Below are 72089 nucleotides of genomic sequence, written 5' to 3'. Positions count from 1 at the left end.
TGTGATTAGTCATTTCACAATGTCTTGTGTGTGTTTTAGAATAGTCAGACACCAGATAGATGTGAACAGTCTAGTGAGATAATTCCTTTGCAGTTCTATACACAGAATGAACAGAGTCATCCTGTCTTCTTGTTCTTACTGAAATTAAAATACGAAAGGAAATCAGAATATTTTTTCAAATAAACATTTAGGAAGAAAAGATTATTAGATTTCTAGTTTTAGATTTTCTCCAATCTTGCGCATCAGTCAGATTGGTAGGCATGCACTCCAGAGAAGTGTGTTCTAAAACCGTGGAAATATACTGCAAATCATTCATAGAAAAATCAAGTGTTTTAACCTGATTCAGGGTACACAGTTCAATGTGCTTTTTTTCAGAGATGATGGCTTCTTAATTGTTCTCAGAAGTTTAAAACTAGATCAATAAGACAGAGCAATTGTTCCCTTTTTGCCTCTCAGACCTTCACTTTTTTCATTTGCAAAGTATATAACTTTTTAAAATATTAAAATAGAAGATCTTGATAGCAGCCTTTTCAAAGACAGCCTTTTGTTCAGGGAATGGTGTCCCATCAAATGGTGAAACAAGAGCTGCCTCTTTTTTCCCTCTTGAAGAAGGGAATTTGTTATTGAACACATTTGAACTTAATTTCCAATGTTAACAGACTTTTCCCTGCACAAACAGAATCAGGTGTTAATCAAAGAATTTCCAAGTTAAATTCTCAGTTTTCCACATCAATAAAATAAATTCTTCCAAACCCACAATCTCCATATTTTCACTTTGCGTTGAAAGAGTGAACTGGTAGCCAAACCTCAATATGCTACATATTCAACAGAATAGCATCCGTTACATGGGTAATAAATTGCCTCTGGAGGAAGAATTTTCCAGCTCAAATGAGCTTCCAACAGCAAAGCACAGGTGTTCCAAAACACTCCTTGGTTTAGATGTGGTGAGAGAATTTTACACATGATAAATCTTAATTATTACTTTAGAACAACTACCTAGCTTTTACTTCTGAATTGCCCATTTGCATTAACACCTCCTCATCTCTGTGTACTCTCTCTGAAATGCTGCTTTCATTTGCCAGCACCTCTGGCCACCCAGGTGACAGAGCGTGTTCTGAGTCACAGAGAGACACCGGGAAGGAGTGTGGGAGTGCACAGCTGCCCGTCGCCAGAATGAGCACCCGTGATTCATCCTCCAGAGTATGGCAGCAAGTTCAGATACCATCAGAATGAAATGCAAATCAATTTCCCTCTTTAGATATCTAAATCTACAGATCTCAATATTTCCACTGTGCTACTAGCATCACAGCAAAATGAGGGAAGGTGTTTGCAGCTGCATCAGTATCAGCAGGCAAGGACAGAAGACAGCCAAGAAGAATTGGTGGCCTGGCCTTTGGGACATGCTAAAAAGCAAATGAACATGGCCAGGATTCTTGGAAAGTTATTAGTGTAGTTACTGGCATGTGCTAATATGTTGGAGTTTTGAGTCTTGATAATTATTATCACACATGCTACCTGATTTTGCAGGCAAGATAGACCTACCCATATAACAACAATACTTTTCTTTTCCTGCATAGACGTACCCTGAACTGTCATCACCAGAGCTAGAAGAAAAATTCAGCATCTTGCTTTGAACATCTCAATCACATTCTGTAACTTTTGTGAGATATCCTGGCATCAGCAGATGCCGCAATGTTTGGAAAGAAATTTTTGTGGCACCTTGTTGCTGAGTCGGCATTTCAGGCCAGGTTATGCTCTTAATAATTTTTTTTTGCTGCAAGAAAATGAGCCTCTATCTGTACTTCTACCACCTTGGATTCCACATGTCTTGTCAAATTACCTTCAAATCCACACACTGGAACCATTCAGGTCTCTAAGGTGTAATAATAGCTCAGCCAAAAGCAAAAATTTGTTCAGATGACTGCCCTTTGAGTCCCCAGATCAGAAACAAAAATAGTTAAAATCAGCACTTTTTTAATGTACACAAATATATATTTAGTTTAAAGAGAAAATAAGTTCACGCTGCATGAAGTGTTTCAACACACAAGTTTGAAATGAACTTTTCCTCCTCTCTAGCACATCTGCAGCTCACCACATGCAGCCACACAACGTAGGTTTTTGTTGAACAGAAAAATGCTGTGAAGGAATATGACAGAAATCATAGCCGCAAATAGCTTCTGTGGAGTCAGCGGTGCTCTCTGAAAACAGCCCTTCACCATATTTTCTTCTGGCCAAGTTCTGTTGTCTGCCACAAAGATGGCCCCAAACACCCCTCACGCAACAAGCCGCCCTCATCAGAAAGCCAAGCTCCTGTCTGATGTACCAGCCCTTCTCTGGGTAATCATAATCTGGTTTGACATGTTTGTTGATGAACATTTCACAGATAATTTTTTTTGTTTTGCTGTTCCCTGGTTTATACCTCTTCCAAGACCTTGTGTGACTCCAAGCCACCATCGGATGGAACCCAACTTTTACCTCATCTGGATATTTGTGCATCAGCCCAGGGTCAGCCAAGCACCGTGCTCTTTGCACCGCTGCTGTGCAAGAGAGAGGCAGGGGCTCACAAAAATCGAGCTACAGACCTGATCTATTAGCTAATCTAGCTACAGCAGGAGGAGCAGCATGCATTGTTGAGCAGGTGGTATTACACTCCAATCTTCTGCCTTACATATTTGTAACTATCAGTGGCTACATTGCACAGAACAACCATCTATGGTACCCTGGCTTCTCTTCTCACAGTTCTTTACTGCTCCTTCAAAGAGTCTAACCACTCCCAGCCTCTGAACAGGGGAGAGACTCTGCTGAAAGACCTCATCTCCAACAGCATCTCATTCTCCCAGCCTTTCCCTGTCCTTTAATAGAACCCCATTTTCTCTAGTTACTGCTGTGTGCACCCCTGCATAATCCCTGCCTTTACACAGATGTTCCTAATTGCTGTCACCAGGTGCACCGTGCTGCTCAGGAAGCAAAAGAAAGCCCTATGAAGGACTGAATTGTGATTTTGCCTGTAAGAGTTTTTGTCCAAAAGCACTTTCCAAAAGCAAAGCTTTGAAAGAATAGAGAGTCAGGGCATCTGCTCAGGATGCAGTGGATGACTGCTGTAGCGATGCTGTACCAGATGAGGATGCCTTTAGGTAAAGAGCTGCTATCACAGATGGAAACTTGCCTGTGCCCTTCTGGTTTGGAGTATACGTCCAACCCTCACAGTTTATATAACTCTGCCTCACCAGTGACATTCCTAGCAAAACTGCAACTGCTTAGGTTTCTCTGTTTGCCCTGCCAGCCTTTTTACTGCCTTTCAGCTCTCCAGTCTGCATTTGAAATGCATGGACAATATCAGAAGTTATTTTTTCAGATGAAGTTACGATATACATAGAAGCTGCCAAAGGTTGACTGTCTTGTCTTCACAATTTAAAAGTAATGTCATTCTGACTGAATTTTTCAAGAATTACCATTTTTGCTACAAGGAGACTCTTGGTATTGTTTTGCAGACTGACCATATACATGTTATCTTGGCTAATAGACAGTCAAGAGCATATTTTATCCACATATTCCATAAGTTTTTAATTAAATTACCTCAGTATGCCCACTCTTTGAAGTTGAATCTATCCAACATCATTAAAACTTGCTCACATGCTCTTACTTTGTTATTAAATTCTACTGAATACCTATGAAAGTCTTTCATTCTTCACCCTTAGCAAGAATTGTAATTACCTTGCTATAACAAGCAGAATAATTAACAACTTAGTCTGCCAAAATTTGTTTACTTACCCATCCCAGCAGGGTAGCTTCCAGTATTATGCATATTTTCCCAGTTGTCTAGAAGTTAAAAAAAAAAAAAAAAAGAAAGAAAAATGGTATTATTGAAAATTATCAATAGAACCATGTAATTAATAACAATTTAATTTTTTTTCCTTCTTACTATTTAGATAGCACTTTTTTGAATAAGTGATTTTGGACTTTCCAGTAAAGTTGTCAAATGCTGCATACTAGTTTTATTGGGTTTATTTCCTAGGATAGTAATTTTAATTGATTTTAATGCTGCATTGCTGTCCCTTTGAGATTTAAAGTTCTGATTCATAGCTAGTGAAGCATAGTCAAAAGCAAGGCAAAAAGCCAGTTTTTACAGGGAGCTAGGAAATAAAAGCAAATCAAAGCCTTCTCTACATTTGGGATTCTTTGAATTTCTTTCAGAAATTACTTTGACCTCTTGTTATGATACACTAGTACCAGTCAGCCCTAGCTGTACAGTGGATGGTGTGCTCAAATGGTTAAGCAAAACTTCAGATGAGTTGGTGGTTTTAGCACCATGAGTTGGGTTCAGATGCTTCATCTAGGCCCACAGGCTGACTTTACATAAGTCTCCAATAACTCCCACATATCATCAGACAGAAAGAGGCTCAAATATCCATTCTAGGAGTTAAAAGTAGCATTTAAGTATAATAATCTGTACTCTTCATTTCCACAAATGGATGATGCCTTTTGAATGACTCCTCTGTTCCCACAAATATTGTCCTAAAAAGGTGAAATTATTTCAGGTAAGACAAAACTTCCATTAAGTAAATAATTTTATATTTCTGTAGTACATGCCATATGCAGGGGAGATATGATTGTGTATTCTGACTAAATTATCTATTACAGCACAGTTGCAGTGACTGTAAGAAACTCAATTTTCTTTGTGACTGTGAACAGTCCTCTGGAGTAAAATGATCAGTTCACTAAATAGTTTTTTGTTAATTTGCAATAATGTTAATAGGCAATGCTATTGAATATTCTTCACTTCCTAAAATCCCCCTTGATATCAGTGTTGACTGAAGTGGGCATTATGTACACTTTTTGTTGTATCCCTGCTCCCTGCAGAATCACAGGCAGTATTCCTGTGTGCTCCTTTGCCTTGGAGTGGGAGTGCATGGGAGCCTGTTGAAAGCTGACACAGATCTTCAGCCTAACAGAAGGATTTGTTGCCATGTTGAACAACAAAATTTCCAGTTAAAAGTCAGTGAATGCTAGTTTATTAATTTCCATAAATAAAGATTATAGAATACTTCACAAATGGTCCAACCCTGACCCTTTACCCATCACTCAAAAGATAAATTTCAAACTTTGCTTTCCTCCCAAAGGCAGTGTTTTTCATGCTCTCCCAATAGAATCTTCTCAACCACTCTCTGATTAATGCTGTTTACTAGAAAACTGTTTCAGGTACTCTTATATCCTACCTATCTACAACAACATGGAGCTGTCACTAGGACATTGCTGTAATTACCCTGCCTCGTTAAACAGTGTTCAGGTTCCCAGCAGCAAGACAGTGTAGCTGAATTACCCAAAAAATTTGGACTTGGCTGGAAGTCTGCAAACAAGAGACTGGATGCTTGGTTCTTTGTGTTTTCTCTGTAGTCATCCACTATTTAAACCAGAGGAGAAGCAATACAGAATACAGCTACTAGAATAGTTACTGGCCTGCTACAAAAATGTGGTTTGCTCACTGAGCTGTAGGACCCTACCTCTCTGTAGAATCTTCCTTCATGGTTCTCTATCTGTCTATCCAGTGACCACTTTAGCAGTGGAGCTGGCAGTACATTAATTCCTCTGAAGGAGTACATGAAGCAGAGTGTGGACCAGGGTCTGGGACTGCAACCTGCTCGTGATCCAATTCCTTGTAGGTGTGGGTTGGGGCAGGAGGGCCAACACCTCCTTGCAGGTGTTACTGCAGGGCATCTGAGGAGACTCTGGGCTGGCTGAGCCTGTGGCATGGAGTGGGGACTCACTAGGAGTCCTTCTGCTTCTGCCTGTACATCCTCCAGGTGCACAGATGTCCCCATGCTAACCAAAGGTAGGAGTGTCAGCTCTGGATTATTTATAAATACTCCTTGCCACGACTTTTTGGCTTTATTAACAGGAAGCCACATTCCTTTCATTGTAATTCTTGGATGAGTTTGTTGATAGGCATGGAAAATCCCATCCTTCACGTGTGCATGTGGGAGGCATGTTTTATTCTTCCTTAATCTTACTCTGGGCTCTGCTTCTTGCATATAGGACATATTATGCTAGTACCAGCAGAAGATAAGTTGGATATGTAAAACACTGAATGGGGAGGAAATAGGAGCTAAAATCTGTTACTATCACAGGCCATCTGCTCAGGTATTGACTCTCAGAATCTTTAGATCTCTTTGATTACGCTCTTACCCAGGAATAGCACCTTCATTTAATGTCACGTTTTGACTTGTCCCTGGAGAATGGAAGACGTGGTAGTTTGAAATAGCACTTTGAACTGCACTTGAAGACCAGATTGTAACACTGACTGACACACTGAATTGCAGCCCTTAAAAGAAGACAATTATCATTACATCTGCAAGTCCTGGCCAAATTCCAGCTTTAGCACTCCAGCTGTGGGGTTTCTTTGTTTTATGTTTTCACACAAAGTTCTAGGATTTGTTCTACCTCAGCTATAGATGCTACTAGGAAATTCTTTGGTGCACATTTCACTCTCTGTCATCCAAGACAAACACTTATCAATGCTTTCATTTCTTATAAATGAGAACTAGTAGTTTGTCTTTTGCCAGAAATGTGATGCTATCAATGTATCACAAAATCTACAAGCAATTCACTCGCCCATATGTTCACCAAACACTTTTCAGCTCTATCTGGGCATGCTGGATCTGTCTTAAAGCCATCTGGAATCATATATTGCCAACTTCTGATCTTCAGTTAAGTACAGTAGCAACATTCTGAGCTTGTAGTTGCTAAAATGGCTAAATTTGGAAGCGTGGTAAAACTGCACTGCAACAGAAGAGCCTGATGAATGAATTGAGTGTTTTAGAACCCCAAAATCATACTCCAGTGTTTTCTGTTAATCTTTTTAAAGAAGTACATAAATAGTAAACAGCTTGATCTGTATCAATTCCAGAATAACTTCTCAGCAAAATTTTTCCACAGTTTTAACTTTTTCTAAATCTGCCTTTGCCCATTCTTTATGAATTGCCTTTTCAAAGAATGTTACTGGCTCTTTTAATTTCAATCCTTCATCTCCCTAACCTCACTTCTCATGCAGTTTCTCTTTACCCATGGTCTGTTCATCCACTGACGTCTGTATTAAACTGTTGGCCACACATATGGCCATTTCTATCAATCAGAGCTACAGTCATTAACTTTGGAAGATGTCTCGGGTACTTGTATTCCCTTTGAAAATAACATATTTCAAAAAAATTTAGGAAGTTCACAAGCCTGTGCATGTCATGAGGAAGTACAGCTTGCTGGATTCCCCAGTTGCAGCAAATAACTGAGTAATCCTGTCTTTAGCAACTGGAGGCATTTGTGTTTGCCGCAACAGAGTCAGCAAGCACTGATACTAAATTATATTTTGCTTGAATTTTGTTCTCATAAGACCAAGCTGAAAACTTTGAAACACCTTTCAAAAGGTCTTGCCATCAAAAAGAGACACTGCAAGCTTATGCTGCAAAATATTCATTTTGTCACCATTTTGCTGATGCTGCAATCAAGTATAATGTTATTTAGAAAGTTTTTAAGAAGAAATCTCTGTGAGTAGGAAGTTGTGTATAGAAGCATTTTACCAATGGATTTTTATTAGAATATATTTCTTTGATATCAAGTTCTATGATGAAGAGACTATACCTTTCTCTCTGTACAGATTTTGTGAATAGATAGTGCTGTAGATATGCAAACAAACAAACAAAATTAACAACTATTTATCCAAATATGTCAGTAGCACATTATGTTATATAATTTTTCTCTACTCTTTTTTCATATTCTGAAAAACTAGGAAAATCTCATTCCTGACTGGAATACCTTTGGCACACTACCTCTTGTCAATTAAACGAATGCTGAAAATTTGCAACAAAAATTATTTGGCTTTTTCAATATATTTCAGGGTTCATTCAGTGGTTATGCTTGAGTTTGGGTTTACTCCACTGGCAGAAAAGGCATCAAACAGAGTGGAATGCTCCTCCAATGTAGCAAATTAGGAAGTGCTTTTAATGTCAGTGAGTTGCAGTAATTCACAGTGTCTGCAAGTTGTGCTCCAAATTTTCTTTTCCTTTTTGTTTTTATGTCAGAGTTTCTGAGGACAATAGAGATTCAATAAACCCAGGCCCAGATCTGTCTCACTGAAGGAGTATGTAAAGCTGCTCTAGTCAGAGGGATCCAAACTTATTTATCTAAAGTCTTTTTCAAAAACAGTCACACCTTCTCTTAATTAAAATCTTAATATTTTAAAAAGTGTATTGCAAAATTAGATAACAAAACTCCAAGCTTGTCCAGGAATGTAATTTTTAAGGCACAGATCTCAGGAAATACATCCTGTCTCAGCTTCCAAAAGCTCTTTTCTAGTTAATATCTTCTTACATTTCCTGTAGCTTTTTTCCCTGCCCAGATAACCTCATCTTGTGTTTCCATTACCTCATGAGTTCTGTTTTACTCTGACCTGTTTTACTCTGTCCCTGGCCTTCATTATGTTTTTGTTAGGGGACACATATGACCATAAGCTCAATTACACAGCTTCTAAATGGATGATTTGTACTCTTTCTTATTAGAATCAAAATCTATTTAAGCACCAATTCACCTAGTCCTTAGGTTTGCCATGTACGGGCAGCCTCTTGGAGGATTTTAGCTCCTTTCTCTCTTCCTGGCTCTCCCAAGGGCTGTCGGCAAGGCAGTGCCCAAGTGGTGGATGGGGCACGTACCAGTAGATGGTGCTGAAGAACTCGCAGCATGTGCCCGAGCTTTGGGCGTCGCTTCCAGCAAGCGGCCGCTGGTGGTATACACAGCTGAAGAAAAAAAGCAATCTGAATTTTCATCTTGTTAGGGCAGATTAAAAATCACGCTATTTTCTTGCAATGCTGACTGAAGAACTTTCAGGAAAAAAAAAAAAAAAAAAAAAAACAAAACCAAACAAAACCACCAAAAACTTTGTCATCAAAGACAGGCTGTTTCTTGCACCACAGACCTTACATTAGGACCTTCACTACACTCTTCTTTCTTTAAAAAAAATACAGTTTTTCATATCCTGGTATTTTTTTTTACTCAACCACTGCTGCTTCCTTTTTTAATTTCTTTACATCTCATTCCAGGATATGAGACTTCTAAGCATGGGGCAGCCACTGTGCACAAAATCATTTTGAGAGATTCACATATGCCAAGCAGTCAGGAAATCTGACCACCTTGGTCAGATCCTCATCCCTCTCCCTTGAAGTAAATTAACACTGAAACCCTTATCTTTGTTTGACTTTCACTCTGTGGCCTAGTCAAGGCTAGGGACACACTCATAAGTTTTCACCCTATACTGAGTTGGAGATCTTCACTTTGATAGACAACAGATAACATTGCTTTTCTTTATTCAAAATCTAGAAGTCTTGAGGCAGGAGGGTAGGTTTTGGATGAGGGTGAATGGAAAAATGGGGAAGAAGCATACTTGAAATAATTTAGATTGCTGATGGTCAAATACATAAATTTGGTGAATGTGATTGAGGCAGTTTAAATTAATGACTCTTGCTTTGTCTTTTATTGTATCCATGAATAAGAGATTCAGGGGGCCACTTCACCTGCATCTGTTTTTATCCTGATTCAAATAATTCTAGAATGAAGGAAGCCAGAAATGCCACCAATAAAATATTCAGCTCCATGAAAGCTTTCTATTGTCTCCTAGGGGACATGGTGTCATTTAGCAAATTTACATCAGTTAATTTCAGAAAACTCCTCCATTCCTGTCTGACAGAGCTGCCCCCCACATGCACCGAGCTCTGCACCCTGCTAGGTGCACAAGGGAAAATGTGTCATTAAGTCCCCAACAACTCACATGCTGGCTCAACAGCACAACTCCCTTTTCCCAGCTTTAACACATTTCCCAGGTTCTATGACATATTGCAGCTGAGACCAAGGGACATGTTTATTTCTGCTTCAGGGGTGACAATGTCTGGAAGATTTCCTAAAAGTGTCTCTGTAGTATAAAGATCTCAAGAACTGACAGTTTCTAGACAGTTTTCTGCATTGCCTTCATTTCAGAAGATATGTTCAGCTGTAGGAGTGAGGATTAAGGGGACAGATGCACAGCCAAGGAAACCTCTTGTTTAACTCCTTCATATGAGGAGAACCATCTCCACCAGCTCCTGCCCACTGGGCACAGGGCCAGGCACAGCTGCTCTCCAGCTCCACCACTTGTGCTGAGCATGCCATGAAGTACAGAGAGGTCTTAGTTGAGCTTCAGACATTCATCTGCACTGCTCTGCTGCAGCATTCCTGGGTGCCAGGGCAGCAAGGGTACCTAATATTGAAATGCTGTATCACAGTATTTAGCTCTTGGGATAACTCAGGAGTGCTTGAGGAATGTAGTAGTGTTGCACATGGCTTCCAGTGCTGTTGGGAATGGCACATTTCCCATCCCAGAGCCTGCAGCACTCCTGGAAAAGTTTCTCTAACACTTGACAGTGATTTGTCAGCACCACCCACATCTGGCAAGCCTTCTGCATGTGCAGTGTTCACACCATTATCCTTCATCTTAGAGCCAAAAGGAGGGGAGGACTCATTCAGGCCTAAGACCAGACCTGAAGATTAGCAGCCTTCCACATTCCTCACAGTTTTGCAACTGCTAAAATGCCTTTTTTTTTTTTTTTTTTTAATACTTAATTTATGCTCTGAAGGGAAGAAATAGGTATTTCACCTTTTGTCTAATGAAGGTGAATTTACTTACTCTGTCAAAAATAGTCCTCTGGATATATGAAAGCTTCTGCTCCCGTCTGGTTTACAGCACATTGTTTGTAAGGAAATTCGGCAGTGGCAAAAAGCATGGTCTTGTCCAGAAGCTCAGCCCATTAATAACACACAAAGATGCACTGTATTCTGCCAGGCAAAAACACCAGACAAGCTGGAAGCCAGTATGGAAATATTTAATGATTTTTTTTCAGTAGAAGAGCCAGCTACTGTATTTCATTAAAAGGGAGTAGGATTTTAAGTGAAATAACACATAGATTTTGTAAAATGTAGGTATTATAGCTTACACTGAAAATAATTTGGCTTTGGGCCACTGAAGCTAAGCTATTATTGAAAAAATGAATGTATTTCCATATATGATGGCTCAGAGAAATATGTCTGGATTCAGCTCAATATAGCGTTTCGCTTAAATTTGTATACATGTGATCTGTTTTGTATACATGTGATGCTGTTCTCATTCTATTATCTATATAAAAACTCAGGTAAAAACATGGGGAAGTTTGGAAGAAAGTGTCATTTTTGTCCAGTTTTTGTTCCTTGAATGGATCTTAGAAGATGCAGTGTTTTAGCTAGGAAGACCCACTGACAGCTTTTCCAACCTTTGGCAGTGAGAAGATGCGGAGAAACTGAGCTAATCCTACAACTGAGAGCTATAACAGTGATCTGAGTCAAGTTGTAAACTCTACTGGGGGTGTTGTACTGCCATCAAAGAGTTACTGCTCAGAATAGCAGAACTAAATCTGTGGGAATTCCCTGGGCTGATCGGAATCCTGGCTAATCAGTAAGAAGTGATGACAAAATAGAACCAAGCCAAAAGAGTCATACCTCATCTCTGCCTTCCATCACTGGAAGTGACCAGACAATGGAGCACAGCTGATATCAGATTTACAGAGCTGGATAGGTTTGGCTTCTAGAACATTTCAGACATATTTAGAGCTTGTTTTACAAATTCCATCTGTACTTGTGCATGTAAATACACAGATACACCTTGAAACGTGCTTGTCCTAGCAGTCATGTACTGTCATATCAAAGATTTCTCAGCTATACATGGACTGATCTTGGCTACGTGATTTGGCTTAAGTTATATAGTCAAATGATGTAACATTACACTAAAAATAACCAAATAATCTATATACCTTTCTTACTAGAGGCAAGTATCTCTAAAATGGAGGATAACTTTCTTTGAATTAATGTAATAATATTGTTCCTCCTACAGTGCAAGCTGAGTGTATCTTTTAGTTTCAATGTGTATTCTTCTCTTATGTCTCAGGTATGCTTTGGGGTTTAAAATATGAGGGTGATCCCCCTGAGAATGATTTAAGGCCCTCTGTATTCCTTGCAACATATTTTGCTCCTTGGGAAAATCCCTCTTGAGCACTGTCTAAAAGACAATTTATAGCTTCAGGTTAACATGCGCCAAACTGATTTGTCTACAAAAATGAAATAGGCATACAGTGTAATGGAAGAGGATTTCCAGGCAACCAAGTGTCATGATAACTGAGTGCCTTATAGCCTTACACAATATTAGAGGCACTAAAGCACTGCAAGATAAAGTCCCACCCTTCACAACTCTCAGGAAATGCATATTATATGTGCTTCACAATCTCTGTCTGATTTACTGCTGATATTATAAAGTGCTCTGTAATCTACATCCAGGCTCCAACTGTACTTTAGGAGTACCATCAAGGAAATTAGCATTAATTAGATAGAGGAAAGATGAAAGAGTCTAGGAAGCATTTAGGACACAGTAATCATGTTTCCTAAAGAGAGAGACAGAGTGTGGTCAAATAAAGCTGCTGAATGATTAGGTCAGAGGCTTCTGCTTTGCAAGGGCCAAATGCAATGAAAAACACTGCAGCCAGAGCTGAGAGAAGTGCAGCTCTACTTACAATTTCATTCCAAACCTGCTCCCTCTTCCCCCCTGCCTGTCCTTACCATAGCCGTAGCCACAGGCTGCAAATTGGGGGCACCCTCTGGCTGAGTTTGGTGTTCCTCAAAAGAAATGCTTTGGGAACACATAATCTCTGAGGTGTCAAAAATCAGGGAAGTAAACAGCAGAAATAATTACTTTCCCTGGGGTTGTCTTGTAAGTGTTTAAAGTGTAGTATTTCCCTGTACTCAGTCCTGTATGGAATGGTGAACAAACTGAGCAGAAGTTTGCCAGAACTGTTCCTACAGCAAGAGGGGAATTAAACATGTACATAAAACAAGACTTTTGTTGACACTTTATTCTGTAGATTGTGCCTGCAGTGTGATACAAGCTCTCCTATCACCACAGAAACTATGAGCAAGCTGGAAGTATCCTGCAGAATGACTCCAATGTTGATGGTTAAATAGATACAAGCCATATTGAAAGCAGAAGAAAGGAGAAATATAATATTTACAGATTTTGGGATGGCTCATGTGAAGTGTCTCCTACTCAATGTAACTGACCTGAGCTGGGGATTTGTCTGAGCAAAGAGAAGAGTTAAATGTTCAGCTTTCACTGCTCTGCCTTGGCTTTGGTTCCCAAAGTGTCCCCCCACCACCTCCAGAGCTGTTGCATTTCTGGTGGGTGGTGTCATCATTGCTGAAGTAGGCAAGCTGGTGCTGCAGAGATGATGTGTGTCTTGCTACTGTATTCTTTGCTTTCCAGAGTTTACATTTAAAGCAGTGCAATGTATTCTGTCCACCTTACAATGTGAGGTGCATGATGGCACTACAGCCTGAGATTAGAATATGAGGGTTCAAGTTGAGAGACCCACATTACTTGTGGAATCACTTCCACTTGTCTGGAAGTGCACAATGAATGTAAATGCTGCACTTCAGGCTTGAAAGCAATTTATCTTCACTTTTCTTAACAGAAACAACCATGTAAATTCTTGAAAACCCAGGCTGCAGACTTCCAGGTGAGATAGATCAAATTCAATCAATACTTGATTAATAAGTAATTATCCTTTATAATACTGGTTAACTACTAAAATTCTTTGTTCACATTTACTCAGTTACACAAATGTATCAAATTATTAACTGCCAGTGGAAGACAATGTGCTCAGAAATTTGAAGTCTGATCTTCACTGTATCATTGAATCAGAATGAAGTGTCAGGTAAATCAGATCCACCCAAATTACTCCATGCATAAAATGGAAGTCACTTTCATGTCAGAGAGGATAAATTAGTAAATAATTGATAACTAGTTTGATAATTAGTTGATAATCAAGTGTGCTTTGAATCAAAAAATGCAAAGTATTATTATCAGCATTAAACTCTCCAGTAGGATATGACTCAGCCTAATGTCTAACAGTTCATGTCACTATATTTGATTTCAATATTTTAATATAATTTTCATTCTGATTTTATTAGACAAATTTTAAAAGCCCTTTAGCAGCCATAATTTGGTCCAACAATAAAAATGTGTAAGTGACTTTGGCACCAAACTTTAGAAATTTTTAAAAAATCCTATTACAGTTTTAACTAAAAGCACCATAAATGCTTGAACACAGTATTAGAAATCCTAGTTAACTTTGCCTATTTCCATGCTAAGCATGCTATTCTAGGAATTAAGATATATTCTGGAAGTTTAACATATGTTGGTTTGCTTTTTAATCTTTTTTTTTCAGTCCACTATTCCTTCATTTATTTTTCCCCACTATGTTTTTAAGTGCATACCAAAATACAGAATCTCCACTTAAAATTACAAACTTTTTTTTTTTGCAAACTAGACACTGATTTTGTGACAGTTTCTCAAGCACTGTTTAGCCAGACTGCTCTATCTTTCCCCCTGCATCACTTTGGATGTCTTTATATATGGGTGACAGGATAGGAGAGCATGAACATTTTAAATGGTGTTACAAATGATGCTACAGTATAGCTGCCAACATGGCCTTTCACTCTATATCTATGAAATTTACTGCATTTCATACAAGATGATTCCTGTAATTCTGTACCACAAAAAGAATGAACACATGGTACTATTAAATAAGTTATAAAGATAAGTTATTAGAAAAAGACACACATAAAAAAGTACATTTATTTATTTTTTAATATCACAATTTGTAGCCTCACCTCAAGGTTTGATTCAGATTTTGCAAAATGTTGAGGTTGGTAGGGCTAGATTAAGAAACATGATACTAACTTCTGCTTGAACAGCATTTAGCATAAAAGCCTCACAGAAGCTATTGCTGATACATGTTTTTGCAGACACTACACTGATGAGAAAACTCTCACTGATTAACTGAATGCACATATGGAAGGATTCTTACAGTTATTTTTGATGTGAATAAAACTGCACAGGAACTGATGATACGTCAGAGAGACCTGCTGAATGTCCAGGGACATAGGGAACCTTTAAGAAGAATGAAATACAATATCATGTGCTGTTTTTAGAGCAAGGTATGACACAGACTAGGTACAAGGTCACGCAGAGTGTATCTAACATCAAGGAATAAAAACAGCCTCAACATTTTTATTGCTTAGATTCTTATGATTTGGGGAGAAACTATGTTATTGTTTTTGGATGCCTGAGTTCTGCAATTACATGAAATAAATTGCACAGTAAACCAGCTCCTGATAAAATTTTAATTGGTATCATCTGTTTTTCTGACTGCTTTTACAGATCTCAGAGTAGCTCAGTTGGGAAGGGAGCTGGTGTGCTATAAAAGCAGTTATTACTTTAAATAAAACATTTTAGTCAAACAAACTGACTAAATTCCTTAGAATGCATGATCTTGGCAAAAGATGATTCTCCTTTTTTGATGTTTATCTTTGTTACTCTATAATAATGTTTCTGGAAAAGAATGGCTAGGGAGCCCCTTTCTGACTGAAATTCAGAATGAAAGAGTTAATGAAGCAAAATCATGTAATGAGCACAAATGCAACCATGATTAAAAAGGTAATTATATCTATTTACCTTGCTCACATATATGGAAATGATACCAACAGCCCTATCTATGTACAAATCTATCCCATACGCAAAGGACATTGCACAATCCAAAATGCAGAAGGTTTTTTGGGGTTTTTTTTCAGCCCTAGCTCATGAAGCACCAGACAAACACATCCTCAGTCATGAGAAAGCCATGGGGCAGCATGTGCATTTTGCACAGAAGGCTGCATTCCATTCATGCACTGAAATTAAAGCTAAATAGAAACCGGAGTTCCTCCAGGCAAGAACTATAACTTCTAATTACCAAAGGTAAAAGATAAACTGAAAAAAACAAACATTCTTTCAGATACTGCTAAAATTATGATGTGAGTCTTAGAAATATTTATCTTTCCATCCATGAGTGAACATTCTTCTGGTAACTTGGAGTTTTTCTTGGATTCTTGTTACTGTTTCACAAACATCTAAGGCTTTATTTGTAGTCTTAGTGGTGCTGATATAATTACATAAATCTAAAAAAAAATAGAATGGCTGATTATTCTAAATTCCAGTTAAAATAAGTCAATTGAAAAAGGAACTATACCTCAGTGTTTCAGCTACATTTCAGAGGGTCATATATTCATGTGCTCAGCAGGCCACAGAATGAACGATCTTGTCACAGGAGATCACCAGGATTTCTGGGAGATCTCAAATATAATTGAACGTCTAATGTGGATTCACAATAAGCCACAAAAAGCAACAATCTCTGGTAGTACTGAAAAAATCTTAAAGCTGCATCAAGTGAGAAATGAGACTATCTCCAGTGAGAGCTTGTCTTTGAGAAAGCACTCAAGAAACCAAGTCTAATTAACTGGAAGTACAGTATCAAAGTTGATTAACTGTGCAATTGAGGATAGGACCAGGTGAACTCTGCCACAGATGCTTTATCTCTATGTGGCTCCAACATACATAGCTTTGGGGTTTCCCAGACCTACTGCCTCCCCACAAAGCCCAGTAATTAAAGTTAATTCTTCCTGTAAGTGTCAAACTGATTGCACAGGTCCAAGGTGGCTGTCTAATGCATGTGGGGTATACCCTGTGCTTGCCAAACCAGCAAGCATTGGGTGAGTGAGGTATAGATCCACACTGTGCATCCACACACAGGAGAGAAGTCTTTGATCTCTGTACAGAAGCCAGGTAAACGTGTCAGCTCACATGTCAGTTCAGGGCATGTGCCAAAAACCATCTGACTTTTCACCATGAATCTCCAGGAAGGCTGAAAATCAAATATAGAAAGTAATATACAGACAAATATGGAAAGTGATAAAATTTTCCTAGTAGAAAGAAAGAGGGCACATGTTTGGAAACAGAAGGCAAACAACAAAAAAGGGAATGTGCTAAGAGTGGCAGTTTTGCTGGATCATTCACAACTGTTAATGCATGCTACTGCTGTTGGAAATTAATAAAATTTTTAAAAGTCCTCCTGCAGAAGCATGTCCTGCTAATGGCTACTTGTCACAAATTAGTGTTTTAAGGTCATGTAAGGAATCATGTTAACAAATCACGTAACCAAAAGTCTGTGTTGTATATCAATGGACAGAGCAAGATCAAACTCAATTCAGATTCATTGCATATTTTCACATGATGACAGTCACCTTCTCCTGTTAATCAGGTCAGAAAGGTCTTAAAGGCATTAAACTGTATTAAAGGCATACAACTGTAATTACTTTTGTTTGGGATTAAAGAAAACCTTAGGAGGAATGGCATAAAATATGCTGAGAAATTCTCTAAGTAGTTGTTCATAATGAAAGCCAAACTCTTACAATATATGTAATAAAAAGTACAAATCATAGTAAAAATGTATGGTGTTTAAAAGTAGAAATCATATTCAATCTTTCTGGAGTAGTGGTGGTACCAGTAGGGCAAACTGAATTTTGTAGGCAGAATCCTTTACAGAGCACAACAGATCTGACTCCACTTTTTCAGATTACAAACTGAGTAACAACAGCTCACATCTTTTGCACATGCTTTCTGCTGTGCTTCACAACAAACTCTTGTAGGTAAGAAGTCCCTGATCTTTTGGCTGGTTTCCAGTCCCAGGATGTTCACTTTCCTTTTCAGTATAGGCTTGAGGAAAAATGGCAAAAAAAAAAAGGGTAGGAAAACATTCAAGGAATCTCTTGGTACTGGATCCTGCTCACTAATGTGTTATTGTGTTTGGACTGCTAAAACAAGAAACCAAGGCACAAAGCCAAAGCTGGTCAGAAATCACTGTATTTCCATGCCATAATATGCAGTATATGCTGCCATGGCTAGTTTAGCTACCATGGCCTTCTCCTTTGGAGAAAATATTCTCCATCTAGTAAGAATTTGCTGCATGTTGAGTGCCTCTCTACCACTTTTGAATACCTGAGCCAAGAAATGTGCACCTGCAGATCCCAATACACAGCTGGAGCAACATTCCAGCAGGCTCCTGCAATGACTCATCAGCTCTGATCCTGTTCACTGCTCCAATTAATGAAAAAAATAATAGCTGCAAAGTCCAGTTTTAAGCCTTTTATCCAGAACCACTTGGCCACTGCTAAACAATTAGTTATTTCCTCTGATATACATGGAGATTCACATGTTTTAAAGAGAACACTTTAAAGGTAGATTAATCTTCACTTAAAAGTTGATTTTCATGTCAATGCCTTAGCTTAGTGTGCTACATTAAGGACTTGCTTTTAAAGTACAATGTTATCTACGTAGTGCAGACTCTTTCGTTTCCTTTTTTATTCATTACTTTGTGCAATTGTCCAAATATAAGGTAGATTAATATAAGAAAGAATATATATATATATATGTAAAAGAAAACAGGAATTAAGTGATCACCATTAATCTGAGATTTTGTTCTGCACCTTCTTCTTCAAACTAAGCTGAGATAGGGCAGACACAAACACTGTTTCTTATAAATATCTACAATCCTGATATTATCACTGATGTTTTTGTATTTCAGCTCCCCTGAAGCCTGTGGGGTTTGCTTCTAATTTGCACTATGCTTAATGAAAGCAGAATCAGCCCTTTAAAAGATCATAATTAAATCAGAATTTGGCCTGTCCCTATACTTACTCCTTTTCTCCTTAACCTAATAGTAACAAAGAAGAGCTCTGGGTAGAGGCTTAAAGCATGAGATTTTTAATTTGAAGGATGAGAAATGGTAAATTATCTCAGCTTTTCCCTTCTATCAATTAAACAATACAAAATGCTGCATTATTTGATCATGCCATTTTCTTTATGAGACCTGTGTTGTGGAAATTAATATTGATAGTCACATTTGATTGCTGACAAAAACCATATTAGTGAAAGATACAGTTACTGTTGAAGTCTTGTCCCAGGAAATCATAGGAAATTCTCTTTTCACTCTTCAAAACTTGGAAAAACAAACAGAGAAAACATAAGACACAGATGACCTGATAAAAGTTACACAATTACTGTGTAACTGCAGAGACATTTAAGAGGAAACACATAAATCTCTGCAGTCAGCCACAGATTTAATCCAGTCCCCGCTTCCCCTCTGAGGTGCCCACAGCAGAGCCCTGGTGGGGCCAGTGCCAAACCTACCCCTGATCACTGCAGCAGATCCCTCACTTCACTCCTGGCAGACCCTTAGCACATGGCCAGAGGGATGCCAGCATGTGAGGGGGACTCCTGTTCTGCTCCAAACCCCCCAGGGTCACACACCATCACTGCCAGGAGTCCTTGTGCAGCAGTCAGGCAGCGCCCTGCTCCTACCCACTCATTGTCCCCAGTCTACCCCCAGTCACATGTGGGATCTCAGCACCTCAGGATGGAGGTGCAGAGTGGCCGAGAACACCCTTGGGGGGCTCGGGAGTCCTGGAATCTTGCCAGAAGTGTCTGGTGGCAGGACTTTGATCCTACACAGGAGATGACACCTGTATGAGGACTGGGAGGATTTCACTGGGGTGAATGGTGAAGGGATAAGTTAATTAGAATGTAGAACACAGGGTTTAGGATTTCTGTACAGGGGGCTCTAAAGAAGTAAGATGGAGGAATTGGGGCGTGTCCTGTCCTTCTTCTTCTTTTTCTTGGCCTCCATCTTCTGTGGTGATGGTGGCACTTTGGGATTGGTCTTTACTAAAAATGCACCGGTTAATAAGAGTAGAAGGTATTGGAGAAAAATTATAAATATTGTACACGTAACTTCGGGTATAAAGATAAGTGACCGCCCCGGGGGTTGCAGAGTGTGCCCATGGCTGACTTGCTGTGCAGACCTCTGTCGGGCTGAAAGAAAATCTTTTAGATAAACAATTAATAAACACCGAGACCGAAACAAGATCAGAAGTCTCTCCTCGTCCTTTGAAGCGCTGGGCTGTCCAAGGCCACCCTGGGCCTTTCCAGGCCACCTAAACAGCCGAGAAACCGAGCAAGTGGCATCCCTGAGCTATCTCCGGTCATAAATCAGCCGGGAGAAACAGAAAAGGAAATCGACAGTCACAGAGACCAGCTGCAGAGAGAGAAAGGCTGGTACTAGAGGGTCATTTCTGCTGGAAGCTCAAGATTTCTCCTGGAAGGTCAAGAAGCACCATAAGGATGCTGGAAAGAGCTTGGATGTCTTGAGAGAGATACAAACAAGGGTGAGGTGTGGCTTGTGTTTTGAACCTACACAGGGGTGACTCTCACTGTCAAACCAAACAGGTGTCATAGAACCAGCCTCAGGCCTGTCTGAACTGGTGGATCCAGAAACAATTCCAGTCCCCTGGGTCAGGGCAGCCCAGGCACTTCCCAGCTGTGTACTGGAGATAAACTCGGACACATGCTGTCTCCTCCCCACCCTGGTTTCCTCTGGAAGCAACATGGAAACTGAGCAGAGAGCTGCCATGTGCTCAGGGCAAGATGACAGCACTGTGGGGAGAATCAGGGTCCTCACTGGATACCAAAGCAGGCATCTGCTCTCAGCCTGGACACAGCCTAGATGTGTCAGATCATTTACCATGGATACTGTGTTCCACAGGGAATGGGAAAGATCCTTGAAAATCAGTGGGGTGAGGTTGGTTTGTAGCAGCTTAGAGCCCAGGGTGACCTAATGGTGCTGCAATTTCACGTACTCACATTCCTCGATTCAAACACACCATGAGCTAATCGATGATCCATTTGTCTCCCCATTGGATAGCAAATAATAGGGGTTTAGATGCCAAATAGGAATGTGGCCCAACAGGGGAAATTTAAAGCTTCTATTTATTTGGGACTTCCCATATTGATATCAGCAGTGATAGGAGGACCAACTGAGCAGGAAGGATATTATGGGCTGTTGCCTGCTTTTTGCAACCAATTCCTTTCAAATCCATGCAGGATGTAGCCTTGTCATCCTGTTTGAAAACATTCTTCGCATGTTGGATTTTCCAATGCTAAGAGAAAAGTTGGCCAAAGGGTTTCTTATGGCCACAGGGATCAGGATCACATATATTTGTGAGGATGAGCGTCACAGAGTAACACTTTATGTCATCCTGCTGGCTCACTGCACCTGTGCAGGCATTGTGTTTTTTAGGAAGTGTTTCAGTTTACAACATCCTGTCCTATGCTGCTGAAGCCACAGCTATTTACAGCACATGGAAATACTACAAGGGCTGGAATGTAGAAGTTCAGTTTCTTGATTCTTCCCTAGTGTAGATTGTCCTGTCCGCACCCACAGAAATTACTCTTTAGCTGGAAGGTGATTCAGTTCCCATCAGTATTTATCTCTCTGGTCAATAATTTCCTCTCAGGTAAATCCTGTTGAGGAGCATAAAACTCTTATACCTTGCAGAAAAGGAATTCCCACAACAGCAAGGCATGTATAATAATGTCATTGCTACTATGTTTTGGTAAGAGAATTTGATGCCCAGTCAGGACTTTCTGTTTAGAGCCCATTTTGCCAAATCTCAGCAGCAAAGTATCAGCACATTACACAGGAGTTAATAATGAACTATAAAGCCACTGCTTGCATGCTGCATCATTTTAGCAGCTTGGTTTTAATGGCATTTTCCTTTCTACATTTTTATTTCTAGTTCACTTTGAAGAGACTGCATATTTCAAAATTTATTTCCCTAATTGTTAATACTGTTAATTTGTTGATATCATGAGGGTTTATTTATTGTCAATAACAGTGTAATTTAAAATTAGTTATAAAAAGCTTGCCAGTCAATGTGCTCCAAACTTGTAAATCTTATTAGATATATTGCCAGGCAGAGGGCTACATGAAATCATCAATTTTCCTTTGAGCACAAGTGGGGCGTTAGATTGCCTCTCCCAGGCAAAATCTCTGGGACCGTTCCACAGAAGGGAGTGCTAGACATGGTGACTGATTTTACACACAAAAACTTTAATTTCAAAGTTTAAATATCCAACAGCTTTTCAGGTAAAAATGACCCCTTATTTCTTGTTGGTCAGTGTGTGTGGAGGGATGGGCTCTGTGAGGCCTGACAGCACTCCCAAACACTCTGGAAGCCTTGTAGGGGGGCAGACCCACACTCTGACAGGCTGCACACCACAACACAGGTCTTTGACAGAATTACATTAGAAGGATTTGTCAGCACTTGTTCTGTTTCACGGCTTGGAAGTGCAGTTCCACAGAGAGGGCATTACTACTCATCACGCAATTTCTGCAGGATGTCATGAATCACAGGTTTCAGGACATCCTCCTGAAAGGCTCCATAAATTCTGACTCATTTTTAAAATAAACACAAGACAATAGCAAGCAAGACCAAACAAAGGTAAATATGAAAGCACTGAAATGCAGAAATAGGATCCCACCATGTCTCCTCCCAGCTGATACCTTCCTCCCTTCTCCCAGCTGCTGCGTGGCTGAGAGCTCCACACCCCTTCAGGAAGGATTGTCTCTGCACCTCCATGCGCACATCCAACCAGATTGGAGCCTGAGTAAATCTTTGCTCAGGACTTCAGGAACTGGTTGGCTGTGAGCAAACGCTGAGTAAGACCACTTCCTTTCTTGATGGAATTCACTAAGGAATTTATTGTAATCAGCTCTGGCATTTTTCTTCAGTGATGCATTTTTTAATCTGGATGTGTCATGAGAGAGTCATCACATGACATTTTTCCATGGTTCCAAGATCTTGTTTTCCAAAACTGCATAAAATATACAACTGAGATTTGCACATCAGTTAGTAGTCCAGATAAAAATGGAATAGACTGACTAGAAAAGTCATCTCTTCAAGGCCAGAAATACAAGACAACCACGCATGGCTGGAAATCCAATGCTGAGCACTAATACCCTAGCTTTAAGTTGTTGTAGCTCAACCATTAAACTGAAGATTAATGACTCTACTTGAAATATATGTAAGGAATTCAAAAATCATGGGAAATAAAGACACTCACACTTCTTAAAAATCAGATCAAACTTGAAGAGAATTAGATACCGGAAGCAATTTTTTTTTCTGATTTCTAGCCTTAAACAGACACACAGAAGTCAAATACAATGATTCATGCAATAAACTTTATAAGTATTCAGAGAGACTGAATAAACAAATGGCTGCAGAGCAGTGTGGTTTGCTGTTCTTTATGAAGTGCTAGCTCAGATCTGGGAAGGTTCATTATATTTCATATTGGCTTCATTTACAGGAGGGCTTGTAACAAACTTCTGCCCTTTAAAAAAATTCATCAGACGTTATCAATTCAAACCTGTAACCTATTTTGGGTTAATGCATACCTCTGTGTAGCAATCTGAGAGCTGTTTTTGGAGGTTTCAGAGCACGAGCCACTGCAAGTAATGAAAATTTTGTAACAAAACCACTCTGTGTTTCTAGTAAATTGGCAGATGTTACTAACTGACTATTTGTTCCATTGCCTAAGTTCTGACAGACAGAATTAAGGTTAATACACCTACAGTAAATTACATATAGAAAAAAAAGTCAACATTTAACATACCAGGTCCCAAATAAAAACCTCTAAGTGTTGTGGTTACTTAAGAAAAACAAACTACACCATTCAGCAGAAAGACTTGATTAAGGTTTGGTACACACCTTCTGCAATAAAATATGTATTCCAGTCATTTCAGTTTTCTTAAGAGGTTACTCTTAAGAACCCAATAATTTAGCTAAAACAGAATGGGATTTAAAATATTAGCTAAGTGACAAAATTCCATTGAAACATAAGCACCTGATTCTGGACTAAGCTAGTGCAGACAAAATTCCTACCTGAATTAAGTGGGTGTTTTCTTATTACACTAACAATGTACCATTGGCATGTAGTTAATGGCCAGTTTGTAGGCTGTTTACACATTTAAAAAGATTAGTCCCTTTGCTTCACAAATGCTATTCCAGGATAGCAATATATTTATGTACATGTGGGATGGCAAGGAAAGGAGAGAAAGAGTTAAAGATAGTTAAATTCTTCAGATGAAAGGATTTTTGTCTGAGGATCAAAACTTAACACTATTTATCACCAGCAAATGAATTTTTCCAGCACTGTTATAATTCTATCTGATTCCATTTGATCAGTGTTTTAATCACATATGGTAGGTACACTGTTTGTTTAGCCAGATGTCAGGCCATCTAATTATATAACAGAAGCATTGCAAAAAACATTACCATAATTGATGTGAAGACTATGAAAATTAAAACACACATACCAGTTATATTTGTTATTAGGTTTCCAGACATTTTTCTGCAAATGCACTAGGTATCTTATGAAGTGGAGATACCTTTAGAAAAGATATTTCAGATTTTGCCATGATAACAATTTTAAAGCTTTTTTTGTATTTTGATTCTACTAACACTTTTCAATCTAAAATAAATTATAAATCTTTACAGTGTGTAAGAAAAAGATGTGTCCTGGGTTAGCTACTTCCATCTTTCTCAAATTGCAAACTCCTAAAAATTTTCCTGTGCAGATCCATACCTACTGACAATAAGCATTCTTTTCTTAATTATCATCATAAGACCCTCAGAATTAGACACCAGGGGCCTACAGATAACAGGTTCAAAACAAGTGCTTCAAAAGCAAGGTAGCAACTCACTTCTCTTCACCACTTTGGGGACACTGGAGAACAGGAAAAAAGTCAGATCTTTACAACCTTGGGGGTCTTGGTGGTTTCAGGCTTGGTTTGTGGATTGTGTAAATTGTGAATTAGAGAACATTTGTGGGACTGTGGAATGGGTAATTTTATTTTGCATTTTAAATGCAGATTTTGATGTAGCTAATCCCATTTGTGAGGAGAAATAAGTAGAGGTAGACTTGGTTCCAATCTACAAGGCAGGGGACAGGAACTGCACACCTATGGTAACATCAGGACATGCAGAAGTGCACATTGTAGTAAATACATAGAAAAGTCAACCTTAGGAAGTGCATTTCTTTAAGTGATAACTCTGTATAGTTTTACACTAGCATCATGTCACTGATATTAATAGTTATTTTTTAATTTCCTGTAAAATCAACTAAGAATCAATTTCATAGTCCTTAAACAATGTGCAAAAGGCAATACAAGAAAACATGAATCATTCCCTTGTTTCTGGTAGGAACAGGATGTCAAAAATATATTAATGGCAAAGAAAATGGGTAATTGTTGATTTTCAGTCAGTTCTAAGCACATGAAGAGCAGAGCTCTGCCCAAGTGTATCTATTCTGGTGCTGTATTCAGTTATGGGCAGATTGCAATGTCTGAGGTTGTATTTACTGGTTTTAACTGCATGCTCAATTGCACCATTCTGTGGTGTGCTGCAGGAAAACTGCTCTAGCCTTTGTGAGTACCTGTACAGATGAGACCTTGTCCCATAAACACAGTAAACTACTTTCAGCTTGGCATGCTGAAGTTTTCTCTCTGCAACCTCTGTTCCAATCAGCGGTAAGGCAGGAATCCAACTTGGAGCACTGATCTGTTCCAGCTGTTGGCATTAATGCAACCTTCATTTTGGAACCAAGAGGTAAATGCAAGACATGAGACATGTTTGAAGGCATTATCTCAGTGACTTGTTCTTAGCCAGCAGCACGCCGGGCTAACAACATGCAGACATGGAGGCAGCTGATGCAGATTTTCATAGCTGTGAAATCCCATCCTGCTGATCAGTGATGCTGTGCTAAGGCAGCGAGCAGAAAGCAATGAAACAACTCTGGGCTGCAGGCTAGAAAGGGTGTCGGAAGACTCAGTTTTACAAGAAGAGAAAGGTTCCATGAAGCTGTTGGAAGAGTTTTCCTCCTTACTTATCTAAATAAGAGGAAACTCCCTACCTCTCTATGCAACCTCTTCCTTCCAGCACTATAAACCAGAGTAGAGCTCTACTTCTAATCCACATGAAAATAAGGAATATAACCCAATTTGGGCTGTCCTGCTGGATTTGCAAAGTGTTTATAAAAGAATTTCATGGAAGTAAAACTTGGGGAGCAATTGTTTAGCTTAGTAGGAAGGGTATGAGGAATATGGGACATGCACGTGATATCTGAATTTGAGACTGAAATCTACACTGTTACCTATGCTTTATCCTCTGTGAACTCTCATTTTCAGTAAGCGAAGGTCATGTAAAATGACTCTTTCCCAGCCCACTTCCACACCCAGCCGACTTCAGCATTTCCTAATTAGGTTATATTCATTCTTTATAATGTGCTTGTAATAGATGTGGTTCTGTAGTGTAATCTCAACTGATATTATTCACTTCCCAGGAATGTACAGCTGAAGCTGCTCTGCAGGCTCTGACTGAAAACAATGGGTGTGCAGCTGACAAATAGAAGTAGCTATTTTACATGCCCTGGTCTATTTGGATGCCATTGTTTAAGTGATGTCTGCTGAACAGGTATTCACATTAGAAAAACAAGCACCATTACAATTTTCTGATGTGGCAACTATTTTTGAAACTCATTAAAGCTTGCTAGAGCTTTTCCCATGCAATGAAAAACTGGAATTGCCTGTTGTAATATTGGCTGGCAGTCATGAATGGCTTCAGCTCACATTTTATAATGAAGAAGTGAGCTCATGCTATATAATTGTGGGCTATCCCCAAGAATATTTTTATTCAGCGTTATTGTCAGACTAAATTAAAACCGCCAAAGAGCCCAATTTCTCAAGATGCCAGGTGCTCTCAACTCCCACAGCAGTTAATGGAAGACTACTCAGCAGTTTCAGAATTAGTCCCTAAATGCTGATAGTGATGCTCAGATTTTCATATTAAGCAAGATGATTTGCAGAGCTGTTGTTCTTCTACTCTTCTTTTTCTTTGTGAGTATTCATTGCTAAAAGTATTATTTATTCTATTTATGCTATCCACTTATTACATTTATTTGAGCTACTGCCATATCCTTTCAAATGACTTGTGGTTTTCTTTTCCCCTTGTAAGTTTAAAAGAAGCATTAATGTCTTTCATTGAAAATCACTTGCTGAGGTATTTGAAGCTGCTGTTGATCACAGGCAGAGGCACACGTCTGGCACTAGACACTTGTTTGCATGCCCTCCTGCCAAACACAGCGGAATTTTTGTCCTCATCTCCCTGAGGTGTTCTGCAAGTAAAAGTGCTCTGAGCTTAGAGGACCAAGAGAGCAGATGAAAAGAGAAAGGAAAAGCTCTTTGAGGCAATCAGTGAACTACCACCTTCTTTCACTGACTGAATCACTCCATGCACTCCTCCAGGCATTACTGGGCAGCCTGGGAAGACTGGGGAGGGGGAGAAGATTGGTACCTGCACACACCCATCCTTCCACTTGGCATTTTACAATGTAGTAGGAAAATGCAGACTAGGAAAGCCAAATCTTGTGCAGGGTTTGAATATCAAAAAGAGCTGAAGGTCAAACATCCATCGCTAATGTGTACAAGGTTAGGCAAAGCCCTTGCTCAAACTGTGGGTCAATTAGTCCTTCTTTTCTCCCCTGGGTCCAAAGTGTTATCACCACAGAGGACAATGAGTTAAAGCCAAGTATGGTCCTCTGGAAATCAGAGGTCATGGAATAAGAGTTGAAAAAAAAGGTTCCAAATATTATAACTCTTTCAACACTGTTTTCTAGGTATTCTGTTAAATATCCCGCTGGGAGGCTTCTTTTCGTCAAACTAAACCACATTTCTTTGGACTCTCTTCTCTGAGTGATTTCAAATACATAAAGAATTTAGATGAAAAACAGATCTGTATTTTTTCATTGTTTAAAACATGGTAGTAAATGCTCACTTCTCAGAAGAGTGATAGTGATTTTATTTATAGAAATTCCCAAAGTGACAGTTGCAGAAATAATCTGTGGCAAACAAGTTGCAGAAAACTTTTTCCCTCAGTCAGATCATATCCTTGCTTTCCAATGCTGTGTAATAATCTCCATTATGTAGCACTGATCATTGTTTTCACTTGGTAAGAGCAAACAGCAAGCAGAAAGTTGGGGAAAATAAAAACCTCCTAATAGGATTGTCATAAAGATCATCTCACTGTTCTCTGGGGTCATTGAGAGAAGAAATTAGACTGATTTGCAGCCAAGAAAGATGTAAGTTGTGTATCTGTTGGGAAAACAGAAAAAATACAGATAGTGCAAAAATGAGCCTATGGGTTTACCTCAGGAGGTTGTGGATTTTCTGCCAGTGGATGAATTCAGGAACAGAGGATAAATGAAGATGTGCAGGAATATCCTGGGTATGTGGTTGACCAATTTGCCCACAGTGCCACAGGGATCTGGGAGAGACTGTGAAAAGTGGGATTTGTATACACTATGCAGCAGCCCATTTTAGGGAACTCTAAAGGGGCTGCACCAGCCCTGGAAAAGAGCATGGCAATAAGTGCTGGATCCTCCGTCAGGGCACAATGTGGAGTAGATGACACCAAAGTCCCTTCAGTTCTGACCCTACAGTTCTATAGTAGTCTATAGTATAGTCACTCTCTGAAGTAACTTATCAGAAATGTAGCATGCTTGGATGTATGTGCATTAGTAATCCACATGAGTTACTAAAACAGAGCCAAATATTTAGACTATTCCTAGATAGTATTGCTAAATGCTATTTAGCAAGAGTGTTTCAGAATGCATTCTTCGGGAACCCTGGAAAAAGGCATTTTTGGAAAAGGTTTTAGTCACATTTTCTCATTTGTGTTGATAGTATGAAGTTTTTTACATTAAATAATTTAACTTCTTAGCTTCCAGAGTTTATGTTAATCATGTGTACTTTAGAGATCATAAAACCTTTTAAACAGACAATTTCAAAGCAGAACAGACTGCTTAACAGTCCTCACTGAACTCATGGTCTAACTCTAGCTGAAAGAAGAGCAAAAGCACCACACACTTGGCATATATAAATAGGCCCAATATTATGACGAATAGAAGTTCTCCTGATTCAGCAAAGCACTTAAACAGATACTTACTTTAAACTCCAGTTTTAATTCCTAATAAAAGAGGTTTGAAATTAAAAGGAGAGAAGGAATAAATCTGTGGTCAAAAGAGACTTAACAACAAAGAATCCCATCACGCCTTTCCGGTGCTCAATTAAAAATCTGCATGTTTTAAATAATTCTGATACTTTAGCTGTTAAGAAGTTGAAGAAATTCATAATTGAAGTTCTCCTAGGAACCTTGGTTCTGCCTCTAGCCCCTACATGTGTGTGCTTCAGTGCTTCCCATAACATGCTTAGCTGGGAAAGGGATTGGTGTTTTTTCTGCAGAGAAACTACAACTTCACGCTAAACCATTAGTGCCTTAAAACACAAATGCTACTGATGTGCACACATATCATTTTCCTATTAATATGTCCTTTGCTCCTACCCAAGAGAACAAGCCAGTATCATTATGGCCCATGATGGCACACTTGGGTGCAGTGCAGAGGGCTGCAGCCTGGCTTTGATGTCCTTGGGATGGCTAACATGGAACTTAAAAAGGTAAGAGCAATGATACAAGACACCAGAAATGGCATGGCTGTGTCTTCAAATTGGCTTTTAGGGCTGGAGTAAAGCAGTGAAAATGTGCATGAATCTCAGATGGGATAAAGAGGAGCAGAAAAGAAGGAAGGAAGAATGAAAAGCTGGAACAGGTGCCACAAATGAAAGGTGCAAGAGGTCACAACACGAAAGGGCACAAGAGAGAAACTTGAGTAAAATCAACTGTGGCACAGTACAGTGGCCCACAGGTTTGAAACCCAGCTCTGGAAAGAAGAACCAAGGAAATATTCAGAAGAGGCAGGGATGTGTAACATGACTGGAACAAGCTTTTCACTGAGCTACTGTCAAGTGTTGCCAGCCTGTTATTATAGCAAATGAATCCATGTGTCTGTTTCTTTTGTCCTCAGAAACAGTTGTGTGGATTTTCTTCAGCTTCAGCACATGGTCCCACACACATGCATGCCCACACAGATGTCCTTTCTGAACTAAAAGGAAGTAAGAGCAATGTCCCCCCTTCAGTGTCCCTTTTAAAAAGTTTTAAACCACTGAAGTTCCTAAACGAGAACTTAGTCTCAAGCATAGAGTTGGTAGATGAAAGGTAGCATGGAGTGCATTCACATAGGATAAATAATTGAATAATTGCTAAGTTGGAAATGTATCCAAAGAGGCCAGGAATTATTACAGAATTCTTTTTTCTTTTGCTTACACAAACTTTATAATAGCTGTTTTCTCTGACTGTCCTTTTGTATAAACTGGGAGCAGCCTCTGGGCTGCTCTCAAATTTACTTTGGCTTCTGCAATAGCACTTAAGAATTACTGGAACTGTGCAGTCTCTGGCCATGGCTCCAGAACTGTCGGAGGCCAGGGCACAGAGCCATCCCAATCCCCTGGGCAGCAGCCTCCAACCACCTGCTGTGTCACTGCCTGCTCCCACCTGGGAGGCCGCGCACCGGGCAGGACTGTTTGCACAAAGCCCTTGCTCCCATGGAGCAAGCAACTTCATCCTTGGCTGTTCAATGACATGTGGAGGGCTTGAGAGGTTTTTTATCATTGTGATATGTAAATCAAATGCTTAAAAAGATTTTCACAGAATTGAAAATATATCAGCAATGAGAAACTGTGAAAAATGTGAAAGCACACTACTTTCTCCATAAAGTTTCATTTCAGATAGCAGGATGGGGCCATGCATGGCATGATGCTTCCTGCCCAGAGACATCACCCTGTATGCATAAGGGCACGGCGGTCTGTGGGCATGCTGAATATTACAGTCTCAACACCTTGAAAGGAACATGTTCTCTGAATTTGGGTACTGTATTTACAAAAAAAGAAAATACAATTAACCCGTGGTAAAGTGCTTTAGAGTGCTCCAATGCAAAGAGAGCAAAGGGGAAAATCCTCTCACCCAGATGTGGGTATGTAAACATAATTTAAGCTAAGTATAGACGTTTACATACAATGCATCCACTGTTTACACTGATTTTAAAACACCATACGTAATGAAAATTATGCAAATATTTAGAAAAATATCTTAGCCTGGGTAAGGTATGTACCACATTTAATATTTCAATAAGGGCACATGCAGTGCTTGTATGGCAGTGCCAAAAGTAACATTTTGAAAAATGACCCTTCGATAAAACTGTCAGGCACAGAGTGTTGAGTCCAGGTACCCGCCAACAGAAACCTTTGGGAGGATGTCACTGAGAGAGGCGGACCAATGCCGGGGTCTCTATCTGGATTAACCAGAGAACTTGTAAAATATTTAACATCAGCGCAGTATTTATTTGGCTTCCCAGTCAGTAATCTGCTGGACTGCCAACAGCTATTTTGAGCCCTTTCCCGTCTGGGCAAGGCAGTTTCACTTGTATAAAACAGACGGGCAGGTGCCCTTAAATCTGTCATTAAAGGGCTCTTGGCCGACGCGGAGAGGTCCGCGCCCCGCGCAGCACCTCCGCCCGCCGCCCCGCTCCGGCCCCGCCGCCGGGCGGGAGGAGCCGCCCCTGCGCCTCGCCGCTCTCGCAGTATGCGCGGGTTACCTGTAAATCACACACCGCCGGGTCCTGAAAGCCCGAGCGCTCCTTAACAACGCGTAAATAATGGAGGACGGGCAGGATGAATGAGTGCGGCGGGCGGAGAGCGGGCTGAGCTTCACCCCTGACGGATCGGGGCGCCAAGGAGGTGAGGGGCAAGAGGGTTTGGGTGAGAAATCATTAGCTTTAAAGCGCACCTCGGAGCTGACCGTGCTCGGGGGACAGGGGGAAGAGGAGTTGCCCACCCGAGGGCTTCACCGGGACACTGCCAGGGTGTAGGGGGGGGATCCCGGACCGCCCGCAATGCCCCCACCCCCGCAAAACAGCTAAAAAAAAAAAAAAAAAAAAAAAAAAAAAAAAAAAGATGGGTGGTGGGGGGAACCTTTTATTGTTACTGCGGCTGTTCTCGGCGTCCCCTCCCGCCTCCCCGCCGGCGCTCCGCGGTGCCAGGATTTCCCTGCAGCCCGCCCTCCCCGCCCGCAGCGCCGCCGGCAGCGCCGCCTCCCGCGGCAGCCGCTCGCCGCCCGCGGCCCCGCGCCGCGCCCCCGGCACACGGGGCGCCGCCGCCCGCGCGCTGACGGACGCTCGCAGGTGCCGCGCTCGGCCCGAGTCGCGGAGGGGCGGCCCCGCGGCCCTCCCGGCTCCGCAGCGGCGGGACGGAGATAGCGCGGGAGCAGCGGCAGCGCCGTAAGTCGGGGAGCGGGGCGGGAGGGCCGCTGCCGCCGCCGGGCTGCGCGACCGGGACGCGGCGCTGCCCCTCCTGACCTGCGGGGCGGCCGCGGGGGGCTGGGAGGGAGGCTACGCATTTCGGGGTAGCCAGAGAAAGTACCCATTAATGATCGTGTTTGGCTGCTCGGGAGGTTCATGCCCGAGCTATCGCTTAGAAGGACTCGGGGTGTTTCTACATCACTGAAATTCCGAGCTGAAATTCGCCCCTGTATCGGTTTAAATTTCCATCCCTGTGTATTTTGGCATACCTGATTTTGTGCCCTTGCCTTGGCGGCAGAAGGCGTACCCAGCCTACACCCCCTGAAACAACAGGCTGCGCCCCTTTTTGTGCGGTGCGTCCCCTTGCGCCGCCGCGCCTTGCTGCGCGGGGCTGAGATAACCGTGCGCTGGAGCGCGCTGCTCCCTGCACGGCCGGGGCTGGGGCTGCACCGAGGGCCAGCTCTGCGCTGGGACAAGTCAGTACCCCGTGTGATGCTGGTTGTCGAGCTAAGAGTTCAAGTCGGGAAGTCAAATTTGAGAATTTGGGTTGGGCTGCAGATTAATAGAAAGGACTTGATTTATTTTCAGTTGAAATTTAAAAGAGACCAAAATAGAGGAAGCAATTAATTTAGGACTTGCGTCACTGTAGATTGTTGCTATGTTTTAAAAATAGGAAGAAGGCTTATTATGAAATGTTTAATGTAACAAATATGATCTTGATCTCTTACTTTCCTTTGAAAAATATCTGGGAGGGAGGCAAGGACTCATGCATAGACCATTAATTTCAGTTATATATAGGTTGTAAGGATGTAACATTGTTCAGGAAAACGCAGATGAAAAAAATCAGAAGGCTTAAGGCATTAAAATCTAAAGCTGAACAATTCTTTAGATACACACTACCAGAAATCTTATAATCCATGTTCTATGCCTCAGATGTTTAGAGGAATGACAGATACCAAAAAAGGCATCATGATACTCAGCGCAATTCTAGAAGCAGAATTTTCTCGTTCCCTACAGAAAAGGAAAGCACATTTCTGGAAGCAAGAAGTGACAGATGTGGCATCTTGGCAGCTGGCTAAACATAAAAGCATGTATCAGCAGGTGATTACTGTTGCAAGGATTTATTTTTAAAGTGTCTTGTACTGAAAGGTTTCAGCCTGTTTTAGCATTAGCAGTAAGATTTAGTTGCACTCTGTGGTGTGTTACAAATAGCCTTTCAGCAGAAACATTCAGAAAAGCAAGAGAAAGCTCCTATGTTCCAGGCACTCCTAGCTTTGAACATTTGTTTTGCATTACAGCGTGCGAAGGAGAGGAACTGAGCAGGTTCTTTGGTCGGTATGATAGTACGGAAGGGAATGATTTTTCCTGGCCTCAGCATAAGCCAGTGGTATCTGGGAAGGAAACAATAGGGCCTATCTTCTCCTTAGATTAAAGGTAATCACGGTTACTGTTGTCTGAGCAGCACCTTGTACATCCACAGAGGTAAAAACCAGGCTGCAGAAACTGCCTCTGCCCCTCTTCTCTGATTGGTAAAGGCAGCCTGAATCACCAGGAGGTGGCCAGGGTGAATTGCAGAAAAGAAAGAGATGGATATCACCCAAGAGGCAGCCCTGAGCCACTCTTTCCCTCAGGCAGTGGCAGCGTGGGTCTGCACCATCCCTGTTTGCCTGCTGTGGCTAGATGTCACATTGACTTGAAAGAGGCATCTAAAACTGTTCCAAACCACTTGTATCAGCTTTGCTCTAACCAACAAAAGCCACGGTTCATGGCAGAACATGCTTTGCTCTCAGCTTTTCGTAATTAGGGAGCCTGCTTTGGTTTATAGTCTTCTGACCTAGATGGCTTCTTCTAGAAGAGATTCTGGTCCTCTGCCCAAGTTTTGACAAATAGTTAAGGGAAGAAAAGGGAACTTGCATTTTAAAAAATTTCTTTCTGCCATGCAGAATTTGTTGTCAGTTTATCCTTTACTTCTTGCCAGTGAGACCACTCAGGGGCTTAGCAATGCTCTCTGACCAGTTCTTCTCTTCTTCCTCACCCTAGTTAACAGAATTGCTTTGGATCAGGTCATCTGATGCCTATTTGGCCTTTCATAATGATGTAAACCACCACAGGCTTTTACCCTCCTCCATGCAAATTTTACTTTTTGGAAACAAATAAATAAAACCGTCTTTTTTTTGAGTTTTTTTTTTCTTTTCCCGCTGTTATGATCACATCAGAGTAAATATATTTTCTCAAGATCTGAACCATCTCATGGAGAACTCTCCTTCCCCCAGTGATAAAAGTGAACTAATTGGGTGGTCTGTACCTAAAAGCCACAGTACCTCCATGGGTGCAGTGCTTATAGGCAAGGCAGTTGGCTGAAGGTGTTGTTTGTTTGTGTGATAGCAAGGTGAATTTCCCTAATAACCTGAAGTCTGAACTTCAGCAAGAATGTGGGAAGAATTGTGTTCAGCTGTTGGGTAGAGGACTGTTTTTCAATGGTTTCCTCTCGCTAAGCAGACGGGTTAATAGGCAGTGAAAGCGGCTCAAGGGTGCTAAGGGATGTGTCTGGGTGGAGCAGTGAGAACAGAGTTCTGGCTCTTCTGCCGAGTTCAGTACATCCTGTGTGAAGTGTGAAGCAGGATGACAGAAAAAGGTGCAACAACTCATGAGCTCAAGTAAAGCTTATGCTGAAGAAGAGGCACACTTCTAGTGTTATTAAAATTTCTGGTTGACATTCATGCAGATAAGCATTGCTTACAATATTTTACAATGTTCTATATTTACACTCATAATTGACATTCCTAATGTTATTGAGCAAGGATGTTGATCCAGCATGGTGACTGCTGGGAAGGTGAGTCTGATGGGAGCAGCTGGAACTGGCGGACAAGACCAACTTCCTCATAGTTCAGGGGTTAAATCAAGACCCAGTAAAGCTTCAGGAAGCACACTGCCAAGATAAAATGGGATGATTAAAAGAGGACAGAGTTGGCCAGGGTGACAAGATGTATTTATACCTTTACTTAGTTTCATTGATATTTGTGGAATAAATAGTCAAATATAGAAACAAATGTTTGTCTTATGGTTTTACCACTAGTCAAGTCTGCAAGAGCACAGCTAGTCAATAATCTTTGTAAGCAACTGAGATTTTTCTTTTGAGAGGCTAGTGAACTGCTGAATGTATTTTACTCCTTTTTGTGTTGTGCTTTTGTTTTTTAAAGAGGAAAGGTAAGCCATTTGCAGGCCATTTACAGGCTGAGGCTACAGCCAGGTAGCACTTTTAGTGCCTAAAACTCTGAAAATGTGAGAGTCGTTTTTGAATGCTCATACTAAATTGTATCGTCATGATCTTAGTAGGTTTCAATGCAAGACCATTTTACTGAAATGTATATATAGCACAAGTAATTTGAATTACAGTTATTCTTATCTTTGAAATTGTCGAGTCTTGCAATACTCTTAAAACTTGATGACCTAGTATCTCATGAATGCCAGGGAGCCACATTAAGGTTTCAACCCCCACTATGTGTGGTAAAGCAACAACATACAACTTATCTATGTAAATGTTGTGTTCATGCTGTTTTTACTTGCACAAAATAATAGAGAAAAGCCCACCAAATCTGATACACTGCTTTGATTTCTATCATAAAGGTCAATGGGGAGCATGTTAGATAAGAAATTAAATGGGCTGATACTGTCCGTTTTTGTGCTGGGTCTCATTCTGAACGAGCTAAGTGAACTTTTCTATGATTACATGTAAACAGCAGCTGACCTTCTGTAGAGATAGAAGAGCTGATGACAAGCTGAGACTAGGTATAACTTGCTTAATCAGGTCTGCAAGCTTGTTTAGGTACATTTACATGGCAATTAATTTTTTTAAGTCATCTGTAAGAACTTTCTAAAAATAAATACTACTTCATATCTTTGCTTGGAAGATCTAAAATGTAGGGCTTGGTGTATTTTTTTTTTTCATCCCTTTGAAATGCCAGGTGTTTCAAGTTCCTTTCTCACTATTTTGCTGTAGAAACTTTGTATGTATCTGAGGATTTGTGTTGTGCCTAAAACAAAGGAAACAGGTGATGAGTCTTCATTCCAAATGTGGGGTTTTTTACTTTATGAATATTAGCCACTAGCATAAAAATAGTAAATAAAAGCAAACTGTTAGTCTGAAATTTCCTTTTTTCCCTCCCTGCTAAGAAATCTATACATTATATCATTCAAGTCAAGCAAACCCAAAACTCTAAAGCCTGTTTTTCTGGTAAAAGCTAATATCCATAAGTTGGCAAAAGCCTGTAGAAAATGGTGATACATATATAAGTGCATTAAGGTCATGTTATTTTTCATAGTTCTCTTGTCTTACATAGTATGTGGGGTGAATTATGTGACACATAGGAAAAAAGGAAGATCTGTTTGAAATTCTGGGCTAAAGCTGAAGCCCCTGCTCTGTCATAGTTGTTTTGGGTGGTGCAGATGATGAAGGAATCCAATGATTCCACAAATAATACAATCTTGGGATTTTCTAACTTTGTGTTCTTTGAGTTTGTAACCTTAGTGCTCTACATATGATATTTCTAATTATGGGGTTCATAATTCTCAGCGATACTCTGCAAGGAAGATCAAAGGTGCTTTGCTACTACCACAGTCAGCATCTCTGAAGCCTTTCTGCAGAGAGCTGGTGAAACCAGCTCCCTACCCAGCAGAGCTCTCAGTCACCCTCTTCACCAGGAGAAATCCTAATCCCTGTAAGAGTATGAATAATAAATCTTAATGAAGAGGAGGCTAATGTTGTCTTATTTTTTTGTAGTTGTTTTTGGATTATTTGGTAAACTATATTTTGGGAACTAAAGCATTGTTTCAGTTTGGTTAAAATATGTTTCCAGAGGATGGTTAGATTAGTGTTCTCATGTTCAGATTTCAAATGATAGCCTAATCAGCTGGAGTTTTATGAGGTCCATGTGATTTGAAGCATTAATGTGACTCATTGATTCTTTGAGACTACATGTTTCTGTAACCACAAAGAATAAAAACAAAAGCATCCTTGAAGCTGGAAGTTGCACATGCCACAGTGAGGATGAAGAGAAAAGAAGGTGTAGATTCTGCCTTTTGTAATGCCATGTAAAGGCCAGTCATGCCATTTCTGCCCAGCACTGTGGTTCTTGCAAAGGCACTTTTCTTTGGCTTTTCCATTATTTGTCTCTGTTCATCTGGAGGATGGTTTGTGGCTGTGTAGTTTCCCTTTGAAGGATACATTGCTCCTAGAAATAATGTTAGGGGTTAGCCCAATTTAAGGAAGGTTTGAACAGTAGAAGAACTACATTGTGAGTGAAAGAGGGACAAGGAAGGAGTAGTGCCATGAATTGTCCAGCAGGTCAGATGCAGCTCAGTGTTTCTGCTCTGGATACCATAGATTACTGCTCTTGATCAAGTCTAGGCTGTTCTTTGCTTGCTCATGACTCCTGTAGCAGATGACCTTGGAATAGTAACCATGGTTCATAGGAGGGTAAGATGTAATGCATCTGGGGGTCTCTTCTGTTTGATTGTTTGCAAACCAGGTGGGAATATAGAAGTGAAGAATGGAGTAGCATGTCCATGCATAGGCTGTATATATGGCATACAGGATTGTACTTTGCTTCAGTCCAAACAGTTGGAGTGGAAAGGTGAAATAGAAGGAAGGTGATGTTCACAGCAGCTACAATTCTGTTGGTATTCCTTGCCCCAAAAGACACAACAGGTGAAGAACTGTCTTCTGTGAGATGTTATTGCTGTCGTTTTGTGTGTGTGTAATTCTTAATATACTACATACCTGGCTTGTGGTTAGGGGTGTGATGCTGCAGTAGTACAAATTTGTAATAATTCACTTTGGTCATGCTGCCTAGAAGGCAGGAGTGGCATCTAGTCAGTTTGATGAAAGACTTAAATGCAAAGGTTTGCTCATTACTGTTAGCCTTTCTGCTTGTTTATTAGTAACAGCAAAATAATCAGTGGCACACAGAAATCCTCAAGACTGAAGGGAAAAATCTGTTGTTGAGAACAAAGATAGTGGACTGAGCAGACCAGTAATTTGCATGGCTGCTGCTCTATTTTGCATGTCCCCCCCCACTTGCTTGCTATGATTTTAGTGGAAAGAGAGGCTGTGTTTCTTCTGGTTTTCTCTTTGTGTACCTTCAGGCAGTATGAATACCCATCTCAGCCTCTGGAGTCTTTCAGATAAGATCCCCTGAGGTCAACAGCAAGGACAACAAAGTAATCCATTTGATAGCAGTGGACTGTACAGCTCTTAAAAATGCATGCTTCTGGTCCCAAAGAAAAAAAGTTACAATAACAAGAGTCCAAGAGGGTTATTAATCTGTAGGAGTTCCTAAAGGAATTTGTGAGGACAAAAATAAAACCAGCCTCTCCAAATGGAAGTGCTGAACAATCATACAATATATGCTATGGACGGTTTTCACATTTTTGTCTGAGAATTAATTTCCCTGTTAGTTTCAGTAGTTATTTTGCCTTGAGAGTACAACCATGCCTCTACCTTGGCAGAGAAATAAAAATTGTAAATAAGGTATTTTGTGGCATGGTATAACATTTTGATTACTGGGAGATGCTCTGACAGCTGTATGGGTGGAAGTGATAGAATTGCTATCTAATGAAGCAACAACAGAGAAATTGGAGGCTTTTTGACATTGCCTTTGGTATGAACAGTATATCCATTCAAGTGTACATCTTTCAGTGTATCCAAATAATCTCTGAAAATACAAATATGCAATCTGCATATAACTGAAAAATCTGCAAGGAAAGAAGCAGCCTTCAATCACAAAAGAACAGTCTAAACATGCAAATTACCTCTGTTGCTAAATTCCAACCAATTTTCCTGCATCAAGCCTGTGTAAATGTCTTTGTTCCTTGCATCTGTGAATAAACCTTAATTCCTTCCCCACAACCACTGTCCTCCATCTCCTGGTTCCACATCCCTGGTTTTTATGCAGAGGTTCCATCACTGATCTGAATTTGGGTTGATGGCTATTCCTGCCAGCTGAATTGTTTGTGGGGATGGAGCAATGTAAGCAATGAGGGCTAATATTTTCAATAGACTGGATTTCAGAAGGTTCTAGGTGTCAGACACCAAAGCTACTGAATCTTGTAAAAAATTACACACTTTAACACCTTGACATTGCCTGTCCTGCTAATTCAGAATGACAGGAAATGACACATTTAAAAGTACAGAAGTGCCAGATCCTGTTAGCAATGTTGTGGATTTTCATGGTTTGTATCTGTAGGAGTAAAGGACCTTATGATACAGCTGGGAAGTAGAATTAGATAATTTTGTTTTATCTCATTAGAGAAACAGTTTAAAAACTTTGGTGAAAATTCTCCCACCTCCTAGTCCTCCCAATAAACACAGATGGCTGCAGAAGAGGATAGAAAATGTTGAATGGCAGTGTCAGATATTGATAAACAACTCTGAAAATAAGCCTTGAAATGGAAGCTTTCAAGACAGCTGAAGTGTAGGTGGACGTGTTAAAAAGGCATCAGCTGAGAAATTGTGTGTATTCCTTCTGTAATAAAAGTGGTATCTGCAGAAGTAGGAGCAGCTGTCTGTGTGTGTGTATACATTTAAGAACATTGCTGAAATGGTACCAGATGATTTTTCAGGTGTTCTGATTCAGTGTGTTCTTTGAATCCATCTGCTGAGGTAGCTGGTGGTAGTTATTGGGCTTTCCAAATTTCAAAGTTTGTCATTTTGGGATAAGTATCCTGAAAGTACAAATATGGTCCCAAAGTCAAGTTTTGCAGTGGTAACTGTACAGAGGAGATGTGATTTGAGAAGAAGTTAGAGTTGTATTTTTAAGTTCAAGAACTGTGTGATTTTTTTTTTTTTTTTTTTTTTTTTTGGTGTAAAAGTGAATGAAGCCACATAGACTATTTTTAATTGTGTGTTTTTCTTCAAAACTGGGTATCTGTAGTTGGACATGGATTCCACTTGATCATGGATCTTAGATACCCCTCTTGGACAGCTGTACTTCAAAACGAACAGGAAAAACGTAACATTTTAAAGAGGCCTAAGTTGCTGTGAAATGGGTGCCCTTCTGCTTGCACAGTGTCAAAGGAGGAACAGCTTTTAAAGCTTGCAACATCTCAAACTGTTGATGGCAATTTGACAGGACAGAATTTATTTGGTTCTCCATGCAGGATTTGAAGTAATGTCCAAAACAGATCTACCTACTTTTTTCTTCTATTTTGTGCTGAAAGATGAGAACTTTACAAACAACAGTTTTGATGAGAGGCTGTTCTGATAACTACCAGGAGATTTGTCCTTTCAACCTTCATAATCATCTTGATGGCCAAGGAAACAAAATCTGTGGACAGAAATGCTCTAAAAATTTAGTGTGGCATTACTGAGATAAAAATGCTTTTCCAAGTATTTAATTCTTAAGAGAAATGCCATGAATTTAGGGAAGAATACTGTTCATATCTTGAATGATAAAAGTCAGACCAGACCACTGGGAACTTGCTTATGACAAGCTGTAGGCCTTTCCTGAATCATTATCCAGTTCTGTGTCAGTATGACTCCTGGCTCTGCCTGAATTGTTTGAATTAAAGAACAGTAATTTCTTAAAAAACAAACAAAAAACTAACAATTATTCAAATAACAGAGAATCTACCATAAGCCTGAGTAAATTGTTCTTGCTGTTCCAAAAATGTATATTTCCCTTATAATTGCTTTGACTAGCTTCAGTCTAGCAAACTGAAGCTAAATAGTTGGACTTTATGATCTTAAAGGTCTTTTCCAACCTTAATGTTTCTGTGCATCTATGAAATGTAAGTGATAATGTCAGTCTTGTGGCTCTCCTGGAACTTTCTTTTGTTTCATGAACCCTCTTAGAATTGTGGCTACAGGAACTGGACATGGTGATAGCCAAATACAGAAATACTGGATCTTTTCTTGCAGTGCCCTCGCATGGAGCAGGGAATTGCACTAGCCCCTTATGACTACAGTTCAAGAGGATGAGGTTCAGCCTGGTTAACTCTTCCGGCCTCTTATTTCTGTTTCTGAGCGCAGTCCTCCTTCCTGAAACTGTGGCCTTTGTGATTTAGTCTTCCATTTTAAACTTGAGTGCATGACTAGGGCTGCTGTTAAAACTCAAGTGGCTTGCTGGGGTTCAGATACCGGCTTGAGGTGGTTTAACCTGACAGCACACAGCTGCTTGCCCACTCCTTCCCCACCCAGTGGCAACTGGAGAGAATTAGGGGGAAAAAGGTGAAATTCATAGGTTGAGATAAAGACAATTTAATAGGACAGAAAAGGAATGGATAATCATAAAACAATTCAAATGTACAAAACAAGGGATGCACAGTGCAATTGCTCACCACCTGCTGACCAATGCCCAGCCAGTTCCTGAGCAGTGGCCCGTGGCCGCCTTTCCCCTGGTTTGTATCCTGACCATGATACCATATGCTGTGGGACATCCCTTTGGACAGTGCGGGTCAGCGTCCTGGCCATGTCATCTCTCAGCTTCTCCCCAGCCTACTCACTGCTGGGGTGGAGTGAGAAGCTGAAAAGGCAGTGACTTTGTGTAAACACTGCTTAGCAACATCTGAACCATCACTGTGTTATCAACATTATTCTCACCCTAAATCTAAACACAGCACAACACTGGACCAGCTCCCAGGATAAAAATTAACTCTATCCCAGTTGAAATCAGGACACAGTTGATCAAGGCCACTCTATCCCTCAATTTCATTTTCTACCTGTTGATTTTTCTCTTTGATTCTACGTGTTCCAGTACAGATCATCTTAGGGTAGTTTTCAAACCGAAATGGATCAATTCAAGGCAAAGAGTTTAAAGAGCGCTGGTAATGCAGGCTTCAAGTCCTGCTGAACAGAAAGCCCGCACAACTCCAAATACCCTTAGAAAAAAGCTACAATTTTTATTTGTATCATTAGTCTGACTTGGGAGTGGCAGTACCTTTTAGGGCCTGCAATTGGAGAGAAACTCCTATGAAATCAGGCATGTTAAGCTGCTGTGTAAGAACTCATAATTGATCTAAGATACTGTGACAGCATGAAAAAGAATATTTGTGGTTTTCCAGTGAATGTACTGGGCTAAAAGAAGAGCTGTATATATTGCAAGTTGTCCTTCCACTGAGATGTACCAGTTTTGTATCTTGTAATCTATTTAGTAAAGCAAGAGTTTTGATTCTGATCTAGTTTGCAGCATAGCCTCCAATAATTACACTGATTCAATTACTGTTGAAGGAGAAAAGATGTAAACTAGTGACTCAAAAAGTTATCTTAGTTAACTGTTTTCAAAGCTATCAGCAAAGTGTTTGACTCAGGAGCACATGGCTGTTTCCGGGTACATAGGAAATTACAGAATTTCAGTGGAAAGCTCAAGAAGAATATTTTGGTGTCTGATAAAACAAGTGAAAAAATTTTCTGTATCTTCTGCATAAGAAAGGTAACTAGCAAGAGGTATTAAGGGAGTTTTATTATTTATTAGCCTTAATCAAGTTCTAAAACAGCACTGAATTTGTGTGTTGGATAATAAGTCACTGGGAACGTAATAGTCCAAATTCAGGTCAGCTTAAGAGTCTCTGGATTTTTCAGGTATTCATGATTTTTTGCTTTTAAAGTTGAGATTTTGCTTTAAGATGTAATGCTTTTTCAGCCTCTTGGCGCCCTGACTGAACTTGCCTGCCTTGTTTCAGACAATTTGAAACACTCTGGGAGGTGTGAACTCAATCACAGCCATTAATCTGGGAACCTGGTGACTATAAAAAGTTAACTGCTTTTCTGCAAGCTGCTAATGTCTTGTACTTGGAGAGTTTTAGCTTACTGACTAGGTGCAGATTTTTTTCTTTTCGTTGTTGTTTGTGCCTTTTTCCTTTCCCATGCTAAATTGTCTCTTCCCATTTTTGTCCTGTCAAGTGAATGGGTTATGGTCTTTCCAGGAATAGAAGTTTAACAGCAGTATATCCGTGGCTGGATTTTTATTTAAGAAGATATATATTTAATTTTAATTATTGTAGGATGAACTCTATTTAGTGCTGTGTTCTGAGGGAACAAACACAAGAACAACAAAATTCCATTTTATTCAAGGATGTGGTTTAACTTAGGAAGCCTATGACTACAGCAGTAGGGGTGTTGCTGAGCTACTTTTTACATTGGTCTAAGTAGCTGTTGGTGAACTATTTAATACTTTCCTCCAGTAAGGATTTCCTTGGGCTCCAAGAAGGAAGCCCAGGTATGCTGCCCACTGCTTCTGCAGCGAGAAGGAGCATACCTCTGGTGAATCCAGGTTAGCAGGCATGTGCACAGGGAAAGAAAGAATGCCCCTTGGGTGATATCTTCCTTTTAGAAGTTACTGTACATGCCTTTTGATGGAACTATGTTTGAGTCTTTTGTTTATGGTTTTTCTCCTCCTTTCCAAGGGAGCTATATCCAGAGAGCCTGTGGAACAGGCCCTACATTATCCAATAATTTCTTCTGGTCCAGTACTGAAGCACCAACACTTGAAATGTTGATGCCCTACTTGAATGCAAGTTCCCTCTTAAACTTCTTGAGTATAATGTCTCTGCTGTTGTGTAATTCAGGGAGTTATAGTTTGTTCCTTGCCTTTGTTTCCACAGATGCTATCTCTGTTAAAAGAACCATATGGACAAGAGAAGAGAGGCCTACACTGTTCCTTAAATTAATGCAATCCTAATGCATTGTTACACTATTACATGTTGTGGGGTTTTTTTGCTGAATATGGTTTGGATTTGAGCCCAGGACAAGGAAATTGACTTCAGTTTTTCTTCCTTTGCCTGCAGTAAGAAAATCAGGAATACCTGTCCACTTATTTAGGTGGCTTGGTTTCTGACCATCTTTACATTGCTTTTGTTTTCTGAGTTGGTATTGCAGTGTTTCTTTTATTGTTGCTGTGTTTTATTTTGCTTGATTTCCCTTCTTCCCCCGCAGAAGTTTTTGTCAGCACTGTAGCTATGTTGCCCTGGACTCTAAAGCATGTCATCTTTTCTTAAATTTTTAAGGATGGTAAACCACACTAAGCAATGTAGTGCTTCTCCCATGTCTTGAATTTTGACTCCCTGGAGCTTGAAAGAACCATTAGAAATTTGCTTTAAATAGCCTGCAGTAAAGGTAGCATTTCATCTTACCTACTTATTAGAGGATTAAGTAAATAAATATGCCCTTTACATGGGAAAGTAGGTCCCAGAATTACGTTCTTTTATTTTTCTGCCTACACACCACTGCTTTCCATACCAGTTGTATGTATTGGTACATTAAGGACTTGCAGCATGTGGTAACAGCTCGTTCTTGTCAATACCGAGGTGCATCCATGCCCAAGGGGATTGCTACACCTCATTTCTGTGCTGCTAGAGTTGTGTGAACAAGATGAACAGAGCTTTAACAGTCCAGCAGCAAGTGTCACAATGCAATATAAAGCCCTGGTATATGTGTGAGTGCTCCATTTCAGAACCAGCTTCTCTCAACTCTGAAGTAATTACTGCAACCTGGATAAAGTATAGACTCAGTACACTTAGCTGGTATTGGTTTAGTCAGACCTAAACATAACTTTTGCCTTGTGCAACACTTTGCTTCTCCCACCTGTCATCTCTGTTTAATGTGAGGGGCAAAAGGGTAAGATTGCTAAATGGTGAGCTGAGGCATTGCTAAAAAGACCGTTGTTAAATTTGGTTTGAATTTGGCTGTCAGATACCTGGTAGAGGTCTCTTCAGTATCCTGAGAGTGGAATGCCACTGCTGATCAGTCTTAAACCTATGGACAGTGATTTTGACAATGGATTATGTATGTAATGGTTGCCTTCAGAATCTCTCTCCCCTTTGATCTCCCTTGTTGGAAGTACCATAAGGAACACAGTAACTGGTGCTGAGGAGCCTGTTTAGCACTTACTTGGCATTTGTAAAGGAGTGAGAGGGACTTGCAAATATAGGCTCCTAGATCTGCTTCTGAGGTAGGAGGAAGGGAAAGGAGTTGTCTGTTGACTTGATCTTAAAGGTCTTTTCCAGCCTGAATGATTCTATGATTCTATCTGGCCTGTGAGGGCTGCAGAGAGGTACAGCTGGGTGTTGGCATCTGTTACCTAATGTCTAGCCTAGTTTCTGTTGAAATATCTGATTAATTTTGGGGTTTTCATTAATGTGGGGTTTGGAACAAATTAAATGTGACCAGGGTCCCAACAAGGATCTGAAATCTGTTTTCTGCTGAAGAAGTCTACATACAAATGAAGAGCAATTTGCATCATTAAGCACATGCTTCACACAGGATGCTCAACAGGGGAACACTGGGACAGAAATTGCCTCGTGCAGTGCTCTTCTTATAAGGTGGGAGACACTTAAGCCCAGTTCGTGCTTTGTCCCATCTGTATGTTCTTTTACAGCCTTTTTGGAGAGGTGGTAGTTGTTTTACGGCAGTCTGAGTTCGGTGTGATCCTCTCTCCAAAAGGTCCTTGCATCTTGTGTTTCTCTAGATACTACCTAGCATCTAGACATTCTCCTCCTTCTCCCCAGGCGTCCTCCCAAGGATTTACAGTATTTTAAAGGTGTGTGAGAGGGTTGGTTCGAGTAGGAGAACTCATAAAAGTTGTAACTTGTTTCTCGCAACAAAGACAAGTTGTTTTGCTTGGTGTTACGCCACTGTGTTTGTCAGTGTCGATTTATGTCAGGCTTTAAATAGGATGCTCTGCAATGAGTTTGTTTTCTGGTAGTTTGTAATCCTTTCAGGCCAGCTAACATTAACGAGCGGCAGCATTACTGTGGCTGGCTTTCTTTTGATCATGCACAGCCCTAGTCAGGAAATGGGTGAGGAGCATGAGTCATGATTACATTACCCTAATGTGACTGCCCACTACAAGTTTTCTTTTTGCCGCCAATATGCCTTCCCTTGACACTACTTCTGAAAACAAAACGTCCATTTTGGAGCACTTTTAAATATTGACCTTTGAACAGAGAGATTTATGTTCTCTTGCAGTCTCAAGGCAGAGCTCTAAGCAGGAGCCCCTGCAGAGAGCTGAGAGAAAACGAATGTCTGCAAAACACTTTTCCAGAAATTTGCAAAGACAGGACCTAACTTGCAGTACACTGGGTCTGCTTGGATCCAGCCTGCTTCCCTGACCCATGTACTTATCCTCTCATGTTGCCTGCACAGGCAAGCTCTAAGTCCAGTCTGTACAAGGGCTGTCATCTCATTCACCGTTTGGCTTAAGCTTTGTCTTAGATCTGTACTTCTCTTTTGAAATATGGCTACAATAATGGGAAGATAGGTGCTGAGTGCTGGCTGATGTAAACCCTGAGTGTTGAGAAGGTGGCTTTAGTGGGATTTGATACAACAATATTTTGGACAGTTTAATTAAATGTGTGGGATTTAGAGTGTGAAAGAAATATCAACTGCTAATCAGTAAACTAGCTTTAGCACCGAATTGCCACTGTGCACTCTGGATATTCAGACAGTACACCTCTGTACAAGTGCTGGGTATGTTAATTTCTTTCAGATTAGACTCATTTGCTCTGACCGGTTTTAATAGCAGTATGTGAAATATGACTATTGGCACAAAGTGTGAATTCACCCTGATACTACTTGATATATTCCAGAAAAAAGGAAGTCTGATCAGTTGAGTACACAGCAACTCAAGGCAGAGAACCAAATGTCTTTGAGAGAAAGCTGGGACCCCTTCGCTGCTGTCCAGTGTGGTGCATCCCTGTGAGTTGGGGCACGGTGCAGGTGTCACGGACATGTTGCAGAGCAGCACCAGAATATGACATGTCTTCCAGTTGTCACTTATTCTTCCAGATTCTTACCTCTGCTCAAATGGTGCCTCCAAATAGTGGAGTTGTTTTGTCAGAAGCAGAGTATAAACTCACTGTGAAGATGTAATTTCTGGGTTTTCCCTTTTGTTTCATATAAGGGTGATAAACCTTCGCTGTACTAACAGTATACTTGAAACTGCATGTAAAACCCTATTTGCTGTGTGATTTCAGCCCCATTTTTAAAGGGGGCATGAGTTGGACCAAAAAAGTAATTCAGTGAGGATTTTTTAAATCTATTGAAGCATTTCCTTTGTCCCATCTACCCCAAGGCCATCAACTTTGCTCTCATCCTGATGACCATTCAACTCTCTGAAGGAGGTAGAACTGCAACAGAGCACAAGATTCATCCTTCTTTTGTGTAATTAAAAAAATAAGTCCTGTGCAACTTTAGATTTTTCCATATCTATATATCTCTACCTCATTGTTAGTCTTTGCTTATAGAAGGTTTGTTTTAAAACTAGTTTATCAGCCACTTAAAGATGGTCAATACTTATTTAAACACTCTGAAAAATGAATAATAGAACTGGTGATTGTGATATGCCTATGTCATTTCTGTGTTTTAAGGAGATGATAAGGAGTATTTGACTTAGAGATGAAGCATATTTGAGAATTGGAGGTCAGGAGTTCAGGGTAGGGTTTTGTGGGTTTGGTGGTTGGGGTTTTTTTTTTCTTGAAACCTTGGAGGATACTTATATTTTAGATTGCCTTTTGTCAGTAGCTAGCAATTATGGAAATTTTAAACTAAGGGTCTTTTCCCAAAATAGCATGAATATATTAAATAAAGTTAGAAAAACTTAATTTCAGTACAACCGCGGTCTTGGGAACCCTAAGGCAGAAACAAGTGGAGCTACAAAGCCATTTTTGCATCAGGAGTGCATAAAGTCTGGATGTAATTCCTTGGACGTTTTTCCTTGCAGGAGAGCTGGTTGAGGCTTGGCCAGCCCTTCTGCCACAACTCCTTGCTTTCCAAGAGTGCTGTCTCAAGAGATAGCTTAGCTAATGAAAGGCCTTTTTCGGCAGAGAGAAGCAGTCTCACACCAAGCCTAGTGATTTTAGACTTCCTTCCTAGTTAGTTTTCAGCTTGTTGTGTGCTGAACTGGCCTGTAAGGGGTCAAGTGTGTGTACACGGTAGGGGGGAAGGAGAGAATGCCTTTCTGACAGCAAGTTATATTGGGCTTGATCTCTCTTGAAGCACTGCCATTGGGCAGCTGCTGCTGTTGCTGAGCCTGTCCTGTAAAGTGAGTCAGTGGAGAGGACTGCGGCTGTGACCAGTTTGAAGTGTGACTGTGATCTGTCTGCCTGTGAAGGGTACAAGGAACTGCGGCGCAGAACCAGGAACCAGCAATGTGCAGTGAGGAATCCGAGGTGGGAACTTCTCAAACCGGCTTTGGGAGCAGAGTTGGGCTGAGGAACTACACCCTCTGTGTCAAAAGAGAAAGCCATCTATGCTGACCTGCTCAGAATCACCAAGGGTGTGGAGTGTGGATTCCTAATCCACTTAAACTGATCTGAGTGCTGGCTGACATCGCCGGGGACAGTTGAGATTTCAACCAGAGCAGTTTGCCAGCTTTTAGGTGGCACATCGGCTCGGCTTGTAGGGGGCGTTTTTTTGTCCCATTTCATGTTTTTCCCTATGGCTGAAGAGAAGCGATGGACAAGTTTTTAAGCCTGTCCAGTTGGTGCCTTATGGGTTTATGGTAGCCAGCTATTTGCTCATGTGGTGTGTGACTCTACAGGAGGAGATGTGTGACTGTGCCTCAGCGTGCAGTCTGATGTAGCATAACCTCACCGTGGCTGGCTGTGTTATTAACGTGCTCTGCTGCACCTTGTGCTGACATGCACCTCTGCCTAAATCCGCATGGGCTTGTGCTCATCCAGTTTTTGGAAGCCAATGAACTATATGGTATTAAATCTGTATGTATGAATGTACCAGCCAACAAAGCTAAGGAGAAGGTAGTGAAAAGGGACCTGTTTCCATCCATGAAGCTGAACAACAGAATACAGTGAGCTCATTAAATCCTTGTCTCTGGAGAAGAGGAGAAAAGAAAGGAAGGTTTTTATTGTTCTAGAAAAGATGCTAACTTTTCAAAGTTGAAAGTAAGCTGTGATTCAAACCTGTTGAAAAGTTAAAAAAATACTTGATAAAAAAGAGTTATTAATTACTATTCTAACAAGTGGTTGTAAGCACAGTTGCAAAAATAGACTGTGTAAGGCATTTATTTTCTTATTTCATCACAACCAGATTTTACAAATGTTAGTCCTCTACAGTGTTAACAAAGCATGTATTAAAAATATTTAGAATCTCAGAGTAAATGTCAAAATAAGTCAACATCAAAGAGGGTGTATTTCTACTGATACAATGCAGAGATTTATTTATGTGGTATGCATTGCATATTATTTTTATGAGCATCTTGCAAATAAGTTCAAAATTGTTGTAGTACAAATTTGCAGGTGATGGATATTGGTGAAGTATATTGGTGAGGGAGACAGAGAAAGCTCAACTGATTTGTTGATTTGCAGCTTGAGCACATTGAAATAAAATGTTTCTCTTTCTAAAGTATGGCATTGCTTTTTATCCCATAGAATGTAAATCCAGTTTATTTGCTGGAGAATGATAATTTGAAAAGCTTTTTAGCTTTTCTCCCCCCCAAGGAAAGGAGTAGTTGTTACACTGGACAAACAGTGTAACATGAGCACTGCCACTGGCTGTGCTGCCAAAATTTGTTGATTAAATTTATATATTTGTATATTGATCCTAAAAAAAAAAATAAATATGGAGATGCCCACTCTGAACCAATAAAAGGCAAGGATAACAAAATCTACTTTTTCCAGTATAATTTATTCTGCCTGGAGAACTTGTTTTTATTATACCAGCACAAGAATTCTTAAATGGTTTGTAATATAATTCTTCCTTGTAAATACAGGAAAATTCCTGTTGTAAGAGGGTGAGAATAAGAGGAGAAGTATGATCTTGTTTATAAACAAGGCAGTGATGATGGGAAGAAAGAAGTGATTTTTATCTTCATATATGCTGTTAGGGAGAATTATATTGAAATATTGTCATTAATTCTGATCTGCTTGGAAAACAATGTTGAAAAATTGGAGATGGTTCAAAAGAGAGAGGGAGGGACACCAGAAGGCTTAAAGTTATCCCCCCACTATCACCACATGAGGAATTCCCCCTGTTCACTTTGTTCAAAAAGGATGACTGAGAAACAACTTGGTTAGTGTTCAAGTACCTTAACAAGGATGAAGGTTTCTGGTTGATAAAGGACATTTGTAATCTCAGACTGATAAAGAACAAAATAATAACTAGAGACTGAGGCCAGTTGCTCAAATTAGACCTTTTTTTTCCTTCCCTCCAAACAAGCTTTGCTCTCCTTTGTTTCTTTTTACTACAAGCTAAATACTTAAATAGATGTAATACTTCATTCATTTCCATGTAATATATGAGTACTTTAAAGGTTTAAAATTAGTTGAAAGTGTTCCCTGGTTCAGTTAACATGATTTTCACAAGGTTGATCTGTTTGAAAGAGTGCTGAGCCGGGTGGCAAGATCAATAATTAAAAATCAAGTACTTGTTTTTCCTTTGTTTGTAAATCTAGGTTTTGGGGGGGGGGGGGGGGGGGGGGGGGGAAGAGGAAGCTGCTGGAGAAATGGAAGATATCTGGAGAGAAAGGCACTGTATGCAGCCTGTCCCTGTCTGTGCTTACACTTAGTGGCAGTTCAGTTAACCCTTCTTCGAGTGGACAACTCACAGCTAGTGTACTATTTGTCTTTGATTTATGTGGAAAAGATTGTTCTATGACAAGGGAAGTCAAATTATATGCTTATGTGATTTTTTTTTTGCTTTTAAATTTTTTTTTTTTTTAAATTTATCCACAGCTAGAATAGATAAAATAACTTATTCTATTAATCAGGACCCAGATTGGAACAGGGAACAATTTAGGGGCATATTCTCTGTTAACTGACCTCTGTGAAGTAAATTAATGGATGTAGTCTGCATGTATGGGGAATTTTAAGAGAAAGGTGGACAAATACCTTCACAGCTAGCACATGGCATCTCTGTCTTTTTAGGGCAATGTAGAAATGAATTAACTGCAACATAGAGTCAGGTCTTCTCTTGACCTGTGCTTCTGTAGCTGTGGAAATTATTTGGGATTTTTTTTCCTTCATTTTCTAAATAGTGTATGTGATGGCACAGTGAAATAGGTAAGACTTGATCCAGGGGAGTCAGTTGAGTGCAGTTGAGAAAATTATTTGAACTGAAGTGTGTTTAGCCTGATTGTTTTTATAATTAAATCTGTAGCTTTAATCAGGAAGGTGCCAATTCTTTGATGAAAGGAGAAGAAAAGGAGCCAAGGACTTTCTAACCTGATCAAGGGAAGTTGACTTTAATACAGATGAATTCAAAGGCTCTGCCTCTTATAAACAATGTAAATTTAGATAAACAATCTGGAGGGAGAAGTGTTAGCACCTGATGTGGTTTAAGCTACTTAGAAGGTAGTGCTTTATAAGTGGAGAGCTGGTGGTCTGGTCTGGAAGTGGACAGACTTGTGGCCTCTTGTCTTCAGAGCCTGATGGTTGATAAGGACACCTGAGTCCCCAGAAGCATAAGAGGTAAGCTCTGTGGTGCATCATCTGATGCTTTTCTTGTACCTGAGGACTTGGTTATCTGGGAGTGTATTTCACTAGCATTCAGGAACTGTGACTGCATGGCCCTCTTATAAGACCAGTAAAAATGTGTTTTACACTTGATGCTGTTTTAGACATAGTGAAAGTAATTGACCAGGATGTTCTTAAGTTTGTTTGTACTGCTGAAAGCTGTGATAGCTAAAACCTAAAATGAAGCCCTAAAGTCTAATTCTTCTATGCTTGCAGATACTTCATCATGTAGAAAAGTTGCAGCTGCTTGTTGCATAGTTTTGTCTGTCTTTTGCTATGTTGCTGTGCTTTCATTTGCCTATTTAGATGATGTATAGACTCAGTTTTCTCTTATTGTCTTGCTCCACAAGGTAATTAATTTATATTTTAAATTATGCTTTGGAAAGGCCTTTCTCTGAGTTTCACATGCTTCTAGTCAGTGATGTGTAAGGCAGAGCCTTTGCAAGGGGTTGCCCTGGAGAAAGCCCAGAGACTTCCCAGCACACACAGTCACTTCTGGCTCTGCTCTGTGGAAATGTGATTTTCTTTCTCTAATTTCTTTGCTAAAGGATCTAGGTTTCTTGGGATGTGTGCACAAATAAAAGTTTGCACTTTGACCCTTATTTGTCTCTGGCTTTGCAGGCTTAGCTGTTGAGATATTTGCTGATAGTCTGTCTTTTTAAAATGGACCGTGGAATAAGCTAAGGCATCCATGGAAAACTTTGAGCTGTGTGGAAGGTGATGATTGCTGAGTGGACAGAAGGCAGATTGAGAAGCACCTCTAAAAATATTGGTCTTTGTTACCAAGCAAAATACTTATATGAGAGTGTGAAGTGATAGGAATGAAAATGAGCAAGTGCTACAGCCATACTAAAACTTTAATTTTCACTGGGCTGAAATTCCTCTGGTTTGGCTCATGCTTGGATCTTGTTAGGGGAGGGGATATCTTTTCAACTGGAATGAAAACCCTTTCATGTTGTTTTTCTCTTAAATTAAGGTCTTCCACTGTAGGCTGGCAGTCCAGGATTGCAGACTTCTGGTTTTCTGGTAATTTCTCACTCAGCTTTCCAATTTAGCTATACAATCACTTGGTTACTGAGCTGAAATTAGTCAAAACAAGAGACTTTTTTAGCAGTAAGATCTGAAAAAGATCTCATTTTAAGACAAGGAGAAATTTATTGTGTGGCCTGATATCAAGACTGGGTTGTGTTGTGTCCCTTCTCTTAGCCCATGTGCCCTTGAGATTCCATTAAATCTTGTTGAGTGCAGGTGTTAAGGTGTTAAGATTCTTGTGAAAATCTTGTGGACTAATTTTTGTCTTCTAGGATTTGAGCTGGAAGCTTAATCTTGTTAGGTTTTTCTTCATTTGCCAAAGTTTGATTTATAGATTTTTTTTCTTACTAAAAGAACTACTATATATATATATATATGTGTGTGTGTATAGATATCCTATATATGTGTGTGTGTGTAGATATCCTATATGTTAATTATTTATATGGATTCTTCCTTATTTAATTGCAAATTAAATATGAATAAAAATAGTATTGTGGATTTAGTGAATATATCCAGATTTATTTGTTTGAAGTATCTAAAAATCTGCACTCCTTTAGGCAGTAGTTTGTCCTTTAGACAAAGAGGATAGGTATGCAGAAACAAAATACAGTTGTTCTGAAGCTGTGTTATGTTGTGCATGGAAGGCCTGTCCATTGAGAAGGGAGCCCTTTTCTTTTATTTAAAAGGTGTAGTTTGCAGATTTCCAGTACTGTGGGTACTGAAATCTGCAGTAAGAATGGCCTTTGGTTTCAGCAGAGAAAATGGTACTTGCACTAAGCATGTAATTGTGAAATTTCTTCTCTTCAAATGTAAAGTCTCTTGCACTGGCCAAATGGAAGGCAAGGCCTTCACAATTAAAGGGAGTGCTGTATAGAGGGTTTAGAGTTCTTGATAGTGGAGTCTCTTGCAGTATCATCTCAGGTAGTGTGGTTTTACACTGCCCCTTACTGGGGCTGTCTCGTAGTGCAAGAACTGAAGGAGATTTGGATCTCCAAAGTTTGTGCTGCTTTCAGAGTTCTTGTATTTTTTCCCCCTGAGCTATGAGCTAAATAAAATGTAGTGCTTTTCTTGTATGTTAAAATGGCCTATTTATACATAGGAGTTATTTTACATTTTCTTTTAAATATTTCCTGATGTTCAGATGTTTCATTGTGTCCTTCAAGTTTTTTTTAAACCTCCCTGTGGAATTTGGTTGGACAATGGTTCTTGATACAGATCCTAAGTGGTGGGAGCCTTGAAAGCTTTGAATGAACTACCATTTATCTTTCATTTTTAAACTAGTGACCAACAGGCATGACTTTGGACCACATTGTCATTACATTCGCATTCATTCAAATTAAAAGACCTTAAAGAATGAGAAATTAAAATCAGAGGGAATTTGGCGTGTTATTTCTAGGAAGTGAGATAGAGCTGAGTCCCCTAGATAACTGTAAAACAACCTCAGCATTCTCTTTGATAATAGTCTTCTCTGTAGAGTTGAGGACATTTTGTTTCATTAAATGGGTTGCTTGGGCAGAGTGATAAATGGGGGGAAACAATGCAGTGAGTTTTAGACCTTAAAACTGCAGGGTTGATTTGACTGATCAGTTCTGTTCCCATTGCAGGTGGCACATGCAGAGATCTTATTCAGGAATTACTTTTGTATCTTGCAGTACTGCCATGGAGTAATGTGAATCTCCTAGTATATTGTAGATCCTGATGAATTACCATTTTGTTGTGTAGGACGAAGCTTTGAAGTGCTTTTAATTGACTGATGCAATCAATTGTATTTTCAAAATTGATCTTGAAAGTATAAAATGCTCTCATAAATTGAAGGCCAGGCAATCATATTTATAAGGGTTTCCTGTTTCATCTTCCCCAACATCAAATTATTGAACTTCTTTTGTATTTCAGCTTTAACATGTTTACATCTGATATATTTTGTGGGGGAGGGCTCTTCAGCATTATCAAAGTGCAGTAGATACCTGGTGGGAATCAAAAAATCCAAAGCACTGACCTGGCTAGACTCCCAGCTTCCCTTGTGATGCACAGTTAAGTGCCCAACTGTAGGAACTAATTACTGTGGTTAAAGGATTTGTTAAAATGCATAAATGCTTCTTGACAAGCTGGGTGTGTAGCCATACAGTGCTAAATTTTAAACCTGGTGATTTGTACTGGGCTTAATTTGGTGAAGGAAAAACCCTGCCAGGGCATAAGTAAAAGGCAGCAAAAGCAGCCCTTGTTACAGCCAGCTCCCTCCTCTTATGATATGGAACAGTCTTGCTGTGTGAAAGCTGTAATCTCCTTTGCAGTGGGGGTGGTGATGGACATAGGGTGACGGATTTGTAGCTGAGTATTCTAATGAGAGAGGGGGATCTGTGGTGCATGGACTTAATAGAAAAATGTATAAAAATGTCCAGGAGAAAAAATGTGTTAATTCTGAGAGTGTCCAAGAGTTAGAAACTGACACTATAAGGAAGAACTATGCCATTAAAGTACTAAAAAAGAGTGGTTTTCAATAGCTTTTTGACTTAATAGCCTGTTAGCCCTTGTTAGCTCTATCAGACCTTTCAAAGACCACATTCTAGTAGGACAACATGGTTTGCAGAGACTGTTAAAATTGGTTGCACAGAGCAACTCTAAATCACTATGGCCTCGTGATCTGCATAATTCATGAGCTAGTCTATAACTAGTTGCTATGAAGAATTCATATAGCCTAAAGAATATAGTCACAAGAATCAGTCTCCTCTAAAGCACGTGAGTTTGGATGTTCCTAACAAATTGTAAAGACCTGGATGTGCTCTTCTTTCTAGTTCCTAAAGCTATCTGTTTAAATGGGCACAATTACTGGAGACGTTACAGTTTGTGAGTGTTCCAGCACTAATTGGAAGTATCTGAATGCTAATCTGATTACCCAGTTATCTCAATCAAGGGAGTCTACTCCATATCTAAAACAGTTTTCTGAATGACTGTCAGCTTTCCTGGATCTACCAAAAACTTCATGTCGTTGAATGTTATAAATGTGTTTCTTCATGTGTTCTTAAAGGTCCGCATTTTGAATGCCACAATAAGGAGAGGAAAGATAGAGATAGTGATATTTATCAAATGAATTGTGCTCAGCAACTGTGTCTAAAAAGTCTGACTTCAAAAAAAGCGATGGAGTCAGAGAAAGGTTAGGTGGCCCTTGTTAATCTGAACTCTTTTAGCCTGCCTAATGAAGGGAAGCAACATCATAAAGCAAATCTGTAGGCTGGAACTGTCAGTACCATTACTAATTTTGGAGTTTGGTTAAAAACAAGACTGAATGAACCATGAAAAATTAATGATAACCTTATTTTGTATCCCATGCAGGTTTTCTCAAGTTGAGGAAGTAGCAGGACATTTGGTTGGTACCTGACCCGAAAACCTGTGCTCTACCTTGCGAAGAGCTGATGTGGGAGACATTTACCTTCACATACTCCACAGTTCTCTGCATCAGAAGAGTAAGAGTTTGTGTGCAAGGGTGGTTCAAGATGATGATGTAACATTGCTAACACTGAAGGTCTCCTGAGAAGAGCTGGCTTTGTAAGAGGCTTCTCCTTCCCTTTTTTTTTTTTTTTTTTTTTTTTAACAACTACTCTCAGAAACTACAAGCAAGATGCCAGCCAAGACACCCATCTACTTGAAAGCTGCTAACAATAAGAAAGGGAAGAAATTCAAACTAAGGGATATCTTATCTCCTGATATGATCAGTCCTCCGCTTGGAGATTTTCGTCATACCATACACATTGGAAAAGAGGGACAGCATGATGTTTTCGGAGACATCTCATTTTTGCAGGGCAACTATGAGCTGTTGCCTGGAAATGAAGGGGAAACCAGACTTAGCCAGTCTGGTATCCACAATGAATTCTTAAGGGCAAACAGCACTTCTGAATCCATGTTTACAGAAACTCCATCACCAGTGCTCAAAAATGCTATTTCCCTTCCTGCCATTGGGGGTTCTCAAGCCCTTACATTGCCGTTGTTGTCACCAGTGACATTTAATTCAAAGCAAGAATCCATCAGGTCATCCAGAAATCCTAGGCTTAGCTGTGAGCCAGTAATAGAAGAAAAGCTGCAGGAGAAAGGTAAAGAGATGGAGGATGAAGAAACATACAAAGATGACATATGGGGGCAAAATGGTTCTTCTTCACATTTTACCAACGGTAGCGACAGTCACTCATCCAGCTTTTCTGAACGATGCACGGATTGGCAAACAGCGGATTTACTGGATGACAGTCGGCTTTCATGTGAACTAACCAAGACAAAGTCTGAAGAATCCCTTTCAGATCTTGCAGGCTCCCTTCTCTCATTACAACTTGACTTGGGGCCCTCACTTTTGGATGAGGTCCTCAATGTAATGGACAAAAATAAATCTTAGAACTGGTACTCCCTTGCTTCTTTATAAGTGATTCACTTAAAAAAAAAAAAAAAACAAAAGACCACCGTTCAAAAGCAGATGCTTAAAAATCAGCTGTATTTGCAGTTGTATGATGAGTTTTCTAAAAATATTCTTAAAATACTATTTTTTTACCTATTGTTTTTCATGATTTTTATTACACTAAATTCTCATATCAGGAAGGTAAATTTTAATAATCAGTTTCAGCAAATACAAAATGTTTTTAAGTACCAGTATTAATGATCAGAAACTTAAAAAACAGTGTTTGAGGATGATACTGATTGTGACATTTGCTTAGTTCACTTCTACAGGCTTCTGAATATGTGAGAATCTCTTAATGTCAGAAAGGAGACTGATACTAATTATTCACTTTTATAAGTTATTACAATATCACTTTACGTGTAGGCCTCTTTCTAGAACCTTGTGTTTGAGGGTTTTATAGTGTTTCTCTTCATTTTCCATAGTACCATTTCTGTTATAAATTCACCATAACTACTTTCTTGGTCTTATACTGCAGCTCTGAATTCAGTTGTGAACAGTTTGAAGGCTTTTTTGGCTTGAATAACCTGGTCCAGAGTCTCAGTTGCTTTAAATGAGTATGCACAAATTTACACAAGTTGAGGATTGGGCCTGACATTGTATATGAAATGTTATGTTGTAAACAGGTGACACATGCAAGATATTATGGTTAAATTATTTTAAAAGTTGAAATATATTTTCTGTGTGCATATTGGCTTTTTACTGCAGAGCCTACACATACAGTATCTCATCAAAATACTTGCTTGGCATTATTGGTGCTCTTCTGAAAATTGTATATTTGTGTGTTTGAAGAGAAATATGTATTAATAGTCCTTGCTTTTTTCTTCATTTATTTCCACAACATGCTTAAACTTGCAACTGGTTATTTTACTTTTTGAAGAAGGCACTGGTTATTCACAATGCTAGTGATGTGTGCAGCAGCAGCCAATGTTTGCAAAATGTGGATCCTTCAATACAGTACTACATGGATTGCATAAATACCTTGTGCAATACAATAAAAACCCCTTTAAATTGCTATGTCTTTGTGATTCACTACACAGCCTCACCAAAACACAAAGTTTTGTTTTCTGCTGTAAAGAAACAGACTAGTTGCAGAAATATGAGACCAATGTGCAAATCAATTCTAACTTAATTCAGTTGATTTCTCCAGTTTAGTTCCTGAGGTTTTAAGGGCAAACTCCAAGCAGATAGGACCCTCTGGAATATACATACTGATTTAAAGTAATGGGAGATAAGAGAGTAATACTTTGGACCCAGTGAACGTAGTGGCAGAGTTCCAGTAGCTTTCACTGAAGTCTTTAGGTAAAATCCCAACACAGTTTGTAGACTGTTCTTCATTAGATAACTTTATTTATCTGTATCTTCCTATAAGATCATGTACCTCATGGATTATTTAGTACATATTATTTATCCTTAAAATTTCTAGGGCATCAATGCCGAATAATGTTCCTTCAGCATGTGTTAGGAACAGAATCTTAACCCCTGTTAAACACATCTGTTATTGTAGCTGCATGTCTCATTAATGCACAGTCTCCCCCATATTATTCCTGAGGAAATGAGATGTAGAATGCCCAAGAACTGTTTATTTTTAAGATAATGTTTAATTGCCTTTAACTTCATATTCTCTGTGTGTAAGCCTGTATTGAATTTTCAATGTATTTATAATCCAAGAAGAATGGTGATGACTGTGGTGCTTTTTCTGTTTTAGAAAGCAGGTTCAAAGCTCTGCTTGGCCACATTTCTTATGGGACCTGGGGATTTAGAACCTAAGGAGACTTTAAGCTAAAACTTTCATTGGAAAAATCTGTCACTCATTAGCATAGGGGAAGTTTAGGTGAAATAGGGAATGAGACATTTTCTGTGTAAACCAGCTTCAAATACCATGATTAGAACATTAAAGTATTTGCTGAATGGAAAGTCATTATCTTTTAGGGCTTTCCAAGAAAGTATTCTCTAGAAAGCAAAACCAGATTATATTAGCAGCTGTTGCAGTTTGTAATTTTTGCTCAGTCCTGTTTTATACTTTTTTCCTGGCTTAGGCTGCTGAAAAGTGTCCCACTTTGCATATTGCAGGATTTTTTGGTCTGTATTATCCTTTCTATGTCATTGCTCTTCTAAATTTGTAAATCCTTAAGTCTTGTGATGAGGGTGGGTGGTCTGAACTAAAATAATAGCCATTGCTCCCGGCAAAAAACCTGCTGTGTTGTGGAGGAGAACCTTTCCTCATGTCAAGAACAGGACCTTTGCCCTGGCAAAGAAGAGTGCATATTTCTTTAAAACTTTCTTGTTACATCCCTAAGAAGCTGGAACCCTCAATTGTTCAGATCTCCTCAGTCTTACATGTAAAGACCTAGAAGATGCAAAGTCAAAATGTGCCCAGCTTCTGCTCTCATATGGTCTTCTGTAAAATACTGCTTTGTGTAATCTGATCTGGCATCTCATCTGTCAAAATCTAAATTAAAAAAAAAAATGTAAGGGTTCTGCCTTCCTGAAGCCTTGATATAGTTCTTAACTGAAATTAGGCTTTCAAGGAGAAGCTATATGTCAGTTTTCTGAATATCCTGCTGCAAACTGGCCTTGTGGTTATTGCATCAATTGGATATAAATATATATATATATATATGTATGTATCTATATATATATATATATATAGATACAGGGAGAGAGAGAGATATCTCCAAGTTGCCTTGCTATTGCATCAATTTTCTGTGTCCATGGGAAAAGTGTGCTAACTGTACCACTGCACAGAAAGTTCCACAGGTGCTTCACAAAGCTTTCTGTTATGTCAGAAAGCTCTTTCCCATCACTTCTAACTACAGATCTACAGTGGAGGTCTAGAGATGTAACCTAAAGGTGCCAAAGAAGAAAGCAGAGGCATATGCCTGCTTCCTACGTAGCTATATGCCAAGTTTCACATCTGTGTAGTCCTGCAAGCTGAGCTATACACAATACAATAGAAAAATGTACCTGAAAGCCCAATAATCATTCCATTCAAAAACCTTGGAACTCCTGTCCCTGTTCCCTAGCCAGTCTGAGGTGATCAGTATTGGGCTGAGGGTGTCAGTGGGAGGTAGAGAGCTGGTAAAATGCTGGCACGTACACAGCCCCACATGGATATCTATCAGTTTCTAAGAAGGACCAAATGCAGACACTGAGAAGCAAAACAAGTCTCAACTGAAGGATGGAAAAGGGTTTGAAAAGGAGGCCAGCAGAAACCCTGAACTTGAATTCATTCTCTTGAAACTTCAATGTACTGAAAGTATCTATCTCATTTCACCTGTTTACCCACAACAGTATGAAGTGTGTATAGGACAGCACCATCTGGATTTGCTGTCAAATAGTTGTAAATAACTATATGTTATGTTAACGTGACAGAAAAGAGAAGAAAATAAAAAAAAAAAATCCAAAGGCTGTCATAAACAAGTCAAAACCTTGTTCAAGGATGATTTTACTTTTTCATCCTTTTTCCCTCACTAACTGCTTCTTTCTAATTAGCATTTTACAAGTGCTAGAAAATCAAGGAAGTACCTAATGCTTTCTGTTTACTTTTGAATATTGTAAGTTATTTTCTCCCCTATAACAATTATAAATGGACTGATTGCCTCCTAGTATAAATTAACATTGCTCCAATAAAATCAGAGATTCAGATTTATACCAGGGTATTCCCAGAGACAAATCAATTTCCCAGAATATTTACAGCAGAGATAATGTTCTTTTTCATGGGTCCCTTGTAGTACGACCCTACATATTGTCCAAGCTATTTATCTTCTTCATTGTCTAAGATATTTCTAGCTTGTGCTCAGAGAAACTAGGACTTTGGATTTCTAGGTGGGTGACTTATAGCCCGTGCTGTTTCCTTTGCTTCTTGAGATAATCACATATTTAGGAACCTTTCTTCTGTTAGAACCTCCTACAGGGTGAAACACGAGCCATGGCAGGGGTGGAGACCAGACACCAGTGGGGCAGGGACTGAAGGCCCTGGGCTGGGATGAAATGGGCCTCCTGAGCCAGTGGATGGGTGGGATCTGACTTAAGAACCCTGACAACTTCCGGCAGAATTTCATGGGTAATCCTTTTGATCTGGAGATGAAGTTTAATTTTATCTTCAGCGAGTCATAGTCACAATAGTCATCTGACACACAATTAGATTTTGGTCCAGTACAAATGAAAGAGCCTTGGGCCACTTGCTGTTTGCTATGTAGGATGGCCATCAGTCAAAAAGTCTTTTGAGCCTTTTGCTCACTTAGCAAATTGCCATTGCTATTCCAGAGCACTTAACTGCCCTACTGAAAATGCTGCAGTTTTAACAGACAAACTGCTAGATGATAATGCTACTCAAGGAGAAAGTTGCATCCCCATATTGGAAAGGTAAAATTCACACCAACTTAGATATACCATATGTCAGCACTTAGCCAAGTAGAATTTTTACCAGTCCCTTGTGGCATCATTTCAGCTCTAAGTGCTTTGAGGTCACAGTCCCCAGATATTCCCTGGATACTGTCACATTACACTGTAAGATGGTCTCATGCACTTGTGAAAGGCCAGTGGGCCTGGGCCTTTCTTTGCTTTTTTGCCAGACTTCTCCATATATACTGTCAGCTTGGTTGCACCTAGTGAAAGTAAGGCCCAGACCCAACCCAGAGCCACAACCAGCCATAGTGGGAACTGCTCACCATCATTTGGTCCTCAGGAGCTATCTGTTGGAACATCAGCTGGAGTCAGCTAGATCAGTGGGGACTTGTGGGAAGAGGCACCAGGAATGGGCCCATCATTAGGAATGGGAAGAGCAATGCCATCTAGTGTGCCAAGCACATATCCTGAAGATCTAGACCCAGTAAGAGCCTTGACAAGTCCCTCATGATTCACTCTCAGAAAAGTCACCTTTCTTGAGCTTGGAGGAGATGATCCTTGAAAATAAAACCTCTCCTCTGGATCCCTCTTCTCTCCTAAATTGTATCCCTGGGGCTTCTTCTGAGCATATCCCTAACAGGTTAGAGTCTGCTCTTCTGAAGTTTAGGATTGTGATCTTGCTTTTGCCTCTCCTCTCGAGATCCAGAATTTAACCATCTCTATGCACTACAAGCAAGGCTGTCCCCTAATCTTCAAACCCCCAGCAGGCTGTGATCCACATGGACTAAAAATGCATTCTATATTATAGCATAGGATGAGCTCTAGGTTACTCATTAGCTGCCTACAGATATAGTGCACAGCTAAAGAGAAAAATGTATGTTAAGAATGACATTATGAAACATGCTCAGTCACTATGTTTAGACAACTGGAAGGAAAAAACATTTCCATGACTTAAAACATTTATGCCAGGCTTCTTAGAAACCTGTCTAAAAGCGGTATCAGAATAAAAGAAATAATTTTAAATGTTGGAGTCCCAACCAGATATCTCTAATATCTACTTTATCATGTAATAACTGGATGGTTTGTTTCCTAATATTTATTCTCTTTGTAGGAAACAGAGTGCCACCCAGTACTTTCAACTTCTGAGGGATACTGTAGCATGTTATCATCGTCTCTCAGGGCTTCCAGATATTTGTTTTTGCTGAAGCACTGTGCTGCAGTACAGAAGAATTTCTGGGGATATATTCACTGTTTCTCCACTGTTTCTCCCTAAGTTCTGCTACATTCCAAGTGGTGGGAAAATTGTGGGAATGTATTTAATCATAATATTTCTATTTCCTCTCCTGGCAGATGCACATATCTGCAGTTCATGGTTCATGTACTTATGGTTAATCATCAAATATTTTCTATATTTGGAAAAGATTTACGTCACCTGCTACATTGTCCAAACTGCTCTCACTAGAAAAATGCAAATGGAGAGAGCAAATTAACAAACTGACTGTAAAGGCTGATCTTCTGCATCCACAGGGTTGTAAGAGCTGGTGTTGCATTTGACATATGAAATTATTTGAATGTAAGCCTCAAATATGCTACATTTCAGCTGTGGTTCTATAGTAAGTGCTGTACCCTGTGGCAGAGCTGTGGAGGTCCCAGCCACACTGAAGAAGTGCATACTGAGGAATACTATTTCTCATACTGACAGTAATGTGCTTTCCAGCACTTTTCCAGCACACTGATAGTTGTGAGTGCACTGGCACAGTGAAGGGAATTTCCCCTGGCACTGCAGGGCAGTGGAAAGAACAAAGGAAAAGAGGAAGATTTCTCTGACTACAGCATTAACCTGAACTTCTAGACTCTTTAGACTCTCTTGGCTCTAGCACAGACTTGGTCTGTGCCATGAATTTGGGCAAATGATGTCTCTCTTAGCTGAGACTGACATCACTAGAATAAGAAAGATAACACTGTTCTTCTAACTGGGTGAAATTCTGTCACATTAGGTGAAAATATTTGCAGGTAAAATGTTTGGAGGGCAATGCTTAGCCTAAGAGCATTAGCTCTTAGCTATTAGTACTAAGGAGTACTGCTATATGGAACTGCAGTGCTTTACTGGACTATATACAACATGGTATTATAAATACTTATGTTTAAAAGACTGTATAAGATTTCAATGATAAACACCTTAAATTCATATTTTCTCTAAACTCCCATGAAAAACTGTAGCATTTAAAGAAAAAAAAAATCTAGGCTTTGCTCTCAGTTGTAACAACAATCAACCACAAGGCAATATGATCACATAACTTGGGAAAGAGGGCAAAATAAGATAGTGATGGCATCAGTAAATCTAATAGTCAAGAATTACAAGCAAGGCATTTAACTTAATTGTTTGACTATTATTGTTTGTTTTTTGGAACTGTGGTGAGGAACTAGGACTATCCCATCCTATGTCTGGATAGCAGTTAGAATAACCTGGCTGTCATCACAGTTCAAGAAATAATACAACACGTGGCCAGCAACAGAGAGGATATTCACTGCACCATGACACCTTAGCAGAGGTCAAATTTGTGCAGAATCAGTTAAGTGTGAACAGGTGTAATCAGACCACCATGAAATGGCTCTCTGGTTAAGTTGTTCTAAGCGAGGCATGGGATGCTCTACCCTAATGGTATTTGTAATCCTAAAGTATCCTGGAGCTACAGAGTATCTGACACTATTCCTAAAACAAGCCAGCTAGAGAGAGACATCCTTCTTTACTGCTGCATCATGAAAAATATTTATCTTCTCAGTATTGTTGATTGCTCCCTGATGTGGGAGTAACCAGAAGGTATTTTGTTTTGCTACAGTTATTGAATGAAAAGAGGAAAACTGTAAGTAGTTTGCATGTGGGGTGGCATCCTCTCACCAAATCATTTCATCAGGATGAGAGGCAGTCATACAGAAAGGGGATTACTTTGCACTTCATGCAACAAAGAATTGCATCTGACATAGCTGTCCTGTAGGAGGCTGTGGCATTGCTCATGAAGTCTTAATCTCTTTAACCAGCTTAAAACCTGTAGGTTTTTCCACTAACTTTAGAAGTTTGTTCAGACTCTCTAGGCATTGAGCAACAGAGACAGTGCACATGGAAGTTAAGAGCTTAAGAGCCCTCAGTGGAACAGCATCACAACAAAGCTAAAGCATGCCAAGATCTCCTCTGCCACATATGTTTGGTTTCTTCTACTGAAAACTGAGCATAGGAATGGAAGATGAATGTCACCTCCAATTTCAAGCAGGATGCTGCCTGGGCATACCCCATAGACAGAAGCCCAAGAGCACAGCAGTTTGCACACAGTCCTAAAGCTTTCCCTGCTGGAATTGTGGGCTTTGCCTCTTTCGCTATGGACTTTATGAAGTATTTCAGATGAAAGTGTGCCCACTGTGCCTTGCTTTCTGTGAAACTACACACTTTCCCATTCGTAGGGCTCCTCTTGAGTTCTAAAAATTGAATATTAAATGGATTTTAAAGTGTCCCCTCTTCACTGTGAACTTGTATTTACAAGGTGCCTTCAGAAAGCTTCCTGACTACAATACATTGCAGCCATTTAGCCCTTGGTGTGTTGGAAGATGCATCATGCCAGTGGGCAGATCTGAGAAAAGATCATGAATTAGTGTCTGACCTCCTGGATAATGCAGCTTTTTCTGGTATAGAATAAAATCCAACCTGTAACATTATATTCATTTTAAGACATAAGTATGCACTCTCATACAAATAAACTGACATTGCTAATGCTTTAGGGTTTCTAAGGCTTTTCTATTTTTGTTCCCAAAGAACAGAATCCTGTGTAGATTCTCTCATGTCTAAAAAGGGCTCCTTTTATAATACACCCTTTTCTGCATTGGGAGAGTATAGGCACACTGGAAGGGTCTCTCTCTGTTGGCTAGCTGCTTATTTTCACTCTGACTGAAACAAAAAGTACTCCAGGACCCCATACATATATGAATCCATACTGAGATTTCAAAATTGCATTTCTTTAGAAAGTCAGGCTAATTGTGTGCTGTGTTGCAACCCACACAAAAGTTTAGGAATTCAGGCAAAGTGAAAATTGATGCTGAACTTCACTTAGTGTTTTGATATTCAGATGTGTGCTAAGTGCCAATAAATTAAAATACTACAGAGTCCAATTTTGGACTGTTTGTTCATTGTTTCTTAACACATCTTTTAATCTGCTGTGGACAATTCTATCTCTTCCTTTTTAGGAAATGTCTCAAAGAGGTAATTTAAACTATCTCATAAAAAGCTCATCACTGTCAGGCAGAGATATGTGCAATTCAATTGGGCTTGTGCATGGCTATTTTTTGGATTCTGTGAACTATTTCCTTTTAGGGGTAAATCTATTGGCATGGCAAACTTCCATTAGTCTTCATTCATGGGAGGTGAACATATACACTTAATGGCATTCTATACCTGCTTGTTCCATTTTACTTTCTACCAGCATTACACTTAAATTACAATTTTATTGGTCCCAGCTTTTCAGGTCAGCCAGCTTTGTTTGCTCATTTTTGTATGCAGAACATCTGCACATGAAGGAGTCAAAGTAGGGAAGACGTCCAATCTGAAATATTGAACTTAGGCATTTTCTTTCTGAAACTCACCCAATAATCAATTCAATCACATCTCCTGATTAAATCTACATTTATTTTGAGTGTGCTTTCCTGTTCACTTAGGGTCTCCTAGTTACAAATGTGTGTATGGTGTAGGAGAGTTAAAAAAGGTAAGAAGGTTTTTTCACATTTAGAAAGCTGTGTTACTGGGAAACATCCTTAGACATTCTAACTGAATAAAGCAAGAGTTCATAACTTAAGCTGCCAAAGAACACTTTGAAAAGCAAAATATGACATAGTTTTCCTGGATTTCCTTCTCTCCACAATGTAAGATGTTGTTTTAAATAGCATTTCACATGCATTCTGTAATACTCAGTGATGTCCAGACTTGATAAAGATAAGGAAAAAAAGAAAAATTAAATATATCAAATCTATCCATAAAGCTGCAAAAATTTACACTTGTGATGTATTCTCAGAGTACTGGTTAGGCTTGAGGAAATTAGGATTTCTCTACTGTATGTGAAAATGTTTGACAAACTGAAAACTGTAGACATAGCCTCAGGATAAGCTGCATCCATGGTGCTCTGTGACTTTTCTTTTGACTATCTGTGAACTCATTTTTACAGCAAAATTGCATTTACCTCCTGTGAAATGAAGGAAGAATTAACATTTCAATCTATATTATCTATATGTCTGAGGAGCTGTCAGAATGCAATCAGAAATAGAGCCCTCTGTGGGAAGCCATATGAGCTTATAATGCTCCAGTGATTCTGGGTTTGCCCCCTTCCTTTCTCCTCCAGTTCCCTGTATCAAGGCCACAGTAAAGGACTAAGCATGTATTTCTTCTGGCCACCACCCTTTGAGCAGTCTAGAGCACAAGGAATGGTTGTAGAAATGAACACTGAGTTGAAAAATCTTCACAGAATTCAGAGTTGTATTTCCAGTAATACATAGGTGGCCGTTGAAGTTTCCCATTTGGCCCAGTTTAGACTATGGAGCTGAAATTTAACCTTGACATGATCCTATTCTGGAGTAACATCATTCAGCATACCTCAGAAAGAATCAGGTATCTCTTGAATACATAGATAATCACCACTTGTTTTCTCTGGTAACTTGTTCCTCATGTTTGTCTTGGGGAAATTTCAAGATGATCTCATAAGTCTTCTTAATCTCATCCATTTATAGGATTGTTTTCCCCTTCTCTTCTATGCACTGCTAGATCCAACTGGCCCAAATACTTCCTACAGTAAGTGGTTTACACCAGAGATCATTTTTTAATTGTGTTGTATAAATAAATAGTTTAGATCTTTGAGTAAGATTACCCATTAGCTGAATACACTGAAAGAGAATAACTGATATTTTTACTGTCTGCCTACAATCACTTACTGTACCAGATGAACAGTTTCTTCTTTCTGATCAGACAAAATATAACAAGGAATTTAAAACCAGCAAATCTCAACCTGAACATAAAGAGATGTGGCTCTAATGCTTTGCTTCTCTGTGTTTAAGATCTGTGAAGAGCCAGTCATTTTAAGAAAAGCAACATATCCAAGCAAGGCCTCACTATGTTGCATGGAAATGTGGCAGACACCTCTGGATCAGCAACAGGACAGGACAAAGACACTATCCTTAAAGACCATTTTTATCTGTTCTAACTCGAGGGTTGGAAGGAATTTCATCAATAGCATGAGAATACTAGGCCATGAGAGAAGCCTAAGATAGAGTCTCTGGGTGTAGAATAACAGAATGAGTATTCTAGGAACAGCCATGAGCCTGCTCACATATAAAGGCAAAGCCTTTTTGCCAATTTATTTATTAATACAGCACTGCAAAACAATGTAGCTTTGCAATTATTTTTCTATGTTTCAATGATGTCCAAGAACACATATTCTAGGAGAAACTGCTTTCAGGAAATGATGACAAACCCTTCATAACAGGTAGGTACCTGCTTATGTTTCTCAAAAAATCTTTTTAAATTAACATTTTACAGCAGTTATGGAAACCCCAACTACACTTTCCCCCCCACTCTCTCTCTCCTCAGTTGTAGAAATAACAAAAACGTCATTAAAACCACAATCTGTCTTGTGTCTATAACTGTTAATGTAGGAAATCAAGCAAATGAGTTTTGTATTTAGTTATTAATGCAGTGAGATCCGAAGCTTTTCCTTAGTCCTACAAGTAACGAATTCCAAATGCAGTAAAGCCAAGTTCATTTTTCTCTTGCTCACAAGGGAGCCTCGACTCACTTCATTGTTCTTGTGGAATTCATCTGCTGTGTGAAGGTTCTGCTCACTGCTGGAGAGGCAGTGGTTGGAGTTACTTCAGTATGTTTGTGTGTAGACTGGTCTTAAAAAGATAAAACAGCAATAAAGTAAAGTCCCATGTTATAGTCCCTTTCATAGCCAGGTCAAACCCCATCTTAAACCCTTTGTTTCCACTGCTGCTGTCATAGCTCCAGCATTTCATTCTTGTAGAAGCTTTCTGGTTTTCTATTCTAAAATCATGAAGGGTCAGTTTGTACCCTTGTGCCAGTGCTGTCTTTTACCCTAAACAGCTTTTTCTCCTAGTGTTTACCCCTCTTCACGAGTGTATTTGTCGTCAGTTTTCATCTTCTCCCTTGATCTTAGTCTTGCTAGACTAAACAAGCTGCTCTATTTCAAACTCTTAAAAGGCCTTTCATTCCCCAACGATCCTTCCAGCTCTTTTCTGCAAACATTCCGGTTTAAGTTCATCCTTCCTGTACACAGATGACTATGCAATTTCCTAAAAGAGATTTCACCAGTGTTTGAGCTTCCCAATTTGCACTGGTAGAGCCTGCTGGGGCCTTGGGCCTTGCTATCCTGTATTTGCAGGAAGTGAGAAGGCTCTACAGACTGCAAAGCAGTGAAGTGTGATGCTACTGCTGACTTTTGTTGCAAAATAGGAAGTGTGTCATGCAGTGAACCAGTTAGGGGCTACAATAAGTGGTGTGGGGTTTTTTTCCATCTAACTGCTCCTGAACTCCTGAACTTGCAGATTTCTGTGATCAGACCTACTTCTGAAAGGGAAGTCAAGCCTCAGGCCTACAGAGACATTATGTGGAAACCTACTAGCACAGAAATGCTTGAAAGAACCGAGAAATTGCTGATCATTTGTGTGAATTAGATTTGCACAGCACTTCCCTATCCTTGCTACAAAGCCATGTTTGTGTACTCCTCATTTCTAGCTGGCTGTTCCCAAAGCAGTGGTTGATTGTACTTTGATAGAAAGCTGGAGGGCTGTGCATTTGAAAGGAAGATGCTGCAGACCTGGCTGCTATCCACCAGCTATTAGTACAGATGCTGCCCTGCAGTGCACCCTCCTGTACCATGACCCAGACTGCAGCAGCAAAACAGAAGCAGCAGTTGCTTCTCTGCTTCTCCTGTTATGGAAGCTGTTGTCTCCTAAAAATCCTTGTGAACTAAAGGGATGAACCTGAGCTACATCCCGCCGGCACATCCATGGAAGCATGAAATCTCAGAGAGTTTTTATGCAGTTTCCTTCTCATCCTTCATTGATAAGGTGTTGTGAGGTCCCACAGATCTGGGAAGGCTGGAACCTGACACAGCTGAGCCACCAGTCCTCCTCAGGACTGGAGGAAATCGAAATACATCAGAGATGAAGCCTCTCTCCAGTGGCTATGAACATACTGTGTGGGTAGATTCTCATTTTCTGAGAGATCTTAATTTCATGACAAAATTTCTCATTTCTCATGCCATTGTGAAGGGGGGGGAAAAGCCTGTCTTAAGGGTATCTAGGCCGATGAAGTTGCAAAATCTGGTGAAAACTCACTGATATTTATAGTAATGGCCAAGCTCCTTTTGACATTCCTGGGGGTCAGATGACCCCAATGTTAACCATAAAATATAATATCACAGCTTCTATTTGTAATCGTCTTTGGTAAAGCCAAAAATTCTGCACGTAGCTTATTATAATGGATTTTAATAGCTATAATGCAAATATTATCACAGAGAAGGTGAATTATAGCAATATGCGACAACTGAGCAGGAGGTCTTCAGCTACTGAGAACTGCTATGGCTTAGCTGCAATACTATTTTGTTAGCAAAGAAAGTTCCCCACACATTTAGGATATATGAATAGTGAAGGTGTTAGGAACCTTAATGTGTGTGAAGCAACTTCACCATTCACTTTGGTTGAGAACTGAGAAGCCCCAGCTTCATATATTGCAGACGTTCTCCAGAGAAACTGTCAGAGAAACTGAACAATGTCCTCAGGGTGTAAAACACATCAGCTTTGAAAGAATTGAAGCCCCTGTTGTATATTACTGACTACAAGCTCAGTCCCACAAGCAAAGAAGCAATGCAAAAACATTACTGGAAACTCCTATTTAAAACATGACACCTTCCAAAATAATTTCTACAGGCAGTAAGAATTAATGCACTGTGAACAAAGCAGTGTTTTCTCTATAAACCTTTAAAAAGGAAATAAAAAGGTTCAGCACAAAAAGTCTGCAGTTAAATCTCTGATGATTTAGGCATTTTCTTTTTTAAGTGTTAATAATTTATCAAGAGCTAAAAGTGTTTTCAGAAGAATAACTCCATGCCCACTCATTTTGAAGCAACTTTGGGTTTTTCCTTTTGTTTCCAATTTGTTCTAGTTGCATTCCTTCTGAGTGGGAAAAATAAACCAAGGATTTCTAAGATATAAATAGTTGAGGATGAGATGAGTAATTACGTGAGAAGAAACCAGAGCTGGTTAGAGATAGATCTAAGTGACATTACAATGAAATCCATTTTTTCCTACGAGCTCAGCATTGAGGAGGCGATGATTTTATGAAACAATGCTCCATAAAAATACAATGCATTGCAGAACATTATTATATCTCCCCCCCCCCCAAAAGTAAAAACAACAACAACAAAATTACCTCTTATTTTACAAAAGACATGTAAATTTTGGCACATTAGGCCATTTTAAGAGTTTTTCCAGGTGTTCTTTCTTCAGTTTTTAACCACAGGAAAACAGCCTGCACCACGCTAAATAAGCCTTACTTTTCTCCCTCTGTCACAAGCCCTCACTCACCTGCCTTCTTTGGAACTTACTCCTTCTCAGCTGTAGGAATAGTAGCTGGTACTGGCACATTTTTCACAGTTTGACACCCTTTTAAGCACATCTTTAATATTTAGGTTTTCCTCCCTCCAAGCATAAAAGTGCAAAGCAAAAGACCATCAAGGAACCAAACAGTTTACGTCTCCTGTGTAATTCAAAGGTAATAATGCTTATATTCTTCTAATATAATCAGTAAATACACATAAAATGTAAATATATATACATGTAAAATGTATCAATACATGTAAAATATATATATATTTGTATAATTGAATTAATTGGTTATTTAGATAAGTTTTGTTAATCTCTATTAAAAGAATTACAAATAGACAATTATTGAAATGAAACACATTGGGTCTACGTGGTCTTGCCATATTCCATTTCTATTTTTACTTCCCTGTAGACTGAGAATCAATGTGTGTATTACAGTGGAATACAAGAGCTCAAATGAACTGAAAAGAAATTATTAAGGCTCCTTAATCCTCTTTTGCCATCTGCCTGCTTCACATGCTTATGTTTTCCTTCAATGTGAAAGATCTGTTCTGTTCAAGTGTATATTGTAAGTCACTGATGGAGATAATATTTTAAAGGTTAAAACCAAAAAGTGTGTCCAAATTTAAAGGGCCAAAGCCAAATGAAGGAAATAACACACCATTATTACTGGGGAAGAGAGTCTCACATCACCTGGTAGGAGAATGAAACTCATTGATAAGACCTGCATGCCCTTCCTCAATATTTTACAACTCTTTTGTGAAGTTAGGCTCAGGGAACAGGGGAAGGGCTGATGGTTTATTATTCCTAGATGAGCCATAGATTGCTAGGGGAGCCTTATCTGCTCTAGTTTTGCTGCCACAAGCTTTGACAGAATTTCCTTAGTGCAGATGAACATGTTCATTCAACTAGAACTTATTTGAGAAGCTGTGTTAGGTATCTCAGCATTTACATACAGACTGGGTGTCCACCCAACAGCCTTTCCTGCATCTGACTATTCTGGTGAAACAGTCCTCTTCTAATCAGAACAGTAAGAATAGTAAAACTTTA

The 72089-nt window shown here is 39.7% G+C and overlaps 1 protein-coding gene across 2 annotated transcripts; it reads left to right on the top strand.

The window, feature by feature from the left end:
- The first annotated feature begins 31360 nt into the window (after window positions 1–31360).
- CDC42EP3 (CDC42 effector protein 3) lies at window positions 31361–58050 on the top strand. Of its 2 annotated transcripts, none has more exons than XM_063151843.1 (2): window positions 31361–31547; window positions 55931–58050. In XM_063151843.1, the coding sequence occupies exon 2, from the start codon at window positions 56217–56219 to the stop codon at window positions 56976–56978; it is 762 nt and encodes a 253-aa protein (XP_063007913.1). In that variant the 5' UTR covers window positions 31361–31547; window positions 55931–56216; the 3' UTR covers window positions 56979–58050. The 2 variants fall into 2 exon arrangements, with proteins under 2 accessions (XP_063007913.1, XP_063007911.1); XM_063151841.1 differs by lacking the exon at window positions 31361–31547 and adding an exon at window positions 31990–32086.
- Window positions 58051–72089: the final 14039 nt, after the last annotated feature.

This window comes from Melospiza melodia, chromosome 3 (assembly GCF_035770615.1).
Source record: "Melospiza melodia melodia isolate bMelMel2 chromosome 3, bMelMel2.pri, whole genome shotgun sequence".
Taxonomy (NCBI): domain Eukaryota; kingdom Metazoa; phylum Chordata; class Aves; order Passeriformes; family Passerellidae; genus Melospiza; species Melospiza melodia.
This window is presented reverse-complemented; position numbering and strand designations above follow the sequence as displayed.

Coding starts and splice junctions, on each gene's coding strand:
- CDC42EP3 (XM_063151843.1), top strand. CDS start 56,217: ATGCCAGCCAAGACACCCATCTACTTGAAAGCTGCTAACAATAAGAAA.